Raw genomic sequence first — 57,184 nt, 5'->3', positions numbered from 1 at the left:
TATATGCATTATAATTTTACTGAAGCTTGCAGACTGCTTGTAGCTGATCTCACTCTGTCAACAGTGTTTGGAAGCACCCTTTTCCTCTCATCCAGAAACAAGAATTGATTGGCTCTTTTAAACTTTTGCTAGTCACTCTTCTTACTACTGCTTTTTTTTTTTTTTTTTTTTTGAGACAAGGTTTTGCTTTGTAGTTCAGTCTGACCTTGAACTCAAAATGATCCTTCTGCCTCAGCCTTCCAAGTTCTGGGGTTACAGGAGTGCACCACCATGCCCAGTTTAGATTTGTTTGCTTTCAGACAGAGCTCTTCCTGTTTCTGAGGCTGGTGTTGAGCTCCTAGGCTCAAGCCATTCTGCTTCAGCCTCCAGGCATGTGCTACCTTATCCAGCTCACTGTTATTTTTTACTTACATTTCCATTTCTTATCTTCAGATGGATTTGGCCATTTTTTCATATTATGAGACTCTTAAGGATGCCTACTAATGCTTTTTTCTCTTTCTTTGCTAACAAACCCAAATTTTATCTGTTATAGTAAGAGAGGAAATCATCTTCTGGTGTGAAATTGGGCAACTATGGGTTTACTGCACAGCTAGCTAAACTCGCTGAGAAAACTGGTGTTTATGGCCCCAGCTATGTACAGGCACAGGTTTACTGCAATGTCAGTAGAGTATGATGGCCCTGGAAAATCCTGCCAGAGTTTCCTACCACTGTTCTGCCGATGTGTTGTAATCATTTCTCTTGGTGTGCAGCAATGAGAGATTTTCCTGTAGAAAGAGTATAAAAATAAAGGTACAGCCTTGCTCAGTGCTCTTGGGAGGACATAAGCTCCCCATGGGGATGTAGACTTCATCAAAGTTGTCCTTTTGTCCTACTCCTGGTCAGGGATCCCGTTCATTTTCCTGCTTCATTAGCAGGAGGTCAAGCCCAAGCAACGAAATGATTCCAAACCAATTCCAACTCCTCAATCTCCTTGCACCTAGGGGCAAGATGACTCAGGTTTGGCCAATGAGAAAAAAAGTGGAGAACCTGGAGATTCTGAAAAGCTGTGGTTGGTGCCAGCCTAATTTCAACTTTAAATACCTACCTAGGTCTGTCTGAGAGAAAGAGACCATCTTGCAATGCTGGGGCCACAAGCAGGGCAAAAATAGTGTGTTAAGGGTGATGATGGAAGGATTCAAAGACCCTAGGTATTGTTCAACAGAAGCAAATGATGTGTCCACCAGAAAGACATGTAGAAGAACATTCACAGCAGCCATCTTCATGACAGACATTCATGGCAGCCATCTTTGTGACATTCACGGCAGCCATCTTCATAACCAACAGATTGGAGTCAACCCAGATGCCCTTCAACAGATAAATGTGCCAATGTCAATAGGATGCAGCCATAGACTGGAATATTATAGAGAAAACAAAAAAGAGCAAATTACACATAACAACCATACAAAAATAATATTGAATTTTAAAAGCCAGGCATGTTGGGAACTGCCCATAGTCCCAGCTGAGGCAGGTGGAAAACTTGAACCCACGTGTTTGGAATTAGACTGAGCAACGTGATGAACGCTAAACATGGAAATGGAAAGGCATGTTGTGGGATTCTGTTTACATGCATTTGCTAAAGGAGTGAGGTTATGGCAACAGAACTGAAAACAGCAGTCACCCTGTAGGGAGATGGTAACTGACAGGGTGAAAAATGACCTTCAGGCTGGGGAGCAGTTGACCTGTGCTGAGGAGGTGATCTTCTGCTGAAGATGTCCCGGAGGAGAAGCTGCAGAGGGCTGGGATCAGTCCGCCCAGTGCTGCGAATTTAGCATGCCTCTCTATTTGTATCTTATTCTTTAATAATATTGTATCTTCAAGTTCCATATGAGGATTTTACAGGTTTCTCACCTCTTACAGTTTCCAGCTGGTACTTAATAAATGTGTTCCCAAATACTCTATAGCTTTTGTCAATTGAATCTTTTTCTCGTTTTTATATTTAGTGGCTTATTTGTAGCAAATGTTATTCTTGCTTTTTTTTTTTTTTTTTGTACTTTTTTTTGGGGGGGAGGGATACTAGAGATCGAACTCATGACCTAGTGCTTGCTAGGCAGGCACTTATGCCGCTGAGCTAAATCCCAGGCCCCTGTTTTTTTTTTTTTTTTTGAGACAGCATTTCACTAAGTATTTCAGATGGCTTTAAGCTGACTATATATATAGTCCAGGCTGGCCTTGAACTCATGTTAATCTTCCTGTGTTAGCCTCCCAAGTACTATGTAGGATTACAGAATTATAGGCATGTGCCACCACACCTGGCATACTGCTATCGTTTTAATTTTTTTCTTTTCTTTCTTTTTTCTTATTTACTTATTTGTTTTTGAGACATGGTCTTGCTATGTTCAGACTGGCTTTGAACTCACTATGTAGTCTAAACTGGTCTGAAATTCTCTGTGATCCTCCTGCCTCAGCCTCTGGGGTGCCGGATGACAAGTGTGTGCCACCATATCCAGATCAATGTACCACTCTAATTATAAGTTTTAGTGCTGTTTCCTTGAGGGTGGGACCCTGTGGGATTTGAGAATCTGCAGAACTGAAGAGAAAATGTAGGCTCTGTGCACTGGTGAAAATCATCGTGGGGGGGCAGTGAATTTCTTGGTTTACTGTAGCTTTAAGACCCTTAGGGGGGAAAAAAGTGTGTGTGTGTGTGTGTGTGTGTGTGTGTGTGTGTGTGTTTAAAAATGAATTTCCTGAGGGGCTGGGGATTTAGCTCAGCTGCATAAGCGCCTGCCTTGCAAGCAAGCAGTCATGAGTTCAATTCCCGGTACTGATAAAAAGGAAAAAGAAAAAAAAAAAAAGAAGAAGAAGAAGAATTTCCTGAAAGGAAAAAAAGCATTGTAACCCTAGGTAACTTTTTTTTTTTTCCTTTTTTTTTTTTTTTAAAAGGACTGGAGAGCGCCTGCGGGTCTCGAACCACCAGACCAATCGGCCCGGGTGGTTGGGAAGCCAGACTCGAAGGAACCGCTGGGCTAAAGCCAGCCCAACCCTGGGTAACTTTGATTGTGTTCTAGAGCTGTGATACTCTTTAAGTACAATTCCAAGACCGGTGTGGTGGTGCTTGACTATAATCCGCGAACTCTGGGAGGCTGAGGTAGGAGGATCACAAGTTTGAGCCTAGCCGGGACAATTTTTTTTTAGAATTTTTTTTTTTTTCAATTTAGTGACTAAGTGAAACATATTTAACTGTCTCAAATTTAAAAAGGACAAAAAAAATTTTAAAAGGGCTGAGAATGTAGCTCAGTGTGAAGTATCATAAATAAAAGAACAAATATAAAATTATTTTTTCACCTAATCTTTATTTTTTTATCCTCTCAAGGTTAAGGTAAGTCATGATAAAATGTTGAAAAGATTTTATGGTTTGCAAAATTATATCAATCATTTGTGAAATCAAAAGGAAAGTTTTGTGTCAGAATTTAAAGATAAAAATGGCTCACAGGGGGAAAAAGAAAAAAGGCTCACAGATTTAGCATTTTTGGTAATTTGACTGGTTGTTAAGTGAGTTACACGTGCACCTTAGGGTGACAGTCACTTTGTTTCAGGAAAGCTCAGTGCTGATACAGCGAGCACCCAGCTCCTCCTTCCCTGGTCTTGTTTCTCTAGGCACCCACACAGCAGCCTAGGGAGTGTGTGCGGGGAAGTGAGTACACACTCACACCTCCCAGGGCACTTCCTCAGAGGCATCTGCCCCAACTGTGAGTTTGAACATTTTTTTACACACACACACAAGTTATTTCTGAAGTCCTGAGAACCATGGTGACTATGATGCTGGTCACCATTTCTCTTAGGGTTACTTTGGAATCTGAAAAATGTCTTCCTTACCCCTTTCTGGTGCTAGTGATCCCTCAGGGGCCTTGGTCTCTGCTCAAGGAGGTCTTAAAGTTTGCCTTTCCGATGTCACTGGATGAGGCTGTGGCATCTAGAAAAGCTGTGGGCCTTATTGTGAAAATAGACAGCCAGGTGGTCAGACAGGGGGAGGAGCGGAGAGGCACCTGTGCTCCACACGTGGGTTTAGATCTGGGGCCTGACATTGATCTGAGGATAAATGTGATAGACAACTGAAGAAAATATGGAAATAGAACGTTGCAAATGGCAAGAGGAGAGTTGGAGGGTGTGGGAAGGGTTGAGGGGGAAGGGGGCTAGGGAAGAATTGAGATGTATTATGTGCAGGTACAAACTCCCCCATTATAAACAGAATCATTGTGCACAGCGAACACACTGACTGCAAAAGGGAAAAGCATACATGTATTGTACGTGGAAGTCTCTGTTTCCTGACCTAACTAGCAGTGAACACTGTTTCGGCTCTCCCAGCTTCTTGGCCCTGGGGACCACTAATACCTAAAAAATTTACCTGTTCAGCGTTCCAAACCATAACAGTGCTTAAAATGAAACTTAAATTAGGGCAAGCTCAGGACTCGGCAAACCATTCAGCGCTGTCTCTGTGTGTGGTAGGTACTGGGTGCTGGTCTTAGTACTTTTCTCATTGCTGAGACAAAATACCCAACACTCAAAGGAAGGAAGGTTTATTTCGGCTTACAGCTGATAAAGGTTTCAGTCCATAGTTGGCAGGGTGGCATGGCAGAGTGGCCCTGCAGAAGAGAAACAGTTCTGTGTTTTTTTGTTTTTGTTTTTGTTTTTTTTCATCTCAGTCTTAAAATGATTTCTTCAAAGAAATTTTGTTTTTATCGGTACCAAGGATCGAACTCACAACTACCTGCTTGCAAGGCAGGCACTTATTCCGCTGAGCTAAATCCCCAGCCCCTAGTTCTGTGTTTTTGAGACAGGGTCTTGGTATATGTAGTTAGGGCTGGACTTGACCTCACTATGTGGTCCAGGCTGATCTTGAACTAGTGGTGATCATCCTGCTTCAGCCTTCCCAAGGCTGGGATTACAGGTGTGTGTCCTCTACATGCAGAGAAACAGTTCTCGGTTGGCAGAAGGCAGCAAAGCAGTGAAGTGGTAGCAGCAGCTTCCAGGCCTGGTTTTATATTTCACCAAGGCCACCCACCCTTTGGGTGGTGCTGCCCACACTCAGAAGGGAGTGCTTCTTTTTCTACCAGGTATTGAACTCAGGATCTTGAGCTTGCCAGGTAGGTGCTGTCTTGAGCTTGCCAGGTAGGTGCTGTACCGCTGAGCCGTATCCTTGGCCTGGGTGGAGTACCTTTAATCTCAGCACCACTAGATCCAGACACTTCCCAAAAACCTCACCTATGACTGCATGAGGCTTTGGGGAGACATCTGGACATAAGCCATAACAGTACTGGACCCAGCCCCTTTAATTCATTTTTTATCGTGAGATAGGGGCTCCAACTGGCCACTCTCCTGCTTCAGCCTCCCAGAATGCTGCAATTACATGTGTGTACTGCTACATCTGGCTAGTTTTATACATTCTATTTTTTTTTTTTTTTTTGTCTTTTTCCTTTTAACCGGTACCAGGGATCGAACTCACGACTGCCTGCTTGCAAGGCAGGCGCTTATGCTGCTGAGCTAAACCTCCAGCCCCTATACATTCTAATACATTGGCTAAACACACTCCTGTAAACAGCAAAAAATATGCAGCCTTGTTTTCCGCTTTGATGCAGGAATTTGAGAAAAGATTTCAAGATTTCTGAAAAACTTTTGGTATATTTCTAGTCCCACTTTTAGTTGGCATAATACATTCCCTGTAAATTTTCTTTCTTCTCTCTCTCTCTCTTTTTTTTTTTTTTTTTTTTTTTGAGGCAGGATCTTGTTATGCAGCTCAGGCTGGACTTGAACTCACAGTGTAACCCAGGCTAACCTCGAACGTGTGATGACCTCCTACTTTAGCCTCCCAAGTGCTGGGATTACAGGTGTGCACCACCATCCCCAGCTGATTGATTATTTCTGAAGAGAAACTCAGTAAAAATTGGAACTGCTTCATTGAGCCAGACACTGATTCGTTAGTTTCAGAAAAAAAAAGGTCAAATATCCTATTAATTTTTTGTGTATGCTTTCCTCTTTTTTTGTTTTGCTTTTTTGAGATGCTACATATTCTAGGCTGGCCTCACACACATAGTAGGCCTCCTGAGTGCTAGGATTTTTTACAGGCAGGTGCCACCACATCCAGCTAATTAAAAAATGTTTAATACTTTAAAATTTTTTGGCAATGCTGAGGATTGAATTGGGGGACTTGTAAATGCTCTCTCTTTTTAAAATTTATAATAAAGCATTGTAGGACATGGTAACAGATGCCTGTAATACCAGCAATCTGAAGGCTGAGGCAGGAGGATGCTGCAAATTCAAAAGCTAGCATGAACTACAGCAAAACTCTGTCTCAAAACACCAAAAAAGGGCTGAGACTTAGCTCAATGGTGTAAATGCCTGCCTGACAAGTACAGGTTGTGAGTTTGATCCTTGGTACCTAAAAAAAAAAAGAAAAAGAAAAAGGAAAATAAAGAATAAAGGTCATAGAATTAAGAAGCTGAGGCAGGAGAATCATTGTGAGTTTGAGGCCAGCCTAAACTACATAGTGAGACACTGTCTCAAATAAAGAAAAAGAAAAGAAAGAAAGTTTTGTTACTTGTATTCATTAAATGTTATATATTTTATGTGTATCCTAAGAAAATTCCTCTTCAATGACTGCAGATGAGCCAAAAGGTTGAAATCTAGGTGTTTGACCTATTCCTTCATGTCTCTTCAATGTGCCCGGCATGCTCTGTCCTGGGCCTTTGTACATGTTGTGCTGTCTGTCAGAAACGGCTCCCCTTGGCTCTTTCCCTACTCAGCCTATGTCTCTGAGTTTCTCTTAGGTCATCTGTCGCCACCAAGATTCACTCTTCAGACTATCTCTGGCATAAATGCTGCATATGCTACACATTTGTTTGGTTCCCTTCTCTACTCCCTCCCCACTACTGCACGGCAGAGCTGAGGCATCAGTTACATCCCTGTTGCCTCCACTCTTGCTGGATGCCATGTCTAGCCTAGGCTTGGCCCTGGAGCACTTACTGGAGGGCTGCAAGAGTGAACTATGAGCCCCACCGCCTGTCCCATTGGCAGGAACCCTGCAGGAGAAGCTGCATGGAGAACAGGTGATATCCATCCCTGAGGATGAAAAGACCTGGCACCTGGTAGGTCTTCTTCACAGTCACAGGTCCTCAAGCCAGGCAGGAAACCAGAGCCACACAGGGTTCTGCTGTCAATGCTTGGCTGTGTGGGGCTTCTAGCTTGTACTGGCCAGCTCGACTGCAGGTGTTCTCAGCAATACCACTACACCATGGGCTGCTTTTTATTTAAGCAGTTCACAGATATTTCTGGAGTTATTCAGTGTTTGAAATGAGGCCGGTTAGAAGAAATAAAGATGTAGAAAAGAGACAAGGAAAATAATAATTTTAGGGGCTGGGGGTTTAGCTCAGCGGCATAAGCACCTGCCTTGCAAGCAGGCGGTTGTGAGTTCGATCCCCGGTACCGATAAAAATGAAAAAGACAAAAAAAAATTAATAATAATAATTTTTAAATTGTACATTTAAGCCAAGTGTGTATACACTTTTCTGGTTCATTATATATTTTGTTACATGAGCACAAATATAGTTCATACATGTAAAGTTGGCAGACAAATAGTTACCTCAGTTTGTCATTATCTAGGCTGTGTTTGATGCTGTTGTTTTTGCTGATTGTACCATTTTAGCCAAGGTGACATAATTCTTCTAATCAGTTGTTCTCCTGGCATGCCAAGACTGAGATTGCCTAAGGGTCATAAAAAATACTGTAGGCCAGTGCCAAAGAACCAGGGGCGGAGCCAAATAGGAAGCAGCTTTTTTTCCCCAATACAATGAAAAGATGGGATCTTGCAACAAACTCAAAATCCAAAAGCCAGCTAGCTATACCTGAAAGACATCTCTGAAGTAGCTATTTCCTAAGGGTTCTAAGTACTAGCAATAAAGCTACCTACCATAAGGAATTTATAAGCATAAGAGAAAGAAAGAAAGACAGAAAGAAAGAAAGAAAGAAAGAAAGAAAGAAAGAAAGAAAGAAAAAGACATTTAAGCAATGGGGGGAAAAAGAAGTGAACCAACAACAGAAAAATAAAATGAGACGAATAAGACAATACATATTAATGATTTCAATTCACCAATCAAAAGAAACAGACTTATAGAATGGATCAAGAAGCAAAATCTAATGGCCCTGAATCAAGGTCGGCAGTTTTTTGAAGCTGTTGGTTTCAAGTAGGAGCCTAATATGGTAGCTTTCTATGGTTCACACTGGCTATTTCAGAACTCTAGAAATGTAATGGTCAATTCATTAGAAAGAAACAACTTTTCCCAGCCTCATGAGCTGCCACCAATGTGGGCCTAGAGAAGAAGCCAAGTACCCTGGTGAGCCTACTGTCATGGGCCCGGAGGAGAAGTCATGCCCCCGGGGTTCCACAGCCATTGGGGGAACACTGATGAATAGTTGCCTCACACCTCTCCACCATGCCATGAACTTTGGATGGGAGGAACCCAGGTGCCTGGCCCAGTGCCCTGCACTTTGGGATGAGAGGCCAATGCAGGAAATACCTGGGACTCAGCAACTGTCTGGTTCAGGAGAACACAGGAAAATGTCAAGATGAAGGAACAAGGTGAAATCTCAGACCTCCAGCCCACCCAGAACAAGTCCAGGGGACATTGACACAAAAGAAATTAGAAGTCACACATTTGAAATTTCTGATATGATGACCACTAAAGTAAAGAAATAACAGTGCTTGGGACTGGGGGTTTAGCTCAGCGGCATAAGCACCTGCCTTGCAAGCAGGTGGTCGTGAGTTCGATCCCTGGTACCGATAAAAATGAAAAAGACAAAAGAAAAAGAAAAAGAAAAGAAAAGAAATAACAGTGCTCATGCTGTTTGATTGAGTTTGCATGTGGGGTTGGGGATTTAGCTCAGCAGCATAAGTGCCTGCCTTGCAAGCAGGCAGTCGTGAGTTCCCGGTACCGATAAAAAGGAAAAAGACAAAAAAAAAAAAAAAGAGTTTGCATGCCTATATTTCGTGGTCTGAGTATCTATTTGGAAGGTAACAATGTGCACTACAGTAACTATGGCTGATTTCCTACTGTCTTGTTTTTGAAGTCCTATATATCTGGGTGTGGTGGTGCATGGCTGTAATCCAAGCACTCCGGAGGCTGAGGCAGAAAGATCACTGTGAGTTCAATGCCAGACTGGGCTACAAAGTAAGTTCAAGGCCAGCCTGAATTGCACAGCAAAACCCTGTCTCAAAACAAAACACAAAGAAAAGCCTAGACCCTGACAAATTCATTGTTGAATTCTATCAGAAATTTAGAGAGGATCTAATGCTGCTGTTTCTCAAAGTCTTGAATGAAACTGAAAGGGAAGCAGTACTCTCAAATTCATTCATAGAAGCAAGTATTACCCTGATACCAAAGCCAGAGAAAGATTCAACCACAAAAGAGAACTACAGATCAATCTCCTTAATGAACATAGATGTAAAAATCTTTAACAAGGTACTGGCAAACAGAATGTGGCAAATCATCAAGAAGATCATACACTATGATCAAGTGGGATTTATCCCAGCAATTCAGGGTTGTTTCAACACATGTAAATCAATAAATGTAATATACCATACTAACAGAGTCAGGGACAAAAAACAAATGATCATCTATCTCAACAGATGCAGAAAAAACTTTGACAAAGTCCAAAACCCATTCATGATAAAAACCCTACAGAGAATTGGAATAGATGGTCTTTGTCTCAATCTCATAAAACCTACAGCAAACATCATCATACTAAGGTGGCCAAAAACTGAAAGCCTTCACTCTGGAATCAGAAACAAGACAAGGCTGTCCACTATCCCAGTCAGTCAATAAAGTTTTGGAAATATTAGTCAAAGCTATTCGACAAGAAAAGGGAATAAAAGCAATAAGGATAGGAAAAGAAGAAGTTAAATTATCATTATTTGTGGATGACATGATACTCTACACAGAAGATCACCAAAAGACTTCTAGATTTAATAATTAAATTCAGTGGCATAGCTGGATACAAAGTCAACACTCAAAAAGTCAACATCTTTTCTGTACACAAATAAACTGAGAGAGAAATTAGGGAAACAACACCTTTCATAATAACATCCGAAAACACCTACAAATCAATCTAAGAAGGAAGTAAAAGACCTTTACATTGAAAACTTCAGCACCCTAAAAAAGGAGATCAAATAGAATATCAGAAAACAGAAAGATATCCTTTTTCTTGGGTAGGAAGAATCAATATAGTTAAAATGGCCATACTTCCAAAATTGTTGTGCATATTTAATGCAGTTTTGATCAAAATACTACAGATATACCTCACAGAATTAGAGAAAAGAATTCTACCATTCATTTGGAACCAGAAGAGTTCTAGAATAGCAAGAGCAATTCTGAGCAACAAAGGCAAGACGGGAGTGAGGGGGCAGCACAATCCTTGACTTGAAATTGTACTACAGTGTTAATGTGGTAAAAGCAGCATGGTACTGGAAAAAACAAACAAACAAATAAACAAGCAGACCTGAGGGTCCATTGAACAGAACAGAAGATGCAGACACAACTACAAACACACTCGGCCACCTATCTTTTTTTTTGTCTTGTTTTGAGACAGGGTCTTGCTATGCAGTTCAGGATGGCCTTGAGCTCACTAGCCCAGGCTGGTCTGGAACTCAAAAGGATCCAATCCTCCCCCCTCAGCCTCCTGCTGGGATTACAGGCATAAACCACCACGCCTGGCTCCCAGCCATCTACCTTTGACAAAGGAACCAACACCTTCACTGGAAGAAAGATAGCCTCTTCATTAAGTGGTGCTGCAAAAACTGGCTATCCATATACCAAAAATTAAAACGAAACCCACAGGGTGGGGGATTTAGCTCAGTGGCACAGTGCCTGTTTGGCAAGTGTAAGGTCCTAAATTCGATTCTCGGTACAAAAAACAAAACAAAACACTAAACCCACATCTTTCACCATGCACTGAACTAAAATTGAGATGAATCAAGGATCTAAATATTAAAACAGAAACACTGTTGAAGAGAGAATAGATAAAACACTTGAAGACACTGGTGTAGGCAAAGACTTTATGAACAAACTCCGACTGCACAGGAACTATCACAAAGAATCAACGCCTAGTAAGATGTCATCTTATTAAAAAGCTTTTGCTTTAAATGTGCAATGTGTGTACCATTGTTGCCCCCTGACTGACATGTTTTGAAAAAAAAATTTTTTTTTTTTAAAGCCAGTCAAATTTAGCAGTGGGGGTGGTGACACTAATGTTAATAAGTTCTGATAACCTACTGCTATCGGACCAGCCATGTTTTGAAATTTTATTATAGTTTTTTTCTTGAAATAAAATGGATTTGGAAAGAAAAATAAAATAAGCTTTTGCACAGCAAAATAAACTACTAACAGTGAAAAGACAACTCACAGTGTGGGAAACATTTTTTTCCAGTTTTACCTTTTACAAAAGACTTATTAGACTACAAAGAATTCAAAAACACCAGATCCCCCGAATTTAAGGATGCCATCCAAAAATGGGCATCGGAAATGAACAGATATTTCTCAGATGAAAAAATAGAAATGGCAAGTAAATATATGAAAAAAATGTTCAACATCACTGGCTATTCGAGAGATGCAAATTAAAACAATACTGAGATGGGGCTGGAGGTTTAGCTCAGCAGCATAAGTGCCTGCCTTGCAAGCAGGCAGTTGTGAGTTTGATCCCCAGTACTGATATAAAGGGAAAAAGAAAAAAAAAAAAACAAAAAACAAAAAACAATGCTGAGATTTTTTTTCTCACTCAAGAAAGAATGAGTAGGAAAGGGACTGGGGATTTAGCTCAGCGGCATAAGCACCTGCCTTGCAAGCAGGTGGTCGGTTGTGAGTTCGATCCCTGGTACCAATAAAAATGAAAAAGACAAAAAAAAAAAAAAAAAAAAAAGAAAGAATGAGTAGGATCAAGCAATCAACCCCTGGGTGTGGTGGTGCATGCCTGTAATCTGAGCACTGGGGAGACTGAGGCAGAAAAGCTGCTGTGAGTACAAAGTGAGTTCAAGGCCAGCCTGAACTGAGTGCGCAATGAGACCCTGTCTCAGAAAAAGAAAGTAAGAAATCAACCAATAACAAATGCTGGCGAGGCTTCTCCACTTCAGTGGGAGTGTAGACTGCTGAACCACTCTGGAAATTAGTATGGAGATTCCCCCAAAACACTAAAACCAGAGGTTCTATTCAACCCAGCTATTGCCTTTCTTGCTATCTTCCCAAAGGAACTGATAGTATCGTATCACCACAGTATATACACACTCATGTTTCTAGTGGCACAGTCTATGGCCAAATCTTGGAAATAACCCAAGTACCCAACAACCATTGACTGGATAAAGAAGATGTGTTTTTTTTATACAATGGATCTGCCATAAAGAAAGATTAATTTGAGACATTTCTAGCTCAAATGGATGCACCTGGAGACTATACTCTTAAGTGAAATATATCAGACACATATATTTAAATACTACGTTGTTTCTCTGGTGTGAGAAACCAAAAGTGTGAATGAGGTCCAAAATGGGGGAAAAATATTCCCCCAAAGTGTTACGTGTTCAAAGGTGGAGCTTTCAGAAAGTGATTGGATTGTGAGGGTGCTATCCTTGCCACTGGATCAATCCATGCATGAGTATGCTGTTAGGAAGTGTGGCCCTGTTGGAGGAAGTTGTCACTGGGGTCAGCCTTTGAAAGGCACATCTTTCCCCTTTTTCTGCTTCCTGATTGTCATGGGTTGAGCATGTCTTCCTCCCAGGCCCTCTGCCATCCAATTTCTGCCTTGGACTCCATTGACTGTGGACTCACACCTCTGAACCTGTGAGCCACAACCCACTCTTTATGTGGTGGGTATCAGGTATGTTGTCTTAGCGACAGGAAAACTGATTAATATAAGGGCAACTGATGTGTAGGTAATGCTGTAATCAAGAGGGTAAAATGAGTAGGAGTTTTTCTTTTAGAGATGAACTGTTTCTCTGAGTTCCTCTTGCTGGGAACCATCACCCTCTTCTCAGTTTGAATGGATTAACTAGTACCTCTGTCAGAAAAGCAGTGCATCAGTCTGAAAGGAATACCCTAATGCTAGCCCCAGGAGGTCGAGGTCCAGAATTTTTTCAAGAGAGGTTGGGAGCCAAGAATGGCCAGATGATGATTATCATGGAAATTTCCTGTCTATTTCTCATTGCATTGCTCTCCTCTCTCTATAGCAGTAAAAGAAGCCCTTGTACACCTGAACAACACTGGCAAAAATTTGAGGCAAATGCTCCCTTCAGCACTGACTTGAATAACTCTTTTCTCCTTTTTTTTTTTTCAAATTCTGCTTTTTTAATTTTTTATTTTATTTTATTTTTGTCTTTTTCATTTTTATCGGTACCAGGGATCAAACTCACGACCGCCTGCTTGCAAGGCAGGTGCTTATGCCGCTGAGCTAAATCCCCAGCCCCTCTTTTCTTCTTCTTACCCAATTCCCTCCCATGTCTTTTGGAGTGATGGGCAGTATAGGCCTAAATGGCCTGCAATAGCATTTCAAGGTATCAGCCTGGATGAAATGACCAGGGAGTGAGTGTGGACAGAGAAAAGAGGAAATGATGAGAAACTGGCAAATTGGAAGAACCCTGGAGGCCATGGAGCCCACCACAAGGGAAGAGAGGAGAGATGGGAGGGGGCTGTCAGAGGAAATCTCTTACGGCCTCCTCCACGAGGATTATTTTAACTGTTTTCTGTTCACCTCTCCTTCCAGCAGAGTGCAGGTATTTAGTAAATGCTTGCTGAGTTAGAGAGCATGAGTGCATCCACACCTGTCAAGCACTCAGGGCACAAGCAGTCATACTGGATTCCTTAACCTACAAAGCAGTTGCCGAGCAGGAGGCTCATGGCCCTTGGCTTCTCCACGTGGATATTCATGCAGGTGAGAGCCCTTAGTCAACACTGGCCTGGACAAACTTAGCTGAATCCTGTAGAGTGGAGCTTGGTGAGCCTGGGTCAGATGCTAGGTCACCCACTGGCACAGAGAGAGGACTCTCTCTGTCTCCTCACTGTGCGCTGATCCATGGCACTCAATAGCCATCATCCACCACCAGTTCTCTGCCCACCGTGTGCAGCCACTGTCTGCGCTCCACAAGCCCCTCTCCACAGCCCTTCTTCCATGCATCACAGATACCCTTCAGTCCGGTTCATCCCTCTAGTAGGGTTAACAACTTTTCAGTTAATCGGACAATGTCTTGGGGTTGGCCCTAAAGTTCCAGCACCCTAAGAAGCACCTTAGTACTAAACAAGCCAGAATGACAGATTTATCCATCCGTATTCCAGACATCCTGCAATCAGTCTTCTGACCCACAGTCCATCTTGTACTGGCAACCACAGGGATCCTCGGACCTTAGAGGACAAAGCTCCGCCCCCTCTGTGGCCCCGCCCACTCACTGCCCTTTTCGGAAGTCACTGCCCCGAATCGTGGCGCCCTAGCAACAGCGCGTTTCGGGGCGCCCAGTCCGCGTGCGCGGCGTCCGGTGCGAGCCAATAGCGAGGGGCTCCGGGAGCGAGGCGCAGGGGGCGGGGTTGGCCGCGGACACCGCCATTTTGGTGGAAGGGAAACAATAGGACGGATCGCGGCAGGACCGGGCGGTGGCTCCAGGTAACGCCCGCTTGGCCATGCCCACGGTACCCATCCGCGACCTCTAGGGAGGGACCGCGGGCAGCTCGGGATAGGGTTCTTGCCCGTGGGAGGTCTCCCCAGCTCGTCGCGGGAGAAGGTCTCTTGCTATCATTGTGAGGGGACGGTCTCCCGCGTCTTCGCGGAGCCGCCTCTGCCTTGCCGGTGGAGAGGAGCGTTACCTCTGTAGAGCCGGGGGGGGGGGCTATTCCGCTGTGGGGACCGTGGTCGCCCCGCTCGGCGGAGGGCTCCTGTGCACTGTGGGCCGGTGTCTTTTCTGGCTAAGAAGAGGCCTCCCCAGGCCTTCAGGTGGGCAACATTCTGGAGGGGTCCGCTGGGTCCTGTTGTCGGGGAGGTCTGCGCGCTGGTTGGATGGGATTGGGGGAGGGGTGGGTCAGCCCTGCGCCGCAGGTGTGGGTACCTAGGCTCGCCACCTCAGCCATTTTGGGCCGTGTGTGTATTGGATGGGGGAGTGATTTAATGTTATCTTTGAAAAGGTCTTAAAATGGGTCAGAAGATACCTAGCTGTTTCTACCAAGAGTGGAGCTTTCGTTTCTTTTACATTGGAGTACAGGCTGCTTTTGTCTTTTGCATTCTAATGACTTGTTTCATTTTAGGATTTTACTCTTTTTCGATTATCAGTGAAGTTATACTAGCAGAAAAATAAGTGAACGTAAAATGTAAAAAACCAGTAAAACCTCGTGCTCTTTACCAGATGAAATAAGCTAAGCACTGCTTGGGAGTGAACATTTTGTTAATGATAATGTATGTAGAACAATAATAAAATAAGATCACCTGGAAGAATGGTTGTAAAGAAAAGTACTGAAACTTTTGAAGATTATTAAATATTTTACAGTTTTACACTTTTTAAAATAAAAGTTCATGGTTACAGTAATTTTGTTGCATACTGCTATTTTAATTGTTATATGTATTCCTATTTTTAGCAGGGTAACATTTTAAGTAAACTAAGAAGCTTATTTACGTTTGTTGTTGCCATTGGGCTTGGCATAATTGCATCCTGTAACTTGGCATTAAGTTGAGAGAAATTTCAGGGTGGTGATGTGATGAAAAGAGTACTTTATCCTATATGACATAAACAGGCCAATTCATTGCCTAATAATTTTTTCTTTGGAAAACGTTGAACAACGTTTTCATTCAGATTGGTTCACTTGTTTTGTGACTCAGAGGAGAGCCCACAGATATTGTTAGAAATGAAGTGGATAAGAATTAGGACTGGAGTTGATGTAATTATGCAAACCAGTTTAACAGATGTAATAAACTTTTTTGCATTTAGAAGGTGCTTAGGTAACAGAGGACTGTATCAGTCCTGCATCTCCTTGAACAGTGGATGTGCCTTGAAGGAGCAGCTGCTGACTGATGAACCTTAGCCCACCTCCCTTGCTGAGGGTTACCAGAGCCTCCTATAAGCTCTTGAGATGTCACTTGTATCTAGGCAACGCGGATGAGCTTGTGCCTCCCTGAGGCCAGCTTGCTGAGGTGAAAATTTTCCATTGTTTGGCCAATAAAGAGGTTGCTTTGGGGAAGTTTACCTTTAAATTGAGGTTATTTGACATGACATGATTGTCTTAAAAAAAAAATTAAACCATTCTCACATGATTAGTCTCTTTGCATACCATTTAATGCAAATAATAAACAGTAGTAGTGTTGTGCAGTGTAGTCTGATGGCAAGGAAATACCCTTTTCCCCAAGAGTTGAATTTCGTGTTCTCCTCAGAGTTTGAAAGAAAGACAGTTTGCCAAAATAATGCATAGTTGATTTGAATCTGTCGCTCATCACCTGCTTCAGAAGTTAACTAGTTTCTGGCTAGTCTTATTTTGTGTATACTCTATACTACTCTTCACTCCACTCTAGCTACTGTCTTCCCTTTAAAGAAGAAAAAAAACAAAACATAAATTTTTGGTCTTTTTTGTTTTTATCGGTACCAGGGATCGAACTCACGACTGCCTGCTGCAAGGCAGGCGCTTATGCCGCTGAGCTAAATCCCCAGCCCCTGCAAAACATAAATTTTTAAAGAAGCATATTCAGAAATATTTGTGTTACAGAGTGGTATTAAGGATCAGACCCAGGGCTTTGCACAAATGGTGTACTCAGCCCCCTGAGAGTTACTTTTTTAAAAAAATTAAATTTTAAAAGCTGGTTTGACTCTAGTCCAAGCTGGTCTTAAACTCAAAGTGATGTACCTACCTCAGCTTCGCAAGTGCTAGGATTACAGGAGTGTGCCACCACCTCTTATCTTGAAATGTTACCGTAATATATTTAAGTGTGTAATTCTAAAAGAAAAAGCTAGCTATTCTACTTTTAAAAATGTAGATATCTTTTTATCAAATTGTCATGTTTACCAGATGGTTTTTAATAGATGTATTCAAATCAGGATTCAAAAAGATCTGCGCATGGAATTACATTGAAATGGTTCTTTTGTTTCTTAATTTATATGTGCTTGCTCTATTTTTCTTGTAACTTACCTGCCAAAGCAGCAGTCTGTGTGAGTTTCCCGTATGCCAACATTTGGTGACCACTCTCTCTGTGTTTTGAGATCTTTTGACTGTGGTGGCTATTTTTTATGATACTGGGATTGAACCCAATCCAGGACCTTTGTACTAAACTGCATTCCCACCTCTTTGTAAATTTTTTATTTTGAGCATTTTGCTTAAATTGTTAAGTTGCGCAAACTGGGCTCAAACTTGAAGTCTTCCTACTTCAACCTCCCAGAGCAGCAGGATTATAGATGTGTGCCACTAGGCTTGGCTGGTGGATAGCTTTGGAGCAGTCACTCAGATTTATCTTCTTGCCAGAGAAGGAACTACTAACTCTTGTTCAAAAAATGAGCCCCATGTCAAGTGTGTTGGCAAATTGCTGCAGTCCTAGCTACTCAAGGCTGAGGTGGGAGGATTGTAAGTTAGAGGCTGGCTTGGCCAACCAAGCTGGTTCTGAAAACAGCCCTGAACCCGTGAACTCTGATGGTTGTTAGGAGCCACAAGGTCCGTAGAGTTGGAAACCTTCTCCTGTTGGTGTCTTGTCATCCACAGGGTCTGAGGCATGGATGGCAAACCTTAAACAGCCTACTGTGACATGTGTGCCATAGGTTCTCCACCACTGGTCTCAGCTCTGCTGGATTCTCCATGTGGAACTGGGAGGAAATTTGGACTCTTGACTTATGCCTTGTGTTTTTTACAGGTCTTTCTCTCCTGTTGTACCCTTTGCCCCTAAGAAATTCACAGTTACAGAAGTCTTGACTCTTTTTTTTTTTTTATCGGTACTGGGGATTGAACTCAATGACCACCTGCTTGCAAGGCAGGTGCTTATGCTGCTGAGCTAAATCCCCAGCCCCCAGAAGTCTTGACTCTTTGTAGGTAGTTCCTAATTGTGTTTGCAGATTAAAACCACTCTAGCGTCAAATTCAGTGCCTCAGTTATTTGAACATTTCTTCTAGAGTGCTTGTTCACACCTTTATATTTATGTGTGCAAGCTCAAGTTAGTATTTTCTGTTATATCTGAGCTTGTAAACAAAACAAATTTGTTCTAATTGTGAAAGTCCAATATCTGTCTTATCCCTCTAATTTGATCCCCAGCATCAGCATTTACAAACATAGTATCCATGATTGTTCACATGCAGTGTTCAGCAAGGGTATGCATTTTTTCTTCCTTTTTTTTCCATCTTTTTTTTGAGACAAGGTTTCACTATGCAGTTCAGACTGGCCTTGAATTCTATGGCCCAGGGTGGCCTCAAACTTGCAGTGATTCTCCTGCGTCAGCCTCTAGAGTACTGGGATTATAGGTGTGCACCACAATGCCTGATGGGTATGTGTTTATCAAGAGAGAGGCCCACGGTGTCTCAGAGCTCTAGGTTATTTCACTTCCCAGCCCAGATTAAGCACAGTGTGATACTTAGCAAGTGTTTTAGTGCTCTCTCCTCTTCTTTAATTTCTTTGTGGCAGGACCCAAGGCTCTGTGGGTGCAGAGAAGGCAGGGTGCCCTGTACCATGCCAAGTGTGCCGTGGAGTAGGAGAGTTTACTTTAGGTTATGCCATGTATGACATATATCTGGAAACAGCAGCTCTTTTACATTGGGTCCCAGAACCTGAGTATTGTCAGAACTGTAAGAAAGAAGCCCAGGCCTGGAAGTGATGGACAGCTGTTCATTTGGTCTTAGTCCTTTTGACCTCCTTGGATTTGTTGCTGTGGCAAGGATGTTCCTGTGTTTTTCACTTTCCTTCAGAACACACCAGGTTTGAGACTATCAGGACACTGATTCTTCTACTTTTGGTTTGGTTTATTTATTTTTATTTTTGTGTTTTTGAGCAAGGTCTTGCTACTGCAGTTCAGGCTGACCTTGAGCTTCAGGCTGGTTTTGAACTTGCAGTGATCCTTTTGCCTCAGCCTCCCAAGTGCTAGGATTACAGGTGTGTACCACCATGCCCACTTACTGCTGGTTTTTATATCTTTGGATAATTAGTTATTTTCTTTCTTTCTTTTTTTTTGTCTTTTTCGTTTTTACCGGTATTGGGGATCGAATTCACGACTGCTTGCTTGCAAGGCAGGCACTTATGCTGCTGAGCTAAATCCCCAACCCCAGTTATTTTCTTTTGAGACAGGGTCTCACTATGTAGTTCAGGCTGGCCTTGAACTCAAGGTGATGTTTTTGCCTCAGCCTCCTGAGTGCTGAAATTACAGGTAAGCACCACCTTGCCTGGCAAGATAACTAAAAGAAAAAAATTTTTTTCTCTTTTAGTACCAAGGATTGAACTTACAACCTCATGCTTGCCAGGCAAGTGCTTAAGCTGCTGAGCTAAATCCCTGGCCCAAGATGACCAAATACTAAATTTATAAACTTGCCAATTTGCCTGAAACATGTCTGTGGGCTGGAAAACTACAGCTTAGTTTTTATAAAGTTTTACAATTTTCCTTTTGCCAAAAATCTCATATGTGTTTCTCTTATATAAGAATTACAGCTCGATTTGCTCTTTCTGAAAGGTACAAGGAAGGCTGTGAGCATAGAGGAGATACCCATAAACACTGATTGCTGCTTCCACTGTCCTGCCCCTCAAACCTACAGGTTTTCTGAAACAGTTTTTTCCCTCTTTTGCTACCTGGTTAATTTTGCAAATGTAAAATGTTATCTCCACATGGCAGAACCTGCAGTGTCTCACCTATGTCAGAATGAAACTTTTTAAATATATGCTCTGTTCGGGGCTGGGGGTTTAGCTCAGCTAAACCTGCCTGGCAAGCATGAGGACATGAATTCAATCGTCAGTACCAAAAAAAAAAAAAAAAAAAAAAGAAAAAGAAAAAAGAAAAGAAAGAAAGAAATATGTGCTCTGTTCCAGCATTTCCACTTCTAGGAATTTTTCTACAGAAATACAACTGTGCAAGGACAGAGGCTTCTTTTTTACATTGTATCTCTATGCAAGGTTCATACTGACCTAAGTAGCCCAGGCTGCCCTTGAATTTGGGATGATTCTCCTTCCTCAGCCTTCTAGGTGCTGGGATTGCAGGTGTGTGCCATCAAGCACCACTTCTTTTGCCCATTTTTAAAAAATTTGATTGTGACTGCTGGGAATATAGCTCAGTGGTAGAGTGCTTGTTTAATGTGCACTGGAGAGTGTCGCTTAGTGCCTATGGTTTCAGTTTAGAAAGATAAAAAGGTCCTGATAATGGACATTGGTAATGACTGTACAACACGGCTACTGATCTGTGTATCCCAAGAAAGTTAAAATAGTAGACTATACATTATGTACATTTTACCATAGTGAAAAAAAGAGCAGGACATGTAGTAGTGCCAACACCACCAAAACAAGACAACAACAAAAAACCTTGAATTAAAAAAAAAAAAAAAGCAAAATTTTATTTTGAAAGGCATAGTTCTCATATCTTATCCTCCCCTAAACCCTGCATCTTCCTCCTGGCTATAGCCGGTCTAGTTTCCGTCATCCTGTGTCATACTTCAGAGGGCACCACTGCTCTGTCAGAGACAGTGAGTCAAGGAAAAGGGAAGGCAGAAACAGGTCAGTGCTGTCAAGGGGGTCCTGCTGTCATTGATGGCCCATCACCATGGAGGCCACAGCCTTTTGCTGGTTTCTTTGTGGCAGTGGGGAGGGGTGGTAGCAGGATATTTATTCATCTAGTAAGCATCTGTTGGCCCAGGAGTTCCTGCAGCTTCTTGAGGTGCACATGGGATTCAGGGTTCTGTTCATTGATAGGCTTTCTTCTAATTGAAGGTAGGCTAATTCTGTCCTATTGTTAAGAACTAAGCTACTGGGACCAAGTAGCGCTTTGCCCACTGATGGCACATATACCAGCATCATCAATATATGATGGCCAAACGTTAACATTCTGGTAACAAGAATTTTGTTCCTTTGTTTTGGTATCGGGTATTTGAATCCAGGGCCTTCACACTGACCTCCATCCCCAGTCCTTTTTATTTTTTTGTTTTTTTGAGATGAGATCTTGTTATGTAGTCCAGGTTGGCTTCGAATTCAAAGCAGTCCTCCTACCTCAGCTTCCCAAATAATGGGATTACAGGTGTGTGTCACATGCCTCGACTCTTATAAGTGTAGTTCTTTATGCCACCAAAATGCCGCTTATTTCAGGATGAGATGATAGGATAATATCACCAAAATGTGCTTTCCTAGTCAGAACAGGTAGTAAAGTGGATTGTGCCAGAAACGGTGTTGTCTTGATTTTCAGTCCTTGTGAAGTGTGTGAACACCTGTGGGAATCTGCTCATAGAAAATAAAGGCTGTGACAACTGGAGCTGCCATTCGAGAAGCACTCCCTGTGCTGGGAGCTCATATGGGAGGCTTCTTCACATGTGTTCTCTGCTGTGTGGTTTTTCCTGGTCTTTTTTTTTTTTTTTTTTGGTCTTTTTCGTTTTTATCGGTACCAGGGATGGAACTCACAACTGCCTGCTTGCAAGGCAGGCGCTTATGCCGCCGAGCTAAATCCCCAGCCCCTTTTTCCTGGTCTTTCAGTAAAGTGATCAGAGTTGTTTCGTTTGGTTCTGCATTGAAACATTTCAGACTTTTTTTTCTTTTTTAAATTTTTTTTTTTTTGTCTTTTTCATTTTTATCAGTACCAGGGATCAAACTCACGACCGCCTGCTTGCAAGGCAGATGCTTATGCCGCTGAGCTAAATCCCCAGACCCAGACTTTTTTTTCTTGAACACTGGTGTTTTCTTGAGCCCCTGTAGGCTAGAATCAGCCCATTTCTCTTCTGGCTGCTTTCTGTCCTGGAAAGTTTACCTAGATTTCTTTGTACTGCTAGATGTAGCTCAGTTCTTACAAATCTGTCTAACTGATGTTCAGATAAAGGGGACATACGACATCTCACAAACAGTAATTGAGATTTTCTTGAGGCAGTGGGGCTGTAGTTTTGGGTGGAAGGTTTTGTTGGGTCCTTTTTTGTTTATTTTGTTTTGGTTCTGGTTTGAATAATTGGGAGCTTACAACAATATTTATGTTGTCATGGTTATGGGGGCCAGAAGTCTTTATTTTTTACTTAAATATTAATTGTAATTTATTTTGGTAGTTTTTGAGATTGGACCCAGGGCCTTTGCACTGAGCTACATCCTCATCCCTTTTCTAAAAATTTTTTTTTTTTTTTTTGTCTTTTTCCTTTTTATCGGTACCGGGGATCGAACTCAGGACTGCCTGCTTGCAAGGCAGGCGCTTATGCCGCTGAGCTAAACCCCCAGCCCCTTCTAAAAATTTTGAATTTTGGACAGGGTGTGGTTTAGTTATCCAGGCTGGGCTCAAATTTGAAATCGTTCTGCTTCAGCATCCCAAAGTATTGTGGTTATGGGCAAGTAGTACTGTGCCAGGCCTAAATTTTTTTTTTTAACTTGTACATAACGAAGGTTTTCAAATTGTTAAAAATCTGTAATACTAGCCAACTACTCTGATGAACATAGTGTTTCTAGGTAGAATAAAACCGCTTCTTGTTCGTCTTGAACTTAGGGCCCACTGGTCTGTCATTCCAGAAAAGCTGGTCTCATGGTGAAAAGAGCCAGAGAATTTTGGTAATGCTGGTGATTCTGAGAGGAATAGCACCTGAGAAACTACTGTGCCCCTTAGAGAAAAGTTTATCCAGCGATTTGGATCATTTTGCTCTTTTGTTCATATGTTGTCTTTGGGGAAGGAGCTGTATGGCTGTCATGAAATAATCCCTGTTATAACTTGTAGTTTTTGTTAAACTGGAATCACATGCTGTTGAGCAAAAATGAGCACCTAGTTTTGGCACCTAGGAGTCAGGTTGATACAGGGCTTTTGTTCATTGTCTATCTGGTGCTGCTTTGGGTTTGTTGTTGATGGCAATGTGGGATGATCATCATAGCCAGCGGAACTGCAGCTTCTTTAAAACTGTGATTCAGCATTCTTAGCAGTGATTATTCTACCTCAGCTACTTGTTTTTCTATGGTGAGGTCTGGGTGATAAAGTGCCTCAGTTGCAAGGAGGGCTAGGTAAACGGTCTGATTTTTGGCACTTTCATATCTGTTATTGTTAAGGAATTGGTCTCTTCCTCCTCTGCTCTGCCTGTCCTCATCTGCCTCCATCATACAATGAAGCTCTTAGCACACAGGCTGGGGTGGCAGCAGTGTGTATTTGTGGAATATTCAAAATCAGGAGTTGCACAGTTGTCCATCTTTACCTGTAGTCTTTATTTATTCACTTACTTAGTGAGGTAGGGATTGACTCCAGGGCTTTCATACTGAGCTACTTCCCAGATCTTTAATTTTTTATTTTGAAGCATGATCTCACTGAGTGTCATGAGTTGCCCAGGCTGCCTTCAAATTTGCCATCCTGTCTCAGTCTCTCAGAGCATTTGGATAACAGATGTACTGCACAATCCCTGGCTCTATTTTGGTTGTATGGATTCCTCCCCGTCCTAATTATTTTTCTTTCCCAATTGTAAAAGTACTATGCTTACAGTACGAGAATATTTTGAGAAGTTCAAGCCAGGTGAGGTGGTGCACACCTGTAACCCCAACACTTAGGAGACTGAGGCGGCAAATTCAGGGCCATCGTGCGATTCAAAGTGAGTTCAGACTAGTCTAAACTATGTAGGAGACTTAATTCTCAAAATAACATAACACAGTACAAAACAAAACTGGAACATTAAGAAAAGAGTAATTTTTTTTCTTTCCTGTACTGTATTTGAGCTCAGGGCCTTCTCAATGAGATAGGATCTTGCTAAGGTTGTAAACTGCCCAGGTTGGACTTGAACTTGTTATTTTCCTTCCTCAGCTCATTGTCCTGGGATTTACAAGCAGTGTGCTCTGCAGCTGGCTGGGAATAATGGTTTCACCTCTTAGTGCAGGACTAGTTTTCTGGTGCCTGAAATTAATAGATGATGTATGTATAAATATACAACAACTATAAGTGCCATGCTTAAAACAGATTTTTTGAATTATGAAAACAGTTACAGGAGAGAAAGCTTATCATTATTTTTGTCTTTTTAAGACAGGTTTTGCTGTGCAGTTTAGGTTGGCCTTGAACACACTTTGTAGCCCATGCTGGTCTAGAACTCACGGCAGTCTTCCTGCTTCAGCCTCCCAAATGCTGGAATTACAGCTCTGCACACTATGCAGGGAAAGTTTATTTAAATTGAAAAAAGAAATAACAAAGTTACATATTTTATCCAGTAGACCATACTTTATTTATTTGACAGAATCTCAATCTGGGGGCTGGCCTTGAATTCCAGATGATCCTTCTGCCTCAAATACTGGAATTACAGGCATATGGTGCCCCACCCTGCTGCGCTTGGATTTCTGTGGAGCAATGGACCTGGGTTTTGTTTCCCTGAGTTGGTATAGTTTGGTGCTGGATACCCAGGTGGTTGGCATGGTGCTTTGGCAAGGCACCCTCTCCATGGCAGGCTCTGATGGCTTGTTTCCTTCCCGGCCTTATTTTGCTAAAACCATGTAGCATCTTTGTGCTGAGCCACCTTGTTTGAAGTTGGTCTGGGAGAGCCCTGCTGGAGAGTTTCTGTATCAGTGATAGTGAGCCCTGTAGAGACTGAGTGCCAAACTGCAGCCCAAAACCCTCTTGTTTATCATGAGTGCCAGCACTGCAATTAAACCTGATTACTGAGGTTCTACTTTGGAAAAAACCAACTGTTATCTGCTCAGTTGCTGGGGTGACTTGGCTCACGTGTGGACCAAGAGGGTTCTGTATGCCCACTACAGCATGCATGCCATATGGCTTTACCACTACTGCCCTGCATACAGATGACCAGCTCATCTGTAATTCTCTTTCAGAGACTTTTTTAAAATTTTTTTTTGAGATAAGATCTCACAGCATAGTGCAGGCTGGCCAGGATCTTTGTGTTCCTGCCTCAGTCTCCCAAGTGCTGGGATTACAGGCCTGTACCACTATGCCCAGTTTTTCAGTGACAATTCAGTAGCTTGAAAACCTTGTGAATTCTGTATCAACACAGGGTTTCTAAATGCTAGTTAATGTTTTTGTTGTTATTTCGGTGGTACTAAAGATTGAACCCAGGGTCTTATGCGTGCTAGGCAGAAATGCTCTAACACTCTTCCCCAGCTACTTTATTTTTCGAGTCAGGATCTCACTATATTACCTGGGCCAGTGTTGAATTTGGGATCTTCCTGTTTCAGGCTTTTTAATAGCTGGGATTATAAGCTTGCATCACCATGCTCAGCTAATGTGTTTGTTTTAATCTGTGATAGAATTTTAATCTTCTCATAGCCACATTTTAATTATATTCTTTAGCAAGTGATCATCTTGTTACTGGATGATGAGTCCCATGGGGCTTCTTTCCAGGTTCATCGTGTGCTTGAACAAAGAATTGGTCAGGACCAGACACAGAAAAGGCAGTGAAAGAGTTGGGCATGGTGGTGCATGTAGTCTTAGCACTTAGAAGGCTGAGGCAGGAGAATTGCTGTGAGTTTGAAGCCTGTGTTGGTTACATAGTGAGTTCAAGGGCAACCTGGACTAAAGAGCAAGACCTTGTCCTAAAAAACTTAAAGCAGTGAAAGTGTATATTTATTGAAGGTAGAAAAGTATATTCTACAGAGTGAGAGTGGGCTAATGAAAAGACTCACAACCGGTAGAGAATTAGAAGTCTTTTATATCCATAATTCCTAGTTTACCTCTTTTGTGCAAATAAGTCATTGAGATCATTGTTCTGTTAAATACTGTGTGTAAAGTCATATGTAAACTGTCCTATCAGAAACTCCTTTGGCTTCCTATTACATGTAAATGAAGGATCAAAAATAGTCTCTTTGGATTGGTTGTGTCCATGTGCAAATAAAGGATTGAAAAGCATTTTTTCATGTTCCTGTGAATAGCATCAGATTTAAATGAGGGAGAAAATAGCAAGTTTTAATTGGTCCAAATCAGCACTTTTCTTTCTTTTTTTTTTTTTTTTTTGGTCTTTTTAGTTTTTATCGGTACCAGGGATCGAACTCACGACTGCCTGCTTGCAAGGCAAGCGCTTATGCTGCTGAGCTAAATCCCCAGCCCCAAATCAGCACTTTTCTGATTGGTTCTGTGTATAGTGGTGATTTGTCCTGTGTTGAGTGTCTCCTTTCCCTCATTGTCCTGTCTTACCTTCACTTGATTTTCCACAAGAGAACCTTTAAAAGGTTGGTTGTCTTCATATTAAGAAGCTGGGTTTTATTTACATGGACTGTTTCCATACCAGATTTCAGATGAGTGTTCAGGTCCTTCGTTTGTACTCCTAAATGAATTCAGTCTTTTTTTTTTTTTTTTTAAAGCCAGTCAAATTTAGCAGTGGGGGGTGGTGGTGGTGGTTATTTTTTTTTTTTAAAGCCAATCAAATGAATTGAGTCTTGAGAAGGTAGTACTAATGCAAAAGGAACACTCATCAGTGCTTGAAATGCAGTTTTCAAAATGTGCTGTGTGCTTCATTGTAGCAGTGCTCACTGTAGCAGTGCTCACTGTACAGCTGGTGTGGTGTGCTGTGGCGAGTGCTTAGGATGCAGTAGCATTTGATTGCACAATGTTCTGAGGGGCATCTGCTCTGCTGGCGCGCTCCTGGGTTCTGGGAATCAGCGCTGAGCACAAGATATCAAAATATCTTCACAGGATTTGTTTGCAAGTGGAGGTGGGGTGGGGAGAGACAACAAGAAGATAAAACTATAGGAGTGCATCAAGGAGGTGGCTGGGAAAATGATGCTTTTAGGTAGAGTGGCTAAAGAGGCTCTCAGGAAAGAGCTGATGTTTGGGATGGTCTCTGCTACTTGGGAAGTTAAGGCAGGAGGATCACTTGAGCCCAGGAGTTCAAGGCCAGTCTAGGCAACATAGGCAGAAACCTGTCTGAAAAATTTAAAAGGAGCCAGTGTAGTGGTGTGCACTTGTAATCCAAACACTAAGTAGGCTGAGGCAGGAGGATTGCCACACGCTTAAGGTCAGTATGTGCTACATAGTGAGTTCAAGGCCAGCCTGAACTATATATAGCAAGACTGTCTCAAAAAACAAAAACAAAAACGTGTGTATGTGAGATGATATTTAGATGTGATAGTGAAGACAGAAAACAAAAGAGATGATGTTTGCATGAAGTTGCAGAAAGTCAAGAAGGTGAGCCAAGGGGAGAGGATGGATATCTGGGAAGATGGGAAGCAAAAGGAATAGCAGGTACCAAGGCTCTGAGAAGGCATTTGTCAGGCGTATCTGAGAAATAACAAAAAGAGCCCCTATAACTGGGACAGATTTCATGTTGTTTCTTTCCTTATGGGTCTCTGAAGAAAAAGCTGTTTGGACCTTTGAATTTTGGTTCTGTTTGTTGTGAGGGGAGGATGCTTTGGCTTTGGCTTTGGCTTTGCCTTTACAATAGTTGAATAGAAGATAACCATGCAACTTGTGGAAATCTGCTAGTGTTGAGACCATGATATAACTCACTTTCAGGGCTGGGGATATAGCTTAGTGGCACAAGCGTCTGCCTGGCAGGTCCTGAGTTAGATTTTTAGTACTACCCCCAAAAAATTCCTTCACAAAAATCACTTTCAAAAGAAGCAGATGGTCTAAGGATATGTTGTTATCAGAAAACACTTGAGTGTCGTGGATTTATGAGGGAAAACATGTCTGTCTTTGAAGTCCTCAGTCAGTGGGTATCTGCACCTCAGTAATGAGAAGACAGCTGCGCAGGACAATCTTGCGAGGAGTGACAAAGATGCTCCTGTGCCAGACGTTAAAGAGAGGCAGAGGAGCCCAGGTACAATGCATGGGAAAGAAAATAGTGCATTGAGTGTAGAAGCTACTTAGCAGCAGTGAATGTTGTCTTTTTAACATTTTGAATCTTTGGTTATCAAAATAATATGTACTTTAAAAATTTTTGTTAATTCTTGCTGAGTGTGGTGGTGCTCACCTCTAATCCAGTGCTCTGGAGGCTGAGGCAGGAGGATTGTTGTTGTTTACCTCTAATCCAGTGCTCTGGAGGCTGAGGCAGGAGGATTGTTGTAGTTCGCCTCTAATCCAGTGCTCTGGAGGCTGAGGCAGGAGGATTGTTGTAGTTCAAGGCCAGCCTGAGCTACATAGTGAGTTAAGCCGAGCCTGAATTATATACAGCGAGAGCCTTTCTCAAAAAAAGCCAGGCATGGAGGTGTGTGCCTGTAATCCCAGCACTCAGGAAGCTGAGGCAAGAGCATCACTGTAAATCTGAGGCTACATAAGAAGCCCAGTGTGGACTATATAATGAGCCTGTCTGCCAAAAACAAAAACAAAAACCCCAAAAAGCAAAATTGTGAATTCAAATATCTATTAGAAAAATTAATTCCTTTATTGAGATATAATAGACAGATTTATTTAATTCTGTCATTTCATGTGCGGTTTGGCATATTTATAGCCATATAATCACTGCCCCAGTCATGACATAGAATATTTTAATCTCCCCTAAAAGTTCTTTTTGACCTCTTGGTAGTCAGTCCTGTTCCCCTGCTTTGGTCCTTTTAGCAGTCACTTACCTGCTTTCTGCCATTGTATAGTTTTGCCAGTTTTCTAGAATTATATATAAATGGAAGCATAGCATGGAATCTAATGATGCAGTTTTTTCACTGTAATGCTTTTGTTATTTTTTTATTACCACATAATATTCTTTTGAACAGATATACCACAGTTTATTCATTAACCATCTTATACCTTTTGGCTATGGTGGATAGTGCTACCACTGATACTTGTGGTGATGGGGTTGAACCCAGAGCTTTGCATATGATAAGCAAATGCTCTACCGCTGAACCACATTCCCAGCTCTCATTGTGTGGATGTTTTAGCTAGGGTCTTGCAGTCCAGGTTAGACTCACAATGTTCAAGCAGTCCACAGAGAAAACTTTATCTTTTTTTTTTTTTTTAAACTTTTTATCGGTACCGGGGATCGAACTCTCGACCGCCTGCTTGCAGGGCAGGTGCTTATGCCGCTGAGCTAATTCCCAGCTCCTTATCCTTTTTTTTTTTTTTTTTTTTTTGATCCTTTTTTAACTTATTTACTGTTTTTAGTCTGCCAACTTTAGCCACCTAAGTAGCCAAGGCCACCACTGTGGTCCAGGTAACCATGCCCTTACACATTCCTACTTGCAGTGGGTGACAGCTTCAGCAGCTGACCACTGCTGATGGTGTAGTTTTATGGTGCTAAGTGTTATGTGGGGATCAGATGCTGAGTGGTCCTTGGGGAGGAAGTTACAGTAGAAGGTTGTTTTGCTATGAAACCTCAACCTCATGCATGCATCTCATGACTGTTTGACCCTGGGGCTTTTCTTGAGGCAAAGTGGCCTCTGTGGATCCCATTTGTAGCCTCATTAAATTCTGGATGAGTGAGCTAAGGTCCCAGAGGCTTTCATGAATCATACCTATTTTATTTGCAATGGTTAAAAAGTTAAGAATATTGCGGAATTGTTTCTAGCAGATCTTTAAACCAATTTTTGGTAGATCTTGGGGACAAATCATGTCCTGTGTCCTTATCTGTTTATAATTTCATGGGCAACTGTGAGGCAGTGTGGGAAACCAAAATAGATGCTAAATCCAAAGACAATTTTAGCAATTATTTCCACTCTCCCTGGCTGCATAGTCTGTATAATAACTGGAAGTTAGTCTTCAGGCATTGAAAAACCATTAAACCAGTTAGATCCCTAACTGGGTATGGTGAATCATACCTATAGTCCCAGCCCCTGGGGAGACTGAGGCAGAAGGATTGAGAGCTCAAGGTCAGCCAGGAAAATTTAGCAAGATCCTGTCTTAAAATAAAAATTTTAAAATGGGTTGGAGTTTGGTGCTTTCATAGAGTTTGTGGTCTTAGGTTCAGTTTCCACTAGAGAATGAGAGGGACAGGGAGGGAGAGTGAGAATATGAGTATGAATATGGATATAAATGTGATTCCACAGCTTTGGGGTTTTCATTTTTTGGCCTGTCTGAGCTTCCTCAGGAGGAAGCTGACCATCTTTTCGCAGTGCTTTGGGAAGCTGATACTTCATTTTCTTGCAGGGATAAGGTTAGTGAGGGACCTTAGAACAGAAGCTCTATTTCTTTGCTCCTTCAAATGTAAATATATACAGCGAAGGCAAATTTAATTTAATTTTTTTTTTGTACTGGGGATCAAACTCATGACCTTGCGCTTGCCAGGCAGGCGCTTATACCACTGAGCTAAAACTCCAGCCCCAAATTTAAATTTTTATTAAAAGGCTATGCATAATTGAAACAAAAAAATTGCAAGCCAAGAATTAACTTTATTACATAGAATGTGTTTATAATTTTTTTGTCCTATTTTATTAAAAACCAAAACAGTGGTTAGCACTCAGTGATTTGGTTACAAAATGCAGACTCCTACCTTTTGCTCAAGATGATGAGGATTCTCTTAGGAGCAGGCTTGTGAGCCAGTGAGCTGGGCGCGGTGGGGAAGGTGGCAAATGCACATCCTGTCTAGCAATAATGAACATACTGGGCCCTAGGAGGAGGAAGTGGCGACCCTTGCTGGCCTGGGCCCTTTGGCCTCCATCTACATCCCTGCCCTACACTGTACAGAGAGATTCCATGAAGGACTGCTTCCTAATTTTTCTTTTCTGATTTTGAAATAGGGTCTTGTCTTATAGTTCATGCTGGCTCTAAACTCACTGTGTAGCCCATGCTGGCCTCAGACTCACTCCATTGTCCCCCTTCCATCTCCTGAGTACTGGGATTATAGGCATATGCTACCATGTCTGACTTTAATTTTTCATTGGCAATGGTAATGGATGATTGAGATGCTTGGAAAGAGACTTTTCTGCCTGGTTGAATACATGTAAAGGGATCTTGAGTAGACACTTAAATTGTTAGTATTGCTTTGATAACAAAAGCAGATTTTACTTGTTTGTTTTTGGTACTGGCTGTCATACTCATGACTTCATGCTTGCCAGGTAGGTGCCTTGAGGCTGAGCTATATCTCTGACCCTAGTTTTAAGCCTTTAGGAAATTTAGATTGTTCTAAAACCATGAGAAGCATTTTGTTACTTTTATGTTTTTTGTTTGTTTTGCTTGTTTGCTGAGAATAAGGTCTTGCTATGTAGTTCAGGCCAGTCTTGAACTCACTATGTAGCCAAGACTGGCCTTAAAGTCCAGGCAATCCTGCTTTATCCTCCCAAGTGTTGGATTATGGACATGTGCCATCACATCTGGCTTCACAGTGTAATAGTTACAGAATCTGCTCCAGGTTGTGTTACAGACTGACTGATGGTGAGTCAATAGTTCTTCTTTGATATCGTTTATTAGGAGGACTTTTCATGGGCGGAAATGTCAGTGGTAGAGCACAGGCCTGATGCGCACTAGGCCTTGGGCTTGGGTCTCCAGGGGGCAGAGAGAGGGGGCAGCGGAGGGGGCGGGCTTCTGTAGAATAGGGTGAACCTCTCTGGAGAAATACAGAAAGGGCCTCTGTGGTCAAGCATCTCAGAGCTCCATCTTCTGGAGAGAGTCTGGTATTTCTAAATTTGTTCATCTTCCTGGTCCCATTGCCTGTGTGGCTTGGGACTCAGTACATGTCTTCCTGAGGACTTCTCTGGTGACAAGGTAGTGTCAGGTTAGAAATCAGGATCTTTGATCTCTGTTCTTTGCATACAAGAACTCTTATTGCCCTAAGTCCAATTGGATTGCACAGTTTTTCTCTGAAAGAGATTAACACCATCTTAAACTCATTTTTAAAAGGCTGCTGTAGAAAATAAACAGCTGTGGTGAAAGCACATGCCTTAAGACAAGCTGAATGTTCTCTGTGCATGCAGGGAATGCTGTACCATGGCAGAAGTACCGTGGGCCCTACTGGCACTGGAAGGGAACATCTAATAGCCTGCAGTTGAAAGGTCATTGGGAGCTGTGGCCTCCTGGCTGTCTTTCCTAACCTCCTCTAGTCAACTTCACTGCTAACAACAGGGGTAGTAGTGTCTGCTTCACAGAAAGTTATCATAGGACCAAGAAGTTCTTGTAATGACCATGGTACAGTAGGTGCTTAGAGTTATGGGAGCTCCCGGTAAGATCCTGCCTGTACTGCCAAGATTCTGTAGTTCAGTCCCTACAGGCAGTGCAGTAGTAGAGACTGTCTGTGAATTATAGACGGAAAACACGACTAGTTTGACATTCCCTGAAACAACTGATAAGGCATACACAGAGGTATGCTTTTCTGACATCCAGTTGTGTGGCTGTGGCTGCATAATGAAATCTAGAGCCCTCATTGGTGCTGAATAAAAACCCTGATTGCCCCCAAAGTGTAACTTTGGTTTGGTGATAAAAATAATCTGTGACCTAGAACACTGCATATCTTTTTAAATGGAGCTAGCCAGCCTTGATCAGGTGTTTTTAGATACAAATGTTAATCATTAAAGCTGAACCTAAGCTTGCTAATAAGGTTAATGGGGCTTGTCTGTGGCCTTGGGCAGGGGTGGTGTGTGCAGACGCCTTGGGTGCGTAAATCTTTCTAGATGATGCATACAGTGGTTTTGCCTGTATGTAAATGTGCTTTATAGAACTATAATTAATGAAGACTTTGACACCATTCACCTACAGGCTTTGACTAATTGGTAAGATTTAATCTGAGTATTATGTTTGAAATCGTCATTTTACCCCTTTGTGGGTTTGTGTTTTGCAGTGCTGTGATGGGAGCCCAGGCTGTTTAGGATCCTCTGGAGCCTTGTTTCTGCCTGTCTGTTCCCTGCTTCCTGGGCCCATCCTCTTGAAGTCTGTCTGTCAACAGGAAGAGGCAGGGCTGTGTGGGCAGTGTAGGTGGAGCTCTACCTGAGCTGTGGCTGCTGTCTTTCTTCGCGGGGAAGGGCCAGTGGCTAGACGACTGGGCATTTGGTTCCCAGGCTTCTTCCAACCCACATGTCGTCATTATATTTGCTTCTGGTAGAGTGACCTGGCCTCACAAGCTGAGGAGTGGAGACAACACGGACACATTGACAGAGAAACAGACGGAGGACGCGCTGGCCACTGGACCCCGCTGCCTCCCCCTTTTCCCTGCCTCCCTTGTCCAGAGAATGAGCCCAGCCTTTAGGGTAGCTATGGACATGGAGCCCCACGCCAAGGGCATCCTGCTGGAGCCCTTTGTCCACCAGGTTGGGGGGCATTCGTGTGTTCTCTGTTTCAACGAGACAACCCTTTGCAAGCCCCTGGTCCCAAGAGAGCATCAGTTCTACGAGACTCTGCCAGCTGAGATGCGAAAATTCACTCCTCAGTACAAAGGTGAGCCCCTAGCTCCTAGAGGGATCTCCAGTCTGGTGAGCTGTGAGGGGTCATGGCAGTGGAAGGCCCTGGCAGCCATCCTGGGAACCCTCACCCCTCCTGTGCACTGTTTTTCCCCCTCTTCTTGGCCCTCAAGCCCAGCACTTTACACTCTCAGTTTTCAAGTCCTGGTAAGATTGCTCAATGCTGTTTTGTTTTGTGAATTTGTTTTGAGTTTTATTTTTGGTGGAAGCATAGATGTGTTTTATGTTCAAGTGTCTCTTGATCACAGCAACCCATAGTCCCCCATGGGCCGGAGACAGTGGGAATATTGGGGAGGATTTTACCCAGAATTCTGGCAGCCTGCTTTTTATCCTCCAGGAAGCCAGCAGCTGGTTTTTAGGTAGACTGGGGGCAGGACTGAGTCAGATGGAATGCAGAGTGGGAGTACTGTGCTGATTAGCCCTGAGCCATTACGGAATATCCCCAGAATTGCTTTGTGAAGTCAACCCTTTCACATATGGTGACTTTTCCTTTCTTTTTATAACGCATTTTTGAGATGACATCAGTAGCCACCAGCATGGTGTGATCTTTCATGGGAAGAGGGTGTCTTGTAAATGAGTGGAGACCCCATTAAAAAATTGATTGTAAATATGTGTCAAAGACTCTAGATTCTTGGATTCTTGGATTCTTCTGGGACTGTTGAAGCATTTTTAAAAGACATTGTACTGGGGCTGGAGATTTAGCTCAGCGGCATAAGTGCCTGCCTTGCAAGCAGGCAGTCGTGAGTTTGATCCCCGGTACCGGTAAAAATGAAAAAGACAAAAAAAAAAAAGACATTGTACTAAGAGCTGATCTGTACACTGAAACGCATGTGTGTTGTGGTGGGGGTGGAGGAGTTGGGAGCCCTCACTTGGTCCTTCTCTGTTGTTTTTTTCCAGGACAAAGCCAAAGTTCTCTTGTTAGCTGGCCACCCCTGCCCCTTTTTTGCCTTGGTCCTTTCCCCAGTGACCACAGGGAAGTGTGGTCCCCTCAGTTCCCCACCCCGGCTTCTCTGCACCCAGAGCTGGGGCCGCTTCAGAAGTGTCGTCTCTCTGAGCATGCATTTCCCTGCAGCCAGCCAGCCAGTCAGCCAGCGAGCAGGCGGGCAGAAGGACTGAGGAGATTGAGTGATCCTGGGGCAGAGAGGCCTGACAGGCAAGGTGTTCAGCCCAGTCGCTTGTAAGGCGCTCAACGTCACCTGCTGAAATGTTCCCACCGACAAAGACTGTATAATCACACATGGCAGATCTGGCAGATCTTAGAGACTCAAGGGGCAGAGCTGCTTTCAAGGCCAGCCTGTGTCAGTGCTCCCTGCCCAGCCTTATCTGCCTGTGTTCATTTTGTTCTTTTGTGACTCAGATCTGCAAAGACCAATAAAAGCGTGGTGGGTGCGCTACAGGAAGCCTTTGCTAGGAGTCTGTTGTGCTATGTGGTTTGTTTTGTTTGCCCCTTTATTTTGCTTTGCTTACCCAGGCTTAATCAGGCTGTGCTTTAGAGTCAGCCTTCAGGCCGCCAGAGTTTCTCTTTGAGACATTCAGAATTCCGACAGGACGCAAAGAGCAATGTTTTTGCATTTCTTTTAGGATTAAAAGAATTACATAAAAATTAATAAACATTTTCAATGATGGAAAAATGTGTCTTGTAATTCTTTGGCTTTTGCCTTGTTAATTAGAGAGGAAGACTTTTGGCTGTGTTTGCTCCCTAATTGCTTGTCTTGTATGGTGTCATTTTTTTCTAGCTGTTTTGATATTTGTTAGGTTTGCAGATGAGTTTGGGGCCTGTGGCAACATAGAGACTAAGGAACAGGGTAAGAAAACAAACAAATGTTACAATCATGTTATTTAGAACGCATTTTCCTGAAGAATTAAAAGTTGTTTGTGCTCCTCACCCCCTTTCCAGGAGTGGTATCTGTGCGGTTTGAAGAAGATGGAGACAGAAACTTGTGTTTAGTAGCATATCCATTGAAAGGGGACCATGGAACTGTGGACATTGTAGACAATTCAGACTGTGAACCAAAAAGTAAGCTTCTAAGGTGGACAAATAAAAAACATCACGTCCTAGAAACGGAAAAAAACCCCAAGGACTGGGTACGCCAGCACCGAAAAGAGGAGAAGATGAAGAGGTAGGTGTAGAAAATGAAGGGGTTTGGCTCTATGGGAGCAGAAGTGTTGGGGATCTTGGTTACAGCCAGGGTCCCTGAGCTGTTGGCAAACTTAAAGGTGCTCACTCAGTGACCAGTCCCATACGGCCTGCCCAGCTTCTCTAATCAACTGGAGTTAAGTGTGCCGCCTTAGGTTGGGCATGGGGGATCTCATCAGTTGGGAAGCTGAACCACATAGCAAGACCCTATCTCAAAAAAAAAAAAAAAACAAAAAACACCTAAAAGAAGTTCTTTCACTTACTCCTTTCACAGTTGCTCTTGGCCATATCCTTCATGTCCCATGTCCTACAGATGTGATGAGAACCATCCCTTTATTTTAGGTTGCTCATCAATTGTGGAAGACTTTTGTGAAATTTGACCTGTGGGGGAGGACCTTCCAAGTTCCATGCCTTAGCAAAGTTTGTGAAGATAAAAATAAAAATTAGTTGGGTGTGATGGACACACCTATAGTCCCAGCGCTCTGGGAGGTTTAAACAGGAGGATTGCAAACCTACCCTGGGCAGTTTACCAGTTTATCTAGACCTTGTCTCAAACTAAAAACTGGCTGGGAATGTAGTTTAGGGTGAAGGCCCTGGGTTTGGCCCTCAGTACTGCTAAATAAGTATGTCTATCATATGACTTTTTCCTGTGAAATGAATTCTGATTTTCCCAGTCACAGCATTTAGAGTCAAGGGAGCCTCTGTGCTAGAAACCAAGGTTAGTATTACCTGGAAGAGGTCACTAAAAACTGCCCACTTGGAGTTAGGTTGCAGAGGCTGCTCTTGTGTTTGAGGTTCTCCGTACACTTTTTTCAGTTGACTTTTCTTGAGGAATGCATATAATAAAATACACCCCTTTGAAGTGTTTAATGAATTTGGGCAGGGATGTACATTGTAGCCTGTAATCACAAAAGGTGCACTGTAGTTTGTACTGGCCTTGATCTGGTGATCCTCCTACCTCAGCTTTCCGTGTTGAGATTACAGGCATGCACCCCCATGCCTGGCCCATATCAAAATCAAAATGGCCCATCTTGTTACCACTCCAGAAAGTTCCTCATGCCTCTTTGATATTGAGTTTTGTTATGACATTGTGATTTATTGACTTTTTATCTCTTTAAAGCCATAAATTAGAAGAAGAATTTGAGTGGCTAAAGAAATCTGAAATCTTGTACTACAGTGTAGAAAAAAAGGGAAATATAAGTTCCCAGCTTAAACACTATAACCCTTGGAGCATGAAATGTCACCAGCAGCAGTTACAGAGAATGAAGGACAATGCCAAGCATCGGAACCAGTACAGTATCCTTTCTTAGCCCTCTGCTCTGGGGGAGGGGCAAGACAGGCAGCAAGTTCTGAAAGAGTTGGGTTAATCCTGGGGCTTTGCAGGATATGCCGTGTGATAACTGGGGAAATAGCTCATCTTTTACAGCTGGAGGCTCATCTAGGTGTGCAGGTGGTGGGGATGGGGCAAGGGGTCTTTGGGAGTGATGAGTGGTAGCCTAGGGGTGATGGGGGGCTGGTCTCCCCAAGTGCCACACAGTTACTTGTTTCCCCTTCTTATCCATTAAGCACTTTTTAAACACTTTAAACAATTTTTTTTCCTACTAGAGTTTTTGAAGGAAATCTGATACATCAGTTCATCCTTATTTCTTTTCTTTACTTTTTTTTTGACCCAGAGTTCATGCTGGCCTTGATCTGGTGATCTTCCTTCTTCAGCTTCCCAAGTGCTGGGATTATGGCAGGCACCACCATGCCTGGCCCATATGTATATTATCAGAAAAGCATAGTTTAGAACATTTGTAACCATTTTTACTTAAACATTGGACAAGTGGGGCATGGTGGCACCTGCCTATAATCCCAGCATTTGGGAGGCTAAGGCACAAAGACCACTATGGGTTCAAGGCCAGTGTGAACTACATATTGAGACCTTGTCAAAAGAAAAAAAAAAGAAAGGATAGTAATTTCTTATAGTAATACAACATTTGTCAGGTGTGGTGATAACATTCCTATAATCCTAGTACTCTGGTAGACTGAAGCAAGAGGATTACAAGTCTGAGCCTCGTCTTAACAATTTAGTGACATAGTGAGACCCTATCTCAGAAAACAAAAAGGGATGGGGATATAGTTCAGGGCAAAGCCTGGGTGCAATCCCTGGTAAGCGTGGGTTAGGGGCAGCATATGTGACAACCACAAGACAAATGAAAAACTTCCACCTAATTTATATCTACATCTTATTTGTCTTAGTTTTTGTATTTGATTTGAGTCTGGATCCTTAAGAGGTTTACATGGTGTATTAGACGTGATGATGTACTTCTATAATCTTGGCACTCAGGATACTGAGGCCTGAGGATCATCTTGAGGTTGAGGCCAGACTGTGCTACATAGTAAATTCAAGGCCGGCCTAAATGCTACATAGCTGTCTTAGCTACAAAAAACAAAGAAGGACAAAAAAAAAATCTTTTCTGGGGTTTGCTTCCCATCTCCTTGCTGCCTTCTGGCACCTTCCTGATGTCCCAGCCCTTGCTGGGGGAAGGCAGGTTGGCTGCAGGTCCTTTGTGAGGGAGGACTGGGGTCAGACCACAGGATGTTCCTCTTGGAGCGACAGGGAAGCTGAATACGTCAGGCTGCTGGGAAGGAGCAACACAGGTGGGGTTGTCCTGCTGCCCAGTGTAACCGTTCATTCATACCTGCTCCAGGCGCCCAAGGTGATACCTTGTAAGGTACAGGAGGGGAGCGCTGGGCTTACACAATAACACCATCTGGACAGACAGAAAAAAAGAAACCAAGGAAATAAAAGGTTTACAAATTGCATTGAATTCAAGTGTTTCAGGTCCTTAGCACTTCCCATTTTTTCTTCTTGAAAACTTTTCATTTTTTGTTTTGGCTTGTTCGATTTTTTAGGCAGAGTCTCAATAGGCAGTTCAGGCTGGCCTTGAACTCACTCTGTAGCCCAGCTGGCTTGAAACAGTGATCCTCCTGCCTCAGCTTCCAGAAAGTGCTGGAACTGCAAGTATGACACACGATGCCCAGCTTCTTCTTGAAAATTTATCATGGGGCTGGAGATTTAGCTCAGTGGCATAAGTGCCTGCCTTGCAAGCAGGCAGTCGTGAGTTCGATCCCCGGTACTGATAAAAAGGAAAAAGACAAAAAAAAAAGAAAATTTATCAGAAGAAACTGTCTTCTAGAGTTGCCCTTGACCTGAATTGTTTTGATTTTGTCCCTCTGGTGGCTGTATGTTACGCATGTCTCCTCTGTTTTCAGTAAATTGTTTCCAGGTTCTCTTCTTTGGAGAATAGGAGCAGGAATCCGTGGGAGAGAGTATTGCATGTGTCCACTGATTGGGGAGCACAGTGTTCCAGTTGTTTGGCGTGGTTCATCATTGCCTTGAATCTATTTTATTACATAGGGTGGGTGTGTATGTGTTACCAACACCTGAACTCAGGGCCTTTACACTGAGCTGAGTCCCCAGCCCTATCTTTACATAATGTTTTTATTTTGAGACTTCTCCAATTCTCTAAATTGCCCAGTTTTGGCTCAAACTTGGCAATCCTCATACCTTAGCTCTCAGAGTGCCGGGATTACAGGTGTATACCACCACACCCAGCTGTGGTTTTCATTTTTCCTCCTTTTTTGTGTGGTACTGGGGATTGAACCCAGGGCCTCACAGATGCTAGGTAAATACCATTGACCTATTCCCCTCCCCCAGCCCTTTCTCATTTTATTTTTTAAGACAATCTCTTTAGGTTGCCTGGGCTGACCTCAGATGTGTAGTAACTCCTGTTTCAGCTTCCCAGAGTGCTGGTACTGCAGGCCTGTGCCATGCCATTCCCAGGTATTAGGCAGTTTTGTAACTTTGTCATTCACTGGAATCATTCTATAAAGAGCTACTTTATAGAAGTCAAGTATGCATATCCTGAGGTACATTTTATTTTTCTTGGTATTTATTTATTTTGATGCTGGAATTGAATTTATGACCTTCCACTTGCCAGGCAAGTGCTTGTGCCACTGAGCTAAATCCTTGGCCCTTTTTTTTTCAGGCAGGGTTTCACCGTGCAGTTCAGATGGGCCTTGAACTCACTTTGTAGCCTAGACTAGCTCGAACTCACAGTAATCTTCTTGCCTCAGCCTCCCAAGTGTGGGGATTACATGAGTGCGCCACCATGCCTGGCTTTTGAGGTACATTTTATATGGGAAAGGCCAATGTATTTGTCACTTTTCCATTGCTGAGACAAAATTCCTGACAGCTGTGGTTTAGGAGAGGTTGCAGTCCATGGTGGCTGGCTCCAAGACAGAAGCATCAAGATGGAAAGGGCCTGTGATGGAAAGCTGTGACTTTCATGGCTGCTGGGAAGCAGAGTGAGGGAAGAGCCAGAGGAGGAGGAGGGGACTGGGGATAGGTTGTACTTTTTTTTTTTGTACGGGAATTGAACTCACGATCTTTTGCTTGGCAGGCAGGCGCTTACACCACTGAGCTAAATCGTTAGCCCTTGACAGGATGTACTTATAGAAGGCACGTCCTCAGGGACCTGCTTCCTCTGCCTGGGCCCACCTTCCAGCTGCACCTTCAGATGAAGCCCCTGCTGAGGTTAGGACCCTTAGAGTCAATGTACCACTCTAGGCTCCATCTGGCTGCGTCAGGGAATGGAGCCTTCAATGAATGGATCTTTGGAGGGCACTTCATATTGAACCATACTAGTGGGTTAAATGCTTATTTGCCCTTAGTAGATGTTTGGAGTAACAAGTAAAGTTCCCTGCCCTCCTCCAGAGGTGGTCAGTGAGATTTGTTGTTTTGTTTTGAAAACAGAAATGAACCTCAGTTTAGGCCAATCTTGCATACTAAGCTACATTCCCCAGCCCTTTTTAAAAAATTCTTTTTCATTGTTTTATTTTGAGACAGGATTTCACTAAGTTGCCCAGGGTGGTGTTTTCAAATTTCTGATCTTCTTGCCTCAACCACCCTCCCAGAGTGCTAGAGTTTTTAACTATTGTTATGAATGCATGAATTAGAATATTTTTTATGTTTGAGTGTATTACAGTTGTTACTTTACTGACTTTAAGATTGTCTCCAAGATTGATGGAAACATAGTAGTCTATGGTGGTTTGTCTTTTTTTTTTTTTTTTGAGACAGAGTCTCACCAGGTAGTTTAGTCTGGCTTCTAACTCAAGGTGATCCTTTTGCCTCAGCCTCCTGAGTGCTGGGATTGCAGGCATGTTTTGCTTTGTGATATGAAAAAGATGATCTGGGGCCAGAGATTTAGCTCAGTGGCACAAGTGCCTGCCTGGTGAGTGTGAGGTCATGAGTTCGATCCCCAGTACCAAAATAAAGATGGTCTGAGAAATGGCTCTGTACGTCTCCTGCACCAGATGTGAACTTAGAACACTGCTCTTAAGGCAAGGTTCAGTAAACTTTTTCAATAAAGGGCCAAATAGGTATTTTAGGTGTTTTTTTTTTTTTTTTTATTGGTACCGGGGATCGAACTCACAACCACATGCTTGCCAGGCCGGTGCTTATGCCACTGAGCTAAATCCCCAGCCCCGTATTTTAGGTTTTGTGGGCTGTACAGTCTGAACAATTCTCCAGTTTTGTCATTGACAGTAGTATAAATGACCAGGTGTGCTGTGTTCTGATAAAATTTTATGGTCACTGTAATTGAGTATCATTTTCATGGGTCATAAAGTATTACATGTATTTTTCTCTCTTAAAAAAAGTATAGGCCATTCCTAGCTTGTAGGCTGTACAGGCAGGAGCAGTGGCTGTATTTCACCAGGTTGTCCTCCCATTCATGGGGACTGGTGGGACAGCTGTTCATGAGGAGCCTCTTGTCTCTGATCATATGTCTTGGTCTTCTCAGTGCACACAGCTGCCGTTGGAGGTTTTTTTTTTTTAATTTTATTTTTTATCGGTACCGGGGATCGAACTCATGACCGCCTTCTTGCAAGGCAGGTGCTTATGCCACTGAGCTAAATCCCCAGCCCCAGCAATTGGAGGTTTTTAAAGGGAGGTATTTTCACAAATTTGTACTTGCATTGTATTGTATTGTGTTTATATATTTATTTTGGTACCAGGAATCAAACTTAGGACCTTGCCCTTAGCGGGCACATGCTGTGCCGATGAGCTATATCACCAGCCCTTATACTGGTATTTACAAAGTTCACGTTTTAAGGCTTCAGGATGTATTGAATGAACTTGTGCTGTGTGTGACTGAGGAGAGTATGCTCAGAGCCTGTGGTCCCCTACTTAGGAAGATTCAGGAAATAGCGAGTATGTCTTCCAAGCTGGGTGTCTCATTGAGTTTAGATGCTGGCTGCTCTTGGGCCAGGCCCCTGTGACACCACAATGAATGGAGTTCCCTGTGGGCTTAAGCTTGGCTGGGTCACTGTGTGCAAGCCCTGTGACACAGGAGTACTCAGGTCCCTTACAGTAGCACTTCCTTTTGAGGGTACTGTCCTTAACCACTCAGAATTCATCTTACTAGAGAACCTGACTTCCCGCTATGAAGTGCCATGTGTTCTGGACCTCAAGATGGGCACACGCCAGCATGGGGATGATGCTTCAGAGGAGAAAGCAGCCAACCAGATCCGAAAATGTCAGCAGAGCACGTCTGCTGTCATTGGCGTGCGTGTGTGTGGCATGCAGGTGAGGAGTGTGCACATGCGTGAGGAGGGCTGGCTGGGGCACCCAGTGGCTGCCACCTGCCCACTGTGCCATGGTTCTGTTTGCTTTAAAGATTCCACAGTTAACCTACATGAGTGTGTTTGTTTCTGGTTGAAAAAAATAAAGTACACATATCTAGGTGACTCCTCTGTGGCTGACCTGGTGGGCTGAGTCTAGAATCTAGACGGGGGTAAGGATAAAGGCAAGATAGTTGGACTGTATCTTTGGATGCCAATGCTGAGTAGAGGGCTAGGAATCTGACAAAATTCAGTTCAGATACAACGTCCACCAGCTTGTGTATGGCCCCTGTAGTCAACAAGGTAAAGGATCGGATCTGGGTCATCACACTGCCACAGTTTCCCAAGGGTCCAGGCCTTGTGGCCGAAACCCTTGAGCTTCTGGTCTCTTCCTCAGGTGTACCAGGCAGGCACTGGGCAGCTCATGTTCATGAACAAGTACCACGGGCGGAAGCTGTCAGTGCAGGGCTTTAAGGAGGCACTGTTCCAGTTCTTCCACAATGGGCGGTACCTGCGCCGGGAGCTCCTGAGCCCAGTGCTAAAGAAGCTAGCTGAGCTCAAGGCAGTGCTGGAACAACAGGAGTCCTACCGCTTCTACTCGAGCTCCCTGCTGGTGATCTATGATGGCAAAGAGTGGCCGGAGGTAGCCCTGGACTCAGATGCTGAGGACTTGGAGGACCTGTCAGAGGAGTCCGCCGATGAGTCTGCCGGTGCCTATGCCTACAAGCCCCTTGGGGCCAGTTCCGTGGACGTGCGCATGATCGACTTTGCTCATACCACCTGCAGGCTGTATGGCGAGGACAGTGTGGTACACGAGGGCCAGGATGCTGGCTATATCTTTGGGCTCCAGAGCCTGATAGACATTGTCACAGAAATCAGTGAGGAGAGCGGGGAGTGAGCCCACAGGCTGCTCTCGGAGCTCAGAGACACTGTGTCCCAGGCACAGCTGTGCTGTGTCGGGGAGGTCATCAGGATGGCCAGGTGGTGGTCCTTGCAGCCTGGAGCTGATGCATAGTGGCCTTTGTGAGCCCTGGCCTGAGACAGCCCCATCTGTGCTCAGAATCTATTTATTTTATTTCTTCAACATTCCAAATTTGATGATGCAGATACCTCTTTCTTCCCTGAGTGTAAATGTTCTAATACAGATTTTTGTTTATCGTAAACAGTGCTGCTGTTACTCTTTTCAGAGGCATGTAGTCCTCCTCTTGAACATCAAAGCCTTACGGGTTCTAGCCCAGCAATGTCCTTGCTGTTGCCCCTACCCTAGAGAGCCAAAAGTCACCTGTGTATGTTAACTTGATCTTCAGTCCCCCAACTTGGTAACCTGAGGTCACTCAAAAACCCCTATACACATATCTTAGCCACGGTTCCACCAGTCTGCCAGCTGAGTCTCTCTCCCCCCCCCCACTGCTTTGGGCAGCAGGTGGTTCAAACCATGGGTCCAGCTTTTGATCCCTTCTCTGCCACTGTCAGCAGCTGATTGGCTGTACATTGTGATGTCAGAGATTCTGGAGCCAGTGCCGGGCTGTGGTCCAGGTGCAGCCTGATCAGTGGTGAAGCAGAGCCCAGTGAGAGGTTCTAGGCAGGTTGGAGCTTGGCCCCATCACCTGTCACTGCTCCTTCCCAACCCTAGACTTCGCTGGGTAAAAACTAGTTCTTCACAAAGTCAAGCCAGGGCAGCCCATGGCCTAGAGAGTGCTTGGGAGGAGAGGCCAGGAGGGGTCTTGAATTTTAGTACCTGATGTGGTATGGGGAAGCTTGGGTCTGCATGTTGGGTTCTAGCCACTCTGGGCCTCTGAACTCTCACCACCACTTCCTCAGGCCCCCTAAGCCTACCCTACCATGTCTAAAGCAGAGCCCTGCTCCTGGACTCAGGCTTCCAGTGGAGCCTTGTGTGATCAGCCCCTGAATGCTCCCCACTTGGGAGGCCTCTTTCTTTTTTATCAAGCACTGACTGCAGAGATTTCAAAGACTTGGAGCTGACTGCAAAGTTGAGTGGGTCAAATATGCCTCTAAGGCCACATGGTATCCCACTCCCCATCCTCTGCCAGCCCTTCCGGTTTTGGGGAAGTTTTTAGAATAAGAATGTGGCTGTGTGTGATGGTACATGCTATAATCTCAGCTATCCAGAGGCCGAGGGGGAGGATGGCTAGCCTGGATAGTTCAGGGGTGACTGTGTTTCAAAATACGAAAAGTCAATGGTAGGGCACTTGTCTAGCATGGTTGATGCCCTGGATTTGATCCCCAGTACTGCCAAAAGGATTTCATGTCCTGTAAAGGTAATAAAACAGGTGCTAACGGTTAGTAGGGGTGGGAGCTTCCAGGCAGAGGGAACAGGACAGGCAGACCCACGATAGAAAATGAGAGCTACAGGGTGGGCTCTGGGGGCAAGACAGGAGGACTGGACAGAGAGAGGGATCATATGCCCCATACCTGTGTCTCCCGCTCACACTTGCTCCAGTGCCTACCACGGGGCACTGACTACCACGGCAGAGACTCCCCACCAGCAGGACTCACAGTGACAGCGCCCTCTCCAAGTGCTTAGTGTTGTAGGCTGGGACCCCTGGCGAGCAGTGAATGTCTGAGGATGGGGGTGGGGAGGGAATCCTAGAGCCGAAGGGTTGCGGCTGCGTGCCTGGGCCCCGCCCTGCCGTGCCTCTTGGTTCCGCCAGGAGGCGCCGCGTCTCAGGCCCCGGGCTGATGCTCCTGGGGCGGGGTCACCGCGAGCGGGGACGCACGCGCACGCGCAGTGTGTCCCGCGGCGGGGCGGGGCTAGTCTGCGCGGGGCGTTGCGCTCTCTCCCGGCCTGGTATACCTCTCCGGCACCCGGCCGTGTACCTAGTCCGCTGGAGTCTTGGCCTGGCCCCATGTACCGCGCGCTGTATGCCTTCCACTCGGCTGAGCCCAACGCGCTGGCTTTCGCTGCTGGCGAGACCTTCCTGGTGCTGGAGCGCAGCAGTGCGCATTGGTGGCTGGCGGCGCGGGCGCGCAGCGGCGAGACGGGCTACGTGCCGCCTGCCTACCTGCACCGTCTGCAGGTGAGTGCCGGGCCTCGATCGCCGAACCGAGCGCCACCCCGGGGCCCTGGTCCTTCGGGCCTGGAGGCCAACCTCCAGCACCCAGGAATTTGGGAGCATCTGACCCCGAGGCCCAAGGCCTGTGGGCACTGAGATACCAGGGGCCAGAACCCCTACAGAAGATCAGGCTCTTGACATAGTTACCAAAAGCTTAGCTCTGCGACTGATACTCCTTGTGACTTAAGACACCTCGGTATTGGAGCCTGCATCTGGATCGATTCTAGAGCTGGACCCAAAGACTCCAGTTACCAAGTCCCTGATACCCCATCCTTTACTGTTCCCCTTCCCCAGATCATTAGGATTCCACACTATGCCTGCCCACACCGTGGAGCTATTAGCTTTAGGCTGAGACCCCCATCACTGAGCCTGGGACACCTTAGACACCACCTATGTCCCTAAAAACCTCCAGGCTCTCAACAACTCCCAACTCCGCCCTTGGACCGTGGGCGGCTGAGAGCATCCTCCTCCCCTTGGTGACCCCCAACTCTGAGATCTGTGTCTGACTGCCCGGTACCCAGCCACTCCCTAGGCTCTTAGCAGGAACCACTGAACCAAGGTTTCCAACCCCTGCTGACCCTCCTGACACTGTCACTTCTGCTCTCCCCATGCATCAGGCCCTGACTTTGCAGACTTCCTTCCTCTGAAATTCAGGGGCTCCATCCTTCCTTGTCCTTAGCCTGGAGTGTCTCCTCCTGAGGATTTCCTTGGTCTGACGGTGGCCCCATTTCCTTCCAGTGGAGGTTGCAGTTCCATTTCCTGTTTCTACAAAAGCAACCCTCTTGCAGAGGCTGGGGTCCCCATTCCTCCAGTTGGTCTCTTCTAACCGCAGACCTCATATGTGGCCTCTGCCAGGCATTCCTGCCCTGTCCTAGTCCCCAGCTTTAGAAAACATCCTGCCCTAGACAAGTTCAGGATAGATACTCTGTCTTTGCCAGAGGGGCTGTGCCCTCTGCCCTACAGCCCCTCCACCTGAGTGCCTCGGGGAAACCTCAGGGAGCAGTCCTGCCTCTTCCCCTATTGAGCGTTGAGCCACAGGCAGGATCACAAAGGCTGGGTGTCTGGTGATGACAGAGAAGCTGCCATCATTTTTGTCACTGTCCTGGCTGTTTGCTGCATCCTCCTGTCTTGGTTTCTCATATATTTCCGTCCATCTCATTCTGCCCCGCTACTTGGTGTTTTTTTTTTTTTTTTTTTTTTTCTGACTCTCTCATTCTGTCTCCGGAGCAGTCATGCTTCACTGTTTCCCTCTGCCTGCCTCAGAGTCTCTTTAGGTCTGTCTTACTCTTTCTTTCTGCCCCCTTTTCATCTTCTCTTGTCTCCCTGCACCATGGCACACGATGGGCTTTGCTGACTGCATCCATCTGTCTGCCCCCATCAGGGAGAAGTCTCAAACCACTCTGAAGTGAGTTCCCTCAGCTCTGAGCCTGCTATATAGAGTGGCTGGGTAAGGGAGGGCAGGGTGACTGACTGGTCCCCTGGGTTGCTGAGAATGAGGCCTGAGCCTCGATCAAGTACTGAGTCTTTGTGTCCTTCCTTTGCAAAACAACACAGAGCATCTTCCCACGGCAGGTCTGAGACAGCTCAGGAGGATAGCAGGAATGGGCAGGGGAGATCCCCTTGGTTCCTTCTCAGCTCCTAGACTCTTCACAGGGCTCTGCAGTGACAGGGCTGTCCTGGGGTGTGACCTTGGTGCTATGAAGGATCATCAGGATCCAGAGTGACTGATTAAGGATTCCAGACACTGGAAGCTGCCTGGCATCTTAGCCTGGGCTCTGAACCAAGCTGAGGGGTAGATGGAGTAGGTATGCGGTCATGGCTCCAGACTGGGGCTTCCTGGGCTAAGGGTTTATTCCAGACCCCAGGTTGAGAGGCATCTGAGCCAAGGCCTGACTGGGGCCCTGTGTGTAAGTAAAATGATATTCTGGGACTACTTTGTGCCCCTGCTCCCTGAAGGATACCATTTGAGACCCCATTCTGTGGATCTCCACTCAGCTTCCTTCTGGGCTGGGTCTGGGCTAAGCATCCCTGCCTGGGCCCAGGTCTGACTGCTCACCTCCTGCAGGGCTTAGATCAGGATGTCCTCCAGGCCATTGATCGGGCCATCGAGGCTGTGCACAACACAGCCATGCGGGATGGTGGCAAGTACAGCCTGGAGCAACGTGGAGTCCTCCAGTGAGTGCTAGGGAGGTGGGCGGCTTCCCCAAGGGAGCATTAGAGATGTTCCGGGTGGGCAACACACAGTGGTGGAGCATGGGGAGATGGGGTGTGAGGGCTGGACCTGTGGGTCCCAGCCTCCCACAGGGCACTGTGAGCATTGTGCTGTGTGTGGTACTCTTTGCCTTAGTGTTCCTATCCCCATCAGGAAGCTGATCCACCGTCGGAAAGAGACCTTGTCCCGTAAAGGCCTCTCGACCTCCAGTGCCACAGTTATCACTGCATCCACCAGTGATCATCATTTGGATGCTGCTGCTGCTAGGCAACCCAATGGGCTTTGTCGAACCGGATTTGAACGGCAATACAGCTTGCCCAGCTCTGAACATCTTGGGGCAGACGGAACCATCTACCAGGTACATGGTGAGGGCGTCCTGGAGGAAGAGGAGGTGGGTGGGGCTTAAGGCTTCATCCTGAGGCTGAAGGGTCCACTCAGACCTAATATAACCTAATATCATTTAACTGCAGCCAGAGTTCAGCCAACCACACAGCAGCCTGTCCCCTCATATTCTGTTTCTGTCCTCACAGGTCCCACCCCAGGCTCACCAAGCAGCACCCACTACACCACCCCCACCGGTGAAGCACCGTGATCACGAGGCCCTGGTGGTCTCGGGGAATGGTGAGAGACAGAGTGTGGAAATGGGATGGGGCACTCTGGGCCTGGAAGGGCTCCTCTGGCTGTGTCAGGTAGATAAGAATAGAGGCTTGGGAAGAAGATAGGGCTCCTGTGCTGCGCAGTTGGGGGCTCTGGGCTTGGTTAGGGACAAAAGGCCTAGCAGCAGCATTGGGGCCCATATCGGGGGCATAGGGCTCTGGGGTGGGAGGGGTGAGGGCCCAAGGGGCCTGCTGTAGCACAGCATCTGTCCTTTGCTCACAGGTGGCCGCAACACCACGCCCTCTAGGTGTAGTTCGGTGTCCAGTGGCTCTTCTGTCAACAGCTCTTCTCTGGATATGCTCTGTACCAGCTCCAGCCCCTCTGAGCTGGGCCTTGGCTGCTCCCCCACTCCCCCACCCGTGCCACGCAGAGGCACACACACAGTGTCCCAAGCCTTGCCCTCTCCCTCCAAGGCACCAGCCCCTGAGTCCCCTGCAGAGGAGGTAGAGGTTGGTACAACCTCACCCCCTAATGACTTGGAGTCCTTGGGTACTCTGAGTCTCGGGACCATGGAGGAGAAGGCAGCGTTGGAGACTGATGTGCCAAGGACCATTGGGGCAGAACTGATGGAGCTTGTGCGGAGAAACACTGGCTTGAGCCATGAATTATGCCGTGTGGCCATTGGTGTTGTGGTGGGTCACATCCAGGCCTCTGTGCCAGCCAGCTCACCTGTCATGGAGCAGGTCCTCCTCTCGCTGGTAGAGGGCAAGGTGAGGGGGTCGCCTGGCCAGGAACTTCCCTGATGCCTCCCTGCTAACCCCACTCCATTCCTACCCACAGTTGTGTGTTTGGCCTGTATGTGACAGGTATTTCTCAACTCTGGCTCTGGGCTTTCATTAGGCTGGGCGCTGGGGATATTTGAAGTGACTCAGGAAGAAGAAAGGGATGCAGAGCATCTGAGGCGAGGCCTTGCTTGGCCTGGGGCCATGATGCAGGGCTGCATGTGGAGGGAAAGAAGGTGGCATGGCTGGCACACAGGTGGAGAGAACAGGTATGGGAAGAGCAGAGCCCTGGTGTCACTGGCAGTGAGCCCAGAGGTGGGTGGCTGCAGGGAGTGAATGGACCCAGATATGTACAGGCAGTGCCTTGCTGGCCTTGGCAGTGGCAGTGGTGTTTGGTAAGCTCTTCACAGATAAGGGAGTGTGAGGCATGTGGCTGCTTCAGGGTTTGTGTAGAGCTCCAATCAGAAGCAGGATCGAAGGCAGTGAGCCCAGAGTGTGTAATGAAAGCTGACCAGGCTGAGGATCCCCTTGTAAGTAAGGTCCTCTTTCAGTTCTGGCGTGGGTGGTGGGCAGTGGCCAGAAGCATACTGTGCCGGGCACAGAGCCAGTGCTTGGTCAGCAGGTTTCAGGAGAAAGCACAAGGTAGGAGATAATGGGCCTGCCACCACAGGAGTGGATGAGAGTTCCGGTTCTCAGCCACATTCAGGCAGGTGAGTCCATGCCCTCATGGGGGTGTTTATCTGGGAGTTCAGTGAGAGGTCGTTGGGAAACCTCCCATAGACTACCTGATGCAGAATCCTGACCTGGGAGATCATCAGGACCAGAGGCAAACCCCTGCCCAGTGTGGATCATGTGGCACTTGAGCTCATGGTGTAGACCCGAGGCCTTGAGAGCTCCCTGGAGACAATCTACTGAGCCATGCCTTGCCCTCTCTCCCCAGGACATGAGCACAGCCCTGCCCTCTGGACAGATTTGCCATGACCAGCAGAGGCTGGAGGTGATCTTTGCAGACCTGGCTCGGAGGAAGGACGATGCCCAGCAACGCAGCTGGGCCCTGTATGAGGATGAGGGCGTCATCCGATGCTACCTGGAGGAGCTGTTGCATATTCTGGTATGGGGTGGTGGCCTCATATATACCTAGCATGTGGGCAGTGCCCTGCCCCACCTTGTCCCACTTTCCTGCTTAGGAGCCTCCCCTGCACCCACACAGTTCACTTGTTTCCACACAGCCAGGCCCACTGTGTGATGCACACTTCCTCCTTCCTGCAGACTGATGCAGACCCTGAAGTTTGCAAGAAAATGTGCAAGAGGAATGAGTTCGAGTCTGTCCTGGCCTTGGTGGCCTATTACCAAATGGTGTGTGCTAGACAGAGGGGAGGGGTGCATGGAGGGATGTGTGGAGGGATACAGGCAGGTGTGGGGGTTCCAGAAACTCAGCACGTGGGGTCCCCTACCAGGAACACCGAGCGTCACTGCGCCTGCTGCTCCTCAAATGCTTTGGGGCCATGTGCGGCCTTGATGCAGCCATCATCTCCACGCTGGTGTCGTCCGTGCTGCCTGTGGAGCTGGCCCGGGACATGCAGACAGACACGCAGGGTGAGGTGGGGCGGGAGAGTGTCCAGCCATTGGCTGGGGTTCCTGCCATCTTTAGGGTTCTGACCACCTGTTTCCCCACCCCAGACCACCAGAAGCTTTGTTACTCTGCGCTCATCCTGGCCATGGTCTTCTCCATGGGGGAGGCAGTGCCCTATGCCCACTATGGTAAGAATGCAGACCACTGAGCTGCTGACCACAGAAGTGTGGCCCATGGCCTGAGGGTTGGCAGGGATAGGGGGTCGCCAAGGTTCCCAGAAAGCCCAGGAATCTGAGTGGCACAGGGGGAGGGACCAGACTGCAAACTTGTGTGTGCCTTCTTCCAGAACACCTGGGCACACCCTTTGCCCAGTTCCTGCTGAGTGTTGTTGAGGATGGCCTACCTCTGGACATCACGGAACAGCTGCCGGACCTCTGCGTGAACCTGCTTTTGGCTCTCAACCTGCACTTGCCAGGTGAGGTTGGGACCTGGCTGGGAGGGACCAATCAGAGAGGCTTTGCAGCTGTATTTGTTCTTGGCTACACCCCATCCTTCCTCAGTGCCTGACCAGAACATCATCATGGCTGCCCTGAGCAAACACTCCAATATCAAGATCTTCTCCGAAAAGCTGCTTCTGCTTCTCAACAGAGGAGGTGAGGGCCCCAGAATGTGTGCACAGGTACCGCCTGTATCCCCTGTGTTTCTGTCCCCCTCTGGGGTTATTCTGGGATGCCAGCAAAGGCTGTACTGACCCCATGACCCTGCCTTCTAGATGACCCTGTGCGCATCTTCAAACACGAACCACAGCCGCCACACTCGGTCCTCAAGTTCCTGCAGGACGTGTTCAGCAGCACCGCCACAGCTGCCATCTTCTACCACACCGACATGATGGCACTCATCGACATCACCGTGCGGCACATTGCGGACCTCTCACCTGGAGACAAGGTGTTTGGAGGTTGCCACATGCCACAGGGGTGGAAGCTGAGTGGAAACCGAACCTTCAGTGGGGCAGGGGTGAACTTGAGTGGACACGAAACATGAGCAGATAGGGCTGCTGCTGCTGCAGCCAGGTAGGGATGGGAGCCACTTGGGAACCAGGAGCCAGAGGAAGCGGCTGTGGAGCCATTAGGGTGATGCGTTGGGGGAAAACTGCAGTGAAGAGCGTGGGATGTGAAGCTGGGAGGGACATGGGGTACACATAGCACCTGGGGGCTGCAGCAGCAGGTAGACCTCAGAGGAAGGAGTGGTCTGATAACACATCTTATGGGATCTTGACCATGTTGGGGCAGAGTGAGAGCTGGAGGCCTGTGGGGTACGGAGAGGCCATCAGGTGGTGGAAGGTCAGATTTGGGGTGTATTGGATGGTGGATATGGCAGGGCTTAATGGTATAGCTAGGCAGGCGCAGTCTTACAACCAATAGGAAGAGGGCTGAAGGGAAACTTCTTGGGAGGACAAGAGAGTTATAGATTGATGGTATAGAATGGGGTGATGCCTGGTAGACATTTGGGCACTGAGCATGAGGGAGGCAGTGGGGACAAGTTGGGACTAGAGGGCCATTTGGGAGCTCTGTGTGCAGAGATCGCTGAGGAAATGGGACAGAGGGCAGAGTCAGCAGGGAGCCCGCCCTCACCTGGACACCACAAGGGTACATAGGAAGGGACCTAGGAAGGAAGGCAGGCAAGCAGTGTCCCAGAACCCTGGGCAGGAGAGGGGCCTTAGTGTTCACTGTGGAGCTGTCAGTGTGACAGTGGGGTCAGGGGAATGGAGGACCTGGTGGAAAGCTAGAGGGAATCTGAAGGTAACTGAGGAGTGGAAATGGATGGTGCTGAACAGAAGCAGCTCCTGTATTTTCTGAGAAAGGGAGTAGAAAGGCAGGGGTGAATGGGGAGCGGGAGATGAGCGGGTCAGGGAGGGTGTCCTAGAAGTGGAAGGTGCTGTGCCTGTCCTGACTTTGACCCCGGAGGAGCAGATGTTGTGTCAGGAGTTGAGGCCTCTGCTGTTCATTCTGATGGGGACAGGTGAGATGCGGGTGCTGAGAACAAAATGCAGGGCTTCTGAAAGACTGCTGCTGTGTTCCCCAGGAGGCACAAGGCCAGCTGGTCCGGCAGATGAGATCTGGAAGATGGAGAAGGGTGTCAAGTCTCAGGGCTGGGGAGAGGTGCTGGAGATGGATTCAGGGCCTATGGAGAGCATATGTTGGCCAGGTCTTGCAGATGAGTCAAATATGCAGGAGAGAGGAATTAAAGAGTGCACCCCCATTTCAGGCCTGTGCTTTATTTTTTCTGTCCCCTTGAGGCAAGGTTTTCCCATGTAGCCCAGGCTGGCCTTGAACTCACAGCAGTCCCCCTGCCTCAGGTTCCCAAGTGCTAGGATTATATGCAGGTACCACCACACTTGGTTTAGGCGCATGCTTTTGAGTTGACGGCAGTGTTCTTTCATGAACTGGAGAACATGAGAAACTTCCAGGGTGGAGAAGGAGGGGAAAATCAAATTAGATGGCAGCTGTGTGGGTTTGAGATTTGCAGTTAGGACAACAGGTGATTGGAGTTCACAGGACAGATCTAGATAGAAGTACGAGATCAGGTCATGTTTTTAACTGTGGGTGTCAGTGAGGTCTTCTTCCAGGGCAAGAGCGGGGCAGGTAAAAGCTGAGGGCCTCCGGCTGACGTATGTTGCGTCTCAAAGGCCTGGCTCTGAAGGAGTAGCAGGGCTTCCTAGGCCAGGCCCCACCTAGGGATTCCCTGTGGCTGGGCGGATTCATCCACTCATTTACACAGTGACTGCTGAAGGCACATTCTGGCTATTGGGGATATAACCTTGATGTTTTCACAGTGTGAGCTGGTCCGTGGCCTGGGCCCATGGGAGATAACAGCTGGTCCCCATCTGGTAGTAGTCACAGTACTCCCAGGAGGCCTTGAGCCAGCTCCTCTTCCCACAGCTGCGCATGGACTACCTCTCCCTGATGCATGCTGTGGTCCGCTCCACACCCTACCTGCAGCACCGCCATCGGCTCTCGGACCTGCAGGCTACACTGCGGCGCATCCTGACTGAGGAGGAAACCTCACCCCAGTGCCAGCTGGACCGAATGATTGTCCAAGAGATGTGCAAGGAGTTCCCAGTGCTTGGCGAAGCCCCCAGCTAGCACCTTCCTTTCCCCGCTTCCCTGCAGCTCTGAGAAGGGTGCAGGGGACTCAGGGGCTTCACCCTGAGAATGTTTTGCACTGACATTGGGAGGGGCTGAGTGGGTAGAGGGTCCTGAGCAGGGCCCCCAACCTCAAATAGATCCAACGCAAGAGGCCAAGTATAGGATTAGGGGTATCCTGGGGTGAAAGGAATATACAAGCAGAAGCCCCTCCATCCCTGGTAGTCTGCCTCTTCAGCATGCCTCACCTCTGCCTCAAACCCCTTTGTCCCCTGCACACTCAGAGCCCTGCTGCTGCTCCAGGCTGGGCTGGAGCCCCATCCCACCCGCCTGGCCTGTGCCCTGGGCCTCTGCAAGCCATGTCCTTGGGGTGAGGGAGGGTGCTGCCCACCAGTTCTGCTCTTTGCCTTAGCTTTGCAGTGAGTGCTGCTCATGTGCTCCCTCAAACCCCCTGGGATCACTGCCCCTTGCTCCCAATCCAGGAGATCTTGGCCAAGCTGTTGCTGTGAAAGTGGAAGATACCCAAGAATATCCAGGAGACACGCCATCCATTTTGGAGCTTCATGAAGCAGGATGGTGATGCTGAGAAAGTCAATGACAGAATCTATTTTCTCTAAAAATGTAGCCTGAAAAGTCCTGTGTATTTTCCTACGTGCTGTAGCTCAACTTTGGAAATAAATCAGAGGCATCTGGAATCAGGATTCCCTATATGACCCTGGGAGAAGGGGTCAGTACCTTGTCCTTTGGCTTCAGACTTCTGCAACCTGAAGAGGCGACAGACCTGATGGCCATTCCAGCCTCTGTATGCTAAGCTGTCCTGGGTCCCAGCTTTGCCAGGTGGCTGTACTTCCAGCCTCTCCTCCGAAAGTCACCCCTTTTAAAACTTTGTTCTCCTGCATAGCTGTTATCAAATGAAGCAAGTCATTTCCCAGCCGTGGTCTCCCTTAATACATGGGCCTTGTCTGGCTTTATTTTCCTTTGAAACCTAGAGATATCTTGTGCGTGGTGTGTGTGTGTGTGTGCGCGGTGCTGGGCATTGAACGCAGGGCCTTGTGTTTGCAAGGGAAGAGCTGTACCATTGAGCCACATCCCCAGCTTGAGGTGTCAGTTTTTGAGGGTAAGTCTGTGTATGTTTTGTTTGTTTTAGTTTTTGTTATGTAGAGCAGACTGTGCTTTTTTCTTTTCTTTTTTTTTTTATCAGTACTGGGGATCGAACTCAAGACTGCCTGCTTGCAAGGCAGGTGCTTATGCCGCTGAGCTAAATCCCCAGCCCCTATCAGGCTGTTCTTACACTATGTATCCCAGGCTGCCCTCAAACCCTCAGTCCTCCTGCTTCAGCCGCTCAAGTGTTGGAATACAGGTGTGCACCATCATCACACCCAGGTTTGAAAGAGAATGTTAAGGGTGTAATTAGGTTTGTAATTAGGGCCTAGAAGCCAGTATAATAAAAACTTCATTCTCTTCATGAGCTCCCACATTAGCAAAGAGCCTGTCCTGAAAAGTGGCAATAAACACCAAGATTCATTCCTGGTGGACAGCAGTTGGCCGTGAGGCATCAGTGCTCTTCATTTCCACACAGGACTTCATTCAGGAGTCCACATACCCCGGTCACTAGTGCTGTGGCTCCTGTCACCATCTTCCCTTTCTCACTAGATGCTGAGGGCAGGGAGCTGCTGTGGTCCCAGTAACAAGAGAATGCTGCAGGCAGCAGCGGAGACACAGAGTGGGGCTCCAGAAAGCAGGTGCTCAGGAAGCAAAAGCAGGATGGTTTGCTAGGGAACACACTGAAGGGGGGCACAGAGGCAGCAGGACAAGAGCCCCTCCTTATCATGGCTGGAGGCTCCTAATCCTGGGAGAGCCCCTTTTCCATCCAAGGTCAGCAACGCAGGCTTCAGTCATGACTTCTTTCTCAAGAGAGTGCTGAGGTCAGGCAACTGTTAGCTCACAGGAGAGACAATTCAGTGAAAAGCACAGATCCTCAGAAAGCTGGGGCAGGGACATCTAGCACCAACCATGATTTTTGTTTTCCATGTCCTAATGCACATGCCAACCTGGTGGGAAGAGCAGAGCTGTGCTCTGGCATCTGTCCTAGTGCTGGCACCTCAGGTAAAGGATGTCCATTTCTCCAAGGTTGTCCAAAGGACCCTTGTGCAACTGTGTAAGGGATGCACAAGTTGTAGCTTACAAAATTATGTAAATGCTAGATGTCGATAGCAAACATGCACTGGAGAGGTTGGGGACAGGACTTCAGGACCCCTCAGCAAACATTCTGAGGACAGCCTTAGCACAAAGTTAGAGCCACAGAGGAAGATTATGATTAGAGAAGCAAACTGTCACAGATGTGTCATGGACCGAATGGGAGGTTGCAAATGTGAAGGAGGCTGGACCAGAAAGGGAAGAGCAACAAGCCACTCAAAGAAAGGGGGTGACTGGAGGTGACAATCCAGAAGAGATTCAAGCTTAGGGCACGAGAGAGCTGGTTGCTAGGTGAGAAATGACACCTGCAGACAGGAGTCTACAGGGGCTGGTACTCTCTATGGGACATGCATGTGGCCACAGTGGCACATGCACAGGAAAACCCTAGGATGAGAAGTCAAGATCACCAGCTGGCTCAGGCCCCAAGACAGACTGAGGCTCTAAGGAAAATGAAGACAACTTTTTTTCTTTTAATGGAAGAATAACATCCTATTAAAAATAGTATTGGGTTGGGGATTTAGCTAAGTAGCATAAGTGCCTACCTGGTAAAGGTGAGGTCGAAAGTACAGTTTTTGAAGAGTACTGTGGCTGTGAAAATGCTAGTGTAGCCATGACCCAGGTGAAGAAACAGAATGTCACCAGTCTTCAGATCACTTAGTCACTCCATCACTAGTTCCTCCCCTCTCTCCAGAGAGAGTCAGGTAAATTTTTACATGGACTCTGCCTATGTCTGGCTTGTCACTCACCATTAAGTGTTTGAAATTCATATGTCATGGTATGTGACTGGAGTTTGTTCAATCTCAGTGGCACACAGGCAGTACACTCATCCACCCTTTGCTGATGACCTTCCAGCTGCATGCCACTTCTGTCTGTTAACAGGAGCATTGTTATACATACCTTTTTGCTTGTATGCTTTATTTTAGGGGCATGTTTGCAAGACTAGAATTGTTTGCTTGCTCATAGATACTGCCAAATAGTGTTCCAGATACTGTACCTCTACCAGCGGGCATACGCTCCTCCAGTGAAGTCTGAGAATTCTAGCTCTTTTGGTTTTCCTCAAAACTTGGTCTAGCTGGGTATATCCCTCAGAGCACCTGCCTATGAACAAGGACCCAGGCTCAGTCTACATTCTGCACTACAGAACACACACACACCCCTACACATACACACACATTATGGAACCTATTGTCATTTTTACTTTAGCTTTTCTAGTAGAATTGTGAATTTTTAAATTTGCATTTCTCTGATGACTAAAGAGGCTGAGAACATTTTCATTAGTATACTAGCTATTTGGATATTTTCTTTTTTGATACATTTATTCAAATCTCTTGTTCATATACCCTTTGTCTTTTATCAATATGTAGTATATATTTGGGACATGAGTCCTTTTTTTTTTTTTTTTGTACTGGGAA

The 57,184-nt window shown here is 45.8% G+C and overlaps 2 protein-coding genes and 1 non-coding gene across 7 annotated transcripts; all 3 read left to right on the top strand.

Annotated features, from left to right (window-relative positions):
* The first annotated feature begins 8,166 nt into the window (after positions 1-8,166).
* LOC111753476 (small nucleolar RNA SNORA2/SNORA34 family) lies at positions 8,167-8,305 on the top strand. Its single transcript, XR_002788266.1, has one exon. It is a non-coding gene; the product is annotated as a small nucleolar RNA SNORA2/SNORA34 family (small nucleolar RNA).
* A 6,203-nt stretch (positions 8,306-14,508) lies between these two features.
* Ip6k2 (inositol hexakisphosphate kinase 2) lies at positions 14,509-43,358 on the top strand. 5 transcript variants are annotated; one of them, XM_063248823.1, is made up of 8 exons: positions 14,558-14,661; positions 32,774-32,903; positions 33,035-33,366; positions 35,126-35,194; positions 35,287-35,509; positions 36,647-36,822; positions 41,985-42,160; positions 42,593-43,358. In XM_063248823.1, exons 3-8 carry the CDS (start codon positions 33,162-33,164, stop codon positions 43,091-43,093), a joined length of 1,350 nt encoding a protein of 449 aa, XP_063104893.1. In that variant the 5' UTR covers positions 14,558-14,661; positions 32,774-32,903; positions 33,035-33,161; the 3' UTR covers positions 43,094-43,358. The 5 variants fall into 5 exon arrangements, with proteins under 5 accessions (XP_023415819.1, XP_063104893.1, XP_063104895.1 ...); XM_023560050.2 differs by lacking the exon at positions 14,558-14,661 and adding an exon at positions 14,687-14,988; XM_023560051.2 differs by lacking the exon at positions 32,774-32,903 and having other exon boundaries at positions 14,509-14,661.
* Positions 43,359-44,947: 1,589 nt separating this feature from the next.
* On the top strand, positions 44,948-54,524 carry Nckipsd (NCK interacting protein with SH3 domain). The gene is made up of 13 exons (XM_003476649.5): positions 44,948-45,233; positions 47,335-47,444; positions 47,635-47,839; positions 48,012-48,102; positions 48,361-48,848; positions 49,801-49,971; positions 50,130-50,216; positions 50,318-50,456; positions 50,541-50,621; positions 50,780-50,908; positions 50,994-51,086; positions 51,206-51,378; positions 53,373-54,524. The coding sequence occupies exons 1-13, from the start codon at positions 45,063-45,065 to the stop codon at positions 53,574-53,576; spliced, it is 2,142 nt and encodes a 713-aa protein (XP_003476697.1). The 5' UTR covers positions 44,948-45,062; the 3' UTR covers positions 53,577-54,524.
* The last annotated feature ends 2,660 nt before the right edge of the window (positions 54,525-57,184 follow it).

Source organism: Cavia porcellus, unplaced genomic scaffold (assembly GCF_034190915.1).
Source record: "Cavia porcellus strain 051 isolate PalLab524CR breed Dunkin Hartley unplaced genomic scaffold, mCavPor4.1 scaffold_5, whole genome shotgun sequence".
Classification (NCBI taxonomy): Eukaryota; Metazoa; Chordata; class Mammalia; order Rodentia; family Caviidae; genus Cavia; species Cavia porcellus.
The sequence above is the reverse complement of the archived record's forward strand: the minus strand, read 5'-3'. Positions and strand labels throughout refer to the sequence as shown.

Bases quoted from the DNA above. Each gene is read 5' to 3' on its own strand.
- Nckipsd (XM_003476649.5), top strand. From the start codon at position 45,063: ATGTACCGCGCGCTGTATGCCTTCCACTCGGCTGAGCCCAACGCGCTG. The intron at 50,217-50,317 runs GTGTGTGCTAGA...GTCCCCTACCAG, and splicing joins TGGTGGCCTATTACCAAATG to GAACACCGAGCGTCACTGCG. The intron at 50,909-50,993 runs GTGAGGTTGGGA...ATCCTTCCTCAG, and splicing joins TCTCAACCTGCACTTGCCAG to TGCCTGACCAGAACATCATC.
- Ip6k2 (XM_023560051.2), top strand. From the start codon at position 33,162: ATGAGCCCAGCCTTTAGGGTAGCTATGGACATGGAGCCCCACGCCAAG. The intron at 35,195-35,286 runs GTAAGAAAACAA...CCCCCTTTCCAG, and splicing joins CATAGAGACTAAGGAACAGG to GAGTGGTATCTGTGCGGTTT. The intron at 36,823-41,984 runs GTATCCTTTCTT...TTAACCACTCAG, and splicing joins CAAGCATCGGAACCAGTACA to AATTCATCTTACTAGAGAAC.